This window comes from Numenius arquata, chromosome 6 (genome assembly GCF_964106895.1).
Source record: "Numenius arquata chromosome 6, bNumArq3.hap1.1, whole genome shotgun sequence".
Lineage (NCBI taxonomy): Eukaryota > Metazoa > Chordata > Aves > Charadriiformes > Scolopacidae > Numenius > Numenius arquata.
In genome coordinates, this window is record NC_133581.1 from 61,560,994 (window position 1) to 61,633,082 (window position 72,089).

Genomic DNA, 72,089 nt, shown 5'->3' on the forward strand with positions numbered 1-72,089 from the left:
AGAGGAACAATTAATCCCATAGTCTCACAAGCCATCAGCATGGCAGAACTGCTAGATGCTAGCCACATTGCTGTTTGATAAAGGTAGAACAACTCAACATTAAAGTTAATTTATTTTTCATTGATACTTGAACTGCACACACAAACTATAGAAGCTCAGCTGAATAAACAGACTTGCATGTCCAAAATGGTCATCAGTATTTGCAAACATCAGTTAAGATATACAATTCCATATGCGATAATATGAACAAATAATTTGGAATGTAGCAGTTAACAAGGAAATATTTCATTTCATGTGTTAGCACGAAAAAAATATTAACTCTTCTTTCAAGCCTCTCTGAGAGGCAGGACAAAGATTAGTTATGTGCGTATATATTTCAAGTAGCAGAATGAATACTGCTAAGACATCTATTTCTTGTACATGGTATTCTTCCAATCTATTGCTGATACACATTACTTTCTGTATCAGTAACAAACACTTGCAACAGTCACTTTATGTCATCATTCAAAAAACATGTCCCATTCCATATATAACCACCTTTGGAAATCGCTGTTATGTTTCATACTTGGTCTTGATTTATAATGTTTAATTTCCCTGTACGGCTCAGGACACTGTATTAATTTATACAGTTCTTTGTTAGTATGTTTCCATTAATTTATGGAATTGTACTTTCATAAGTGCCTTGAAATTGCTTGTTTCATGGAAAATGTAATTCCTGAAATAAGAGCTTGCATAAATTTCTTTGCTCTGTAAAGAGTAGGTGGCTCACCTTTTATTATTTTTTCCCAATTACATAAACATGTGAGTTACGTCTATGGCCCAAAGTCTTGGTAATAACTAATGCACTAAAAAAAATTAATGTAAAATATTATTATGCCTGCTGACTGCCCTCAAAGTTACATTTAGTCCATATAAAAAATAGGCAAAAGTTGAATTTGTTAGGATAGCCTTCTGTAAGGCTTTTCTTAATTTCAGATATTTCAAGCCCTTAAGCCTCCCTTATCTTTTTGGAATGCTACAGTAATTCTAGTTTAGGGACAACACAGGGGCATTCAAACATAGGAAAATGCCCACATGTTTTTGCTGATAGCTTGCACACTATATAGTGCCAAAGATTTGAATCCTTGAGTTGAAAGTTCCAGAGAGGAAGAGAAGAAAAAAAAAATCTACAAGTAATATAGTTCAAACATTGGGAGATTTTTTGCAAAAGAAAAGAAGATAAATAGTAAAGTGAATATGATGAAAGACATCACATAGAAAGGCATACAATACTGTGGTTCCTGGGATGTACTTACGTGTTTTACTTTGAAGTATTGTGTAGATTTGAATTTCCACTGTCCTGCACTGGGTATCAACATTTATTCTGTGCAAGGTGAGTGTTATATTTAACAAAAATGCTCTTAGTTTAATTTGGCCACTTTGCACTAACTCGGGAGAGGCAGTTAATGGCTGCTGATAGTGAAGGGCAATGAAACAATTTGAGACTTCTATTTAAATAATTCATTTGCATTCAGAAAAATGATCCATCATCGATTTTACAAACTGCATCTCAATCACTTGTTCCAACTCTGCTGCACTTTATTTTTTCATTTTCCTTTTTAGCTCAAGATGAAAGTCAAGAGACAATTGTGATTTTGGTGTGTGTGTTGAAAAATACTTTAGTGGTAGCTGACATGAGTATTGGGAGCTCAGTGTGGAGAGAGAGGGAGGAAGGAAAAGGGAGAGGGAAGATAGGTTTTGCAGGGAGACGAGGAGTAGAGGTAATACATTTATTTGGGAGAGAATTTTCTTTATGTTTAAGGACAGTAGAAGAATTAATCATTCATTCAAAACCAGTGGGCTCTGCTGTTTCATTACTTTAGAAACATCTAGCTACACTGAAATGAAATTATTAATAGATAGGCTTGAATGAGTTTTCAATGCTGTTGCAAATAGCCTTAACTAAAGAGATGTAAAGCATAAGGTTCAAAAATATTTCTTGTAGGACGTTTTTCCAAATCCTTGACACTTCCATCTGAAAAGCAACAATGTAAAATAACAAATGGGGATTCCCTTTGCCCATCTGCATAGGGAACATACTTTGGACACATGAAAAAAGTGAGGAGTAGGGACGAAACATGCCATGCAATATCAGTAGTGTTAATAATAAATTAAACAATATGTTATCCTGTTACTATCAGAAGCAAAAGTAAACCAGAATATTAATGGAGAAATAGCATTTTGCTGAATATTCCTGATGCAGAAATGATAGATGAACCTCCAACTAGGATCAATCAGAACTTGTCTTACTACTGAGGTGCAAAGGCAAAGCTATCTGATCCCTTGTGGCAACTAACATGGCTTCCCAGCTGTGTCTGCTTCATATCTGGCCACACTGGACTTTGGGTGCACTGTCCGCACTCACCAGTGTTGAAATGGGATGGATACCGCTTCTGGTGCCAGGTTGCTTATATTAAGTGTATCATATAGGCTTATAGGAAACTTGAAAAGTATGTAGAAGGTTAAGCAGGACGATCCAATGTTTACAGCAGGAGCTTAACATATATGGAACTTGAAACCATTTTAGGTCTTGATGTTTGACTTCCAACATAAAACTCTCTGTGGCTCAACTTCCTCTTCTGTAAAATGATGATAACAATTTCTGCCTTTCAAATATTAGAAAAGCTTTATTTTTTAAAGAAAATATTACCATTAATTATTCTAAAATATGTATTCTACCAAAAAGTTAGTGTCTTTTTTTTTTTTACCTTGTGATCCAGGGCAGTAGACAGATCATCAGTTACCATACTCCATAAACAAAGAATTGTGAGCAGTTTTGCTCAGAGGTTGTCTGTCTATCAGAGCAACTAATAAATTCAACATTTTCTTTATCACGTGGCAGGTGAGCCCTGAGAAGAGCTTGATGATTTTTAGAAAGTTCCTTCTCTCATTTGACAGAAAGTTCACAAATAAGTCTGTCTAGGAACTGACATGCAAACAAATTGCAGAACAATTACAAATAATTTAGATAATGAAGTTTTCTAAGGCCAAATGCCAAAGTGAAGATGGGACAAAAAATTGCATTTTAAGAGTAGATGTTGCTTCTATTTTACAGTTTAGACAAATTTTTTGAAGACTTTATTCTGCTTGAGAAACAATTTCAGAGTCAGTGGGTTTTAAACTTATTCTTTAGCTCTGGTGAATGGAATTTAATGGTTATATTTTAACTCTGGAAGGTAGCTGTTTCCTTCTAAAACAGATGTGTCAGGTTTGTCTGGTGAGTTTGCCTGCTCACCTATGATTTCGTAAAAATCTGATGATCTAACATAACAAAATAATAATTTACCTTCAGATTCCCTTTTTTATGACCGTCATTCTACAGTATGATCATTATTCAGAGTGCAAGGATTGAAGACTTCTGATTAGCACTGCTATGACTTTTGCAGGTTATATCAGAAAACTCCACCAAATCTGTGTGGAGCTTTTGCCTTGTTTCTGTCATACATTCTGCATAGGGCATGGGTATTTGGATCCAAATTAAACTCAGAATAAGATATTCTATTCTGACAGCTCATTTATTAGTGAAATATTCTATGCTAAAATAGTAGAACTTATTAAAGCTGAGTAAAGTTAGGTTGCTTGTTTTTCTGACTGAAAAGTTCTTTTTACTTGGGAATAGGAGCTAAGAACCATAGTATCAGCAGCTGAATTCTAGCAAATTAATTTCAATTTAATTAGTATCACCAAAAAAGGGTGAAGACTAGGACCTTCATCTTCTATTATCTCTGGCATTGCTAGCTTCTTATGGCACTGCATATGGCAGATCTGGCTTTCTACAGATGAAATATCTGAGATAAACTGTTGAGCTATCTACAGAACAGGCTAAAGGACTTAATTGTGTGATGAAATCTGCATTAAAATGTTCTAAGAGCTCTCAGCTCACACACAATATCTCCACAAATTAATATCCTATTAATATGATTTAGGAGATTTAGTGTACAGTTGTTTTGGTGTGTATTCAACAGTTGCATAGATCCAACTACGGTTAAAAAGAAATCCAGTACATTCTCTTGTTTAATTCACAAATTTTCAGTATATTTAACCATGAGTGGACCTTATCATTTGTGTCACTTTTCTTTGCCTACATTGATTACAATGATGTGCTTCTGATAGCATCCACTAATATTACCACTTCTGCTTTTGTTATTTTTTAAAAAAAATATTGTCATGAAGTCGTAGATTCAATATTTAGTACTGAAGACTTTTGTTGGAAAACCTTATGGCTTTTTAAGTCATCATTAAGTCTTTTCCTTTTTAATTTTATCTAAGGTCTAAGTTAAATAGTTTTGACTCAATTTTTGAGTCACCTGGGAAAACAAAAGATAATGACCATGACGCATAATTTGGATATTTTATTTCCAATGTTCTGTCACATTCAATCACATATTTCTCTTGTTAGTGTTTTCTGAATTAGACGTGAGCTTGAATGATGAGTGTGAACACTCTGAAATATTAGGGTGTTTGGGATTTGGCCAAATTTCTGCCCATCGCTTAATGCCAAGAGTGAGGCTATTTCTAATTTGCTGTGCTGAAATTTCTTCTCATAAAACTTTCCCCTTTTGTCTTTCTAGAATCTGCCCAACATCATTTGAACAGCAGAAGGAAGCCAAGCAAAAGAAATAGACACAAGCCATCCAGGTCCAAAGAAGTTTTCCATCACACTTTGAAATTAAGTGACTCAAATTGAGTTTTAATTTACATGTTAGATTTAATATCACACTCATCGCATATTAATTAAATAGCAATGGATCATTTACCAGCCCATTTAATGAGGTGTAACAATGGCTGCATATAAAATATACAGACACTATTATTACACTGTCCTTAAACCTCAGTAAATCTGCTTGAACGATTACCAGTCCTTCAGCAATACACAGTAACTAATGCACCTTTACATCAATTCATTGGTGTAATTGATACAAACAGGTACCAAGTAACTTCCAAGATCCTGTGTTTCTGTCCTTCTACGTAATCACTGAGAGCATCATACGGATGTTCCTTCTTATTATTTTTAAATCTCTTTAAATTGCACTAGCACCAAACAAGGAATAAAAGCGGCATGAAGAAAAATCTAAAGGTAGCTATATTTAACTTATTTGGAGTTCACCTCACAAGACTGAATAACTGCTGTAATTTTAATGTGTATTGATTGCCTCTCTGCTAATGATTCTGGGCAAATTATTAGCAATAGTAAGTGGTATACTGTCAACATTATAAATAATATCAGTCTGGAGGTGTCACGGATTCAGAATAACGTTACAAACATTGTATGAAACAGACTTGTATTATTTCTTGACTGGAGGTAGGCCAGTTTGGCCCAAACCATCACACAAGTAAAATGATTTCTCTCTTCATTTGATTTTCACTGACTGAGGTCTGGACAGACTACTGACGCAGAGAAAGGGACTTCCTGATTAGTAACTGTTTCTCACTTTGTAATGACAAGTGGCTATCTCACAGCCATACTGTAAATACCTCTTTTGTCAAGTGAAGACTGGATTTAAAAAGTCAGTGTTTTACCAGGTATTCATGGCTTGAATTTGGGGGCTCTCACCTACACACCACTGAACAATAACTATTGTGGAGGTTAACAGATTGATTTCTGTAAACCCCAATCTGACAGCACCATAGGTTTCCTGCTGATACAGGAGCACTTTAGCAGTACCACCTTAGCTGAGTCACTCTCAGCCAAGAAACAATCTGGTGTCTTAAGAATTAATTCTCGAACAAGTCTCAGAAACAGGGCAATCAGGCATGATCTAATTAAGCGAAACTGACCTATTTACCCTCAAAACTTTAAAAGAAGTGTAAACAGAAGAAAAGACTTTTCTTCATATGTAGGCTGAAGCTCTGCAGAGAAAAGTATAATGGAGTAGATTTAAGGTATTATCCAGCTGTTACAGACATTTTGGTATAATTTAATGTTTAGACAATCTAGCACTCTCAAAGTTTTATAAATATTTGGGTATTTCAAATAGTCAGCTTACTCTATTACTTAATCAAGGAGCTTGGAAATGTTCTCATTTCAATTGATGAAAATAAATCAAGCTTTCTTTCATGAGTTTAAGTACTGTTTTTTTTTCCTGCTCTTTTCAAATTAAACTTATTTACTTCTAGTGAATGGACATCTCTGGCTGCCTTACATAGTTAGATGTGCTCCAGCTTGTAATCCTTTTAGTTATTCACTGTTTCTAAAACCTGTGGCCTTAATTTTCCCAGATAATTTATTAGCAATAGAATAGAAGAAGCAATTTTTACCTCTGTCCTCACTTTGTGAGAGATCCCAAATTAAAAAAAAAAATACTCCATTTAGTTGGAATGAAGATATAACTTGCACCTGCATCAGAATCTTTGAAGTTCTTTAACATTATTAATATTTATGTTTAATTCTTCTTAGTAGAGAAGGATGCCTTATTTTTTCCATTGTACAGATGAGAAACTGGGAGAGGGGAGAGAAAAAGGGTTGAGGAGGTTCAAAGTGTTTCAAGAGATCAATCAGTCAGTTATGATCAAGCTTCTAAATATTTATTTATATGTTAATTTGTCTTCATGCTCATAGTTGTATATCAGGATAGCTTTGTTGTGCAGTGCTATTAATATCAACATACTTGACTAAAACTTTGAGGCAAAATAAAACAAGGGATTTCCTGCCAGCAGCAAATCAGGGGAGAAAATGGCCAGGAGGCCAAATTCTTGTCTAATTTATATCCTGCCCAACATCACAGAGTTCAGTGTTGCTGTTTGATTAATGATTTCTATAGTTAATGGAGCTGTACTACCATAACGAAGGGAAAAATATGGTCCATTGACTTTCATGGAGTGACACTGATCATATATTAGTGTACTTCTAGGGCTTTATCTTGTGCAAGCTGACCAAGATTTTCAAGATTTTCTGTTGATTTGTTATATTTCAGTATAAGCCAAGTCAAAATAAAAGGCTATATTAACCAATGTCTTACCTCCAACAGTAGCTAGTACCAGATATTCATAGAAGGAGGCAAATCTCAGAAAAACTAGCTAAATTTTCCAAACTATTATTACAAGTTAGAATAGCATTTTCCTTCAGTCTCAGTTTTTATACCTGAATCTATGTCTAGGTTCTTGTCGCATATATTTTTATCTACACTAACGTAACATTCATATCTTTCCTCACATAAATATTCCATGTCTTTTTTCATTTGCACAAAGATGAAACAAGCTTTGAGTATTTGATTGAATCACATAAATCCCAAATAATTTGGAGGCTACAAGATATTTTAATTAGCGGTGGCTGACCTCCTCTCAATCCTTGTGTCCCACCAGGAATGACCTTTCAATTTACAACTTTCTGTTGGCCTTTTCGGTTTGAAAAGCCATTATACATGATCTGCTCTCTCTCAGCTTCACAGGTAAACACTGCCTATATAAATTGTCTGAGAGAAGCCGGTATTTTGTCACTCTCTGACAGGCTTGGACTTCCTCACTGTGACTTATTTGGCATAGCAAATGGGCTGGTGGACACAAAATAATGGTCCCAAAGCCATGTCTCAGTATGATAACACTAAAAGTGTCCTTGCTCTTGTGTCCAAAAATCTGATTGTTGTTAAGGTATAGGTAAACTAAAACATCTGCTGATGAGGCGGTCAGCCTTGACTCATCTTTGAACTCTGTTGCTTCCCTGCATCTGTTGTTGCTTGTTTTGTACATTAACAGTAAAGACTTGGGAGCAGGGACTGTCTAGGCGCATTACCTAGCATGTTGGATCTTTAGCTAATGAGGCATATTCCCTGGTTCTATAACAATTGGAATATATAATTTAATTACACTGCTGTGGGTTTTTGTGGTTTGGGTTTTTTTAAATGAAAAAAAAAAAAAAAAGCCCAATCCCCAAAAATAGCAACCAAACAAACAAACCTGAAGGGTGCTGGATTACATGAAATTTTCTCCAACTTCTGGGACTTAATTTTGAATCTTAGCTTGGGTCAAATGATTGTAGAACACCTCCATTCAAAACATCCAAAGACCTAAATTCAGACAAACTGAACACAATCACAAACTGAATTTTACCCCCAGCAGTTGCCTTTGCTTGTGCTAAACTGCTCTTGGACAATAGAACCATTTCATATACACAGGATAGCTGAAAGCATTAGGTCAAGCTATATGAGGGAAACTTCCTGATTTTTCATTTACAATGATACTTTTTAATTTTATATTTTGATACTAAAGTTTGAGTATTTTGCAAACAGTTTCTATTGTGTAGCTTCCAAATTCCAAATTGTATCTTCCAAGCATACTTCATATGTCTTGTACAAATAAGGAATAATTTGTGGTAGTTCTGTGTTGATGGCTGGCATATATTGACATTTACCATTTAAATATGATCTAGTCATCTATATTCATACACCAATTCAATAGTATATGAATCAGAACTTTCTACAGCATTGTGATAAGAGTTTTAGTGCCCTATTTTCAGAGCTGCCACCCACTGAAGGAGGTGACTGGAGTTTGAGTCATTAAAACCAAAAAGAAAACAAGGTCTTGTATTTTTCTGTGTTGGCTAATTCACCTCTTCAAAATATACTTATATCAAATGTACCCTGAAAGTTACAAAATAACAATAACTCTAAGTGATTGAATATGATCTGAAGATAAACTCGGTAAGAACTTGAGTGCCTTGCTTTGTCTATCTTCAGCGTTTGGAGAAGAGTGAATACCCTGCATACTTTCTGCTGTGTTGGGATATGCCCATGATAGAAATGTTAAGTAAAATTAAGGCTGAAACTTTCTTGTGTACACAGAGAAGACAGATGGCTCCAGAATAGCTCAGAACGAACTCTTCTGTTAAAATTAGAACCTTAAGTGTATTTGCATAACTAAGACAATGCTAATAATATTTGTGTAACTATTGTTAGTCTCCTTCGCTTCTGAGATTCTCATGTTGGGTCATAGATGCACAGACTAGGTATAATGACCTGAAACTTACATGTAAATTGTCAGGATATAGTCTTGTGTCAGATGAGAGTTCTTTAAGCTGGTAATTTTGTGGAGTAAAATGACTTTCCTTGCTAAAAGAGAAGGAATTTCTTGCATGTCAGCAATTCAGCTGGTCTATTACTAGGTCTCTCAGTTGTCAAGCCTTCCAAGCAGGAAGGAGCAGGGATGACAGTGCAGAAAATAGGCTTTTATACCGTATCTGGTAACAAGTTTTGTTATATTGATGAAAAATAATGCTGTCTGGGGACATTCATTAATTAGGCAAATGAGCTATTCTGGTCACCCAAATTTTCTGTTGTATTCTTATGTACCCTGAAATGGATGCTTTTATCTTTAAAATATACTTGCCATTGACTACTGAATTTTTTCTGAATATCCACATCTAAATTCTTGTGTTTCCCTATAGCCCAATACATATTGATGCTCTTTTTTTAGTTGCATTTGTCTGGATGAAAGTATCTTTTTAAAACATAAAAATCTCATCTATAAAGGGACCATAATGACTTATGTACTGTGTTGCAAAAATAAAATTTAACATTCAAAATATAAGCAAGAATGTAGTGCAGTCTGTGTAAAGCTAAATGCTCTCCGTTTATCAAACCAAGGAATCTCATAGGATCAGATCTTGTCTTAAGAGGCAATGAATCAGTGATACTTAATGTCTGGGTTACATTTTCAAGCATTTTGAGGGAAAATGGTTCAAAATATGACTCATATTAACATTGTTTCAATTTTCTTCAAAAAATGAATCTGATGAGTGTTTGCATAGCTACACAAATCTCAGTGCAACCCAGCACTAAGAATAAGATTCTGAAATAAACAAGGCAGCTCAAATTTAGGTTTAAGCATGTATTGAGATATGTTCATAGAACAGGTTTTAAGCAATGTATATCCCAAAAAACGACATTCACCTTTCATTTCAACTGTATATCACACTAGCTGCAAAGAGAGAGAACAATTTTCAGGCAATATTTTCCAAGTTCAATCAAATATGCTTGGACCTAGGTAACATTGATATTATACCTGAATGAAAAATTCTACATACATTTAGTCCAATTTCTATTTTTTTAATGAATGTTAGTCATCTGGAAGAGTATTCTTTTATTATTTTAGTTGCAACATTATTTTTTTCTTATAAGTTCCTGGATTTTTTTTTTGAAGCAGCTCTGACGTCTGTGTTCAACATATACTTTAATGATACATATATGAGGCAAGTTAAAGTACACAGCAAGTTAATAGTGACAGCTTTGATTTTTCAATGTCCGTATGAACATGTGAATACTTACAAGTGTAAGAGTTGTGATCTGAGTAGAAAAATATCCCAAGACGTTGTTTTTTTTTTCCACAGATGTTGATTTGTCAGCATGTGTTTTCAAGTACAGGTAAATGAATAAATGCAGCTTTGTACACATGCTTGTGTAAGCCAGCGAGAAACCTGAAAAAACACTTACCTTCTTTACGCTTTGTAATAATAGTTTTGAAACTAGTGGTTGCTGTGCAGGTACTGAGTGAAATAAAATAAGTACAACAAGACAGAAAAAAGAGAAGTAGAGGGGGGAAAAATGCAATGGAGAAAAAATTTCATAGCAGAAATTCAGAAAATGGATGAAGTGTTAGTGAAGCAGGGAAATAGAGAAACGTAATTCCAGATGTCAGAAGCAGGAACGGAGACAGTTCTTTCAAATGATGGCAACCAGATCAGGTGAGAGAAAACGATGAATGCCAGAAATGCACAGGGAAAGAGCATACTACAGATCATTACTAAAGTTTTCACAGTCACCATCTCTCACTTTTTCCCTTCTTTCTATGCAGTATCTGCATTGCTGAGGAGAGAACTCCCCCCAGGTGCAGTATCTGAGACATCCAATTTGTGGAACAGTTGTCTCCTATGGGTCTCTATTTTCCCTATTAATTTAGTGGTGGGATGTTTCACACCTTAAAAGGTACAAGCCTGTGATCTAGCCTTCCTGTGTGATCTTGAGACATTCCTTAAGCCTAGGTCTAGGGAAAACCTTTCAAAAGCTTTGCAGCCTAATTGCAGAACTAGAATCTTTAAAACACCTGCTCAGAGATCATCTAACTGCATAGTTGTACAGCATTTGCAGACTCCTCGGCTGTTCCTCAGGTGAAAAATATACATGCCAATTCTTCCTGTGATTTATGACAGGCTTTTCTATTGTTTTTTGAATACTATGAAAGAATAAAAAGGCAAGTCAGACTTTGCAGACAAATAATCTATGGAGTGCTACAGGATAACTTATTGTTAAATTAATAACTGCTAGTCTAAAAGTTTCAGCTGGTAGAGTATTTTTACCATTTCCACCGGGATAAACTTCCACAGACTAATAGGAATGGCTAGAGATGCTCTGGAAGGTCAATAGGGAATACCTGCACTAACAGAGCAATCCTTCCAGTTAGGCTCTAAGGCACTAATTGGAGAGGCATGCCTGAATCACTGTGTTACCCACTGCATTCATTCTCTGTTTAAGCAGACTTCAAATTCCAGGACTTGAAATTGGCAGGCTTTGCCGAAGTAAATGAGCTGAATAAGATCAAGGACATATAGATATATATTTTAAATAATCTTTGCTCTCTCTCTTTCAGTGTCCAGGACCCTATAGTATGATTTATTGTGGGAGAGAAGACTGGATGAATGAGTACTCATGTCTGACAATGTTGTTCTGTTCATTGTAAATGGAACTTGTGGCATTAAAACTGGTGACACTAAACATGGCAAAAATTAATAGTGGTGCTAATTAGATTTCAATAAATTAACTTTATAGTCTTTCAAATAGCCTTTTACTAAGGCAGATGAGCAGCTGTCCCATTACATGTCGGACAAGACCACTATAAATCAACAAAGCAAAATCCCACATAAAGAGAAAGCTGGGGAGATTTCTGTACGGTTCTTTTCTCAAAGCATATCACGATGCTAGATGAGGCTACGTCAGGTAGTCTTCTGGATCAGTAACGAGCAGGAGAGCTAGGAATGAATTAGCCATAGATTCAGACTGTCCATGGATAATGAAAATTACCTGCTGTTTTTGAAACTCTGCTTAATGTGCTGCTGCTGGATCAAAGAAGATATGATTTAAATATATCAGTTTTTGATGTAAATTGTGCTTCAAAACTGACTTTGTAAAAAGACAAAGGTGCAAGGATAGCATGCATAAAACATTTGGGATATGACTGGTGCAAGCATGGGCCATGATTTTTTAGTTGGTTGTATGTATTTCACACCACCTTCAGTGAATCCTTGTTAACGGGATGTTTCTCAGGGCTGAATACCTCTGTCATCTATTTCACAAACTTTTGGGAAAGAAGAGGAGTGGAAGAAATCCAGACTGCAAATTCAAAGCCTGTGATTTGAGCACAACCTATTAGCTGGAGAGTGACTTCATACAATTGGAGTGTGGCTTTATTTAATTCATGAAACTCACTTATTCAGTCCAAAGTTACACAAAGGCTGAAGCTTGCAAATCATAGATACACTGGACTTTATGACATAAAAGACATCTAGAGGTAGAGATTCAATGAAGTCAGAAAAGCTGTAATTACTATCAGTGACTCATGCTTCAGCTCTGTAATCCTTATGTGTGGCTAGCAGCAGCAGAGGACAGTCAGTGTGTCTCCACAAGCATCTGGATAAAGCAAGCAAGGAGTTCACAAGTGAAACTCTGTTCAGTGGGTGCTTGTGTATGTTTACTCCATTGTGATTCCACATCCCTTGCTAATTAGCTGCAAACCACTAACTGCTTGATACAATGTTGTATTCTTATCCCTGCCCTGCTGTTTCAAAATATCTTTCAACATAGAATTATTTTTCCTCTCCCACTCATCAAAAGCACACAGATATTTAGCAAAATAGAGCAGACATTTTTAAGGCCATTGAAATATCAATAAGAATGAGGGGATGGATAATTTTTGTAGTCTGTCTAGAATATATCCTCTCTAATTCTAACACCACAGCGACGTACAGGTGTGGGCAGTTTGCTGTATCTTCTATTTGCAGTGTGCAGCCTATGAAAATGCTTTCTATACTGTTAAACGGATTTGCAGAAGCTGGAAGATTTGGTCAGAAAAGAGCATACTATGACTAAGTCTCTAATTGCATTTGATGGGAGGCTGCAGGAGGAGCAAAAAGCTCAATGTACTCACCAACCCGACTGCTTTCCGGCTACATATGCTCTCACAGTCACTGTTCTTTTTTGTAAAATTGTATAATGACTCCTTCTTTAGACTCTCAGTGTAGATTTGGTTTGATAAATGCAGTAGGCAGTAAGGAGTGAATTTAGAAGGGATGAAGTTACCCTGCTTGTCCTCCTGGAATATTCTCCACAGTCCACGCTCTGGTAGACTCAGGGATGTTGTAGACTTGATGATCTTGATGAGCTAAAATGCAGCTTGATTTTGCTTCTGTTAATAATCATCCATCAGCGATTTTAAGTAAAAAACATTTCATATTGTCTGGTGCAAGTGGCAGGAAAATGCTGTAATTTAAGGGGACATTCACTAAAATAACTTCAACATATAAACCGCATAAAAATAAGATTCAGTGAAAACTAAATTTCATTACAGTATTTCTGGAATTGTTTTTCTAAGTTTTCAAGGTCATTTCAGCTCACAAATTTCCCTTAGGTGTCCACAGCACAAATAGTGCATAATTTTACTAAAATATACTGGAAACCAGATACCGAAGAAGGCCATAAATACAAATCAAAAAATAAATATAAATAATCATTTATTTCCCAAAAAGTAAATAAAACAAGCAGTATAAGCAAAAAGAATTGGATTATGATCCTGAAAAAGAACATTCATGGATGTATAGTATTACTGTTAACTTTATCTTCACTTGATAAAATAACTTTATAACTAAAATAGAGGTAAGCTGGAGAGGTAGGATCCCAGACTCTCAGACATAAGTGGACAAGCAGAAGGGGAAAGTTCCTCACTTTACTGATCTGAATTGTTCATTCCTGGCTCTGTATTTCCTTTGCATTTAAATTAAAAACTTCCTTAGCATAGTTCATTTTCATGTCTCATTTTCGATGACCTATTGATCTAGGGTGGACGAAATCCCTTTTCATCTCTGAGCCTTTTTCACCCATTTGATCAGAGTAATTTTCAGCCTCACCAAGGTCAAGGGCCTGCTGCTAAATAAAATCAGCATTTATATAGGATTCTTGAGAGGTCAACCATCTTCAACTCTCAGCAAAGGGGAAATAAGTTGTGGGGTTTATTTATAGTCCTTTTTTCTTTTCTTTTGTTAAATATTAAATGAGCGAGATTCTTAAATGGATTTGGTAATAAAAAAATAGAACAGATGTCAAACACGTAGCACTGTAAGAGTTTGCAGATCTGTGGTGCTGTCTCAGATTATTATACAGATATGAACCACTCACAGAAAAAGATTAGACCAGCCATTTATGTTTAGTTCTGACGTTTTGGTGGTTTTGACAGTTTTTGGTATCTGAGATCCTCTATTGTTACATAAGGCATGACTAGCTAATCTGGACCTGGAAATAAGTCCTTGGTTTGGATTTAGTCTAGTATTAATATAGTAATTTTAAGGTTCTTAAGTGAAAAGTGCTGTATAACCATAAACTTGTTTCATTTTAAATCAGAAGCACTTCTGGCTTATCTAGCACTTCTATTCACCTTTACTGCATAGAGGCAATAATAATTTAATTAACTCTCCATCATTCTAGCTGTATGGGTATCTAGTCTTAGCCTTAAGTATCTTCAATAGCCTTATATTAACAGAGACAAAACTAAAACTGAAAAGTTGTGGAAAGATGGCAGCAAAGTGTTTTTGGGAAGGTTCCTCATACTCCAAGCAAATCGCTAGTTGGGCAGACATTTAATTTTCTTGACATCCTTACTGTGATCTGCAGCATTGAATTTCTCCTGTGTATTTAGGGAACAATTTATCATATTCCTTCCAAAGTAGGATACACATTACAGAAGGAGAAGATATTTTTCTGCCATAAAATTATTATTATTTCACTGTACAGAGACCCACCAGTGAAACTTGTATTAGTTTGTGTTACAGGTAGTTTTTCAATACTTTTCCAGAGAGAGAGCAGAATAAGCAGAGACAAGGCATACAGTTACATATTATGTTTCTTAGGTTCTGAACACAAAAACCAGACCTTGAGAGCAGAGACTGTATATTAAAGAGGGTAAAACAACTATCATTTTTTTATTTCCACTTAATATTTTGTTATTAACGTCGCATGTGTGTCCATGTGCATGTAGACAGGGGCAGTGTTTGATTTATCTTTTTATTATAGCCCTGCAACAAAAGCTCACACAGTGTCAAGTAGCTGGATGAACCCTCAGTCCTTTCTGATCTATCTTTGTTTCCCAAGATAGATCTCCCCCTTTTACAGGGAATGATAACCTACCTTCTTTTGCGTCTTAAAATTGCCTTTGACTATATTAACTATTGTTAAATTTTGACTGTTTAAACAATGTTTTCATAAACTCAAGGGTATCTAAGAGTCTGGAACACAATTATTTTTTTTTCACTTTAAAGTCATTTATGATGTTGATTAGAAAAAAACTACCTTAAAGCATGTATTTTCAAGTGCAGACATAGCATTGAGGTGCATACAATTTACCTCAATGCGACTACCTATTAGACTTTTTTAGGTCACATTTATGATACATCATATCATTCAAGATAGATCATATTTACAGTATGTTTTATTAGTCCTGTCAACATAAGATGCTAAAGCATTAACTGTCACTTGTTAAAAACTTATCAGCAAGGAACATTTATTACATTATGAAATGTTTCTGGATTAGGCTAATGCAGTCTTCTTAAGGTTTCAAATTAACTCATTACCCACATTAAAAAGCAAATTTGGTCATGATGGTTGGACTCGATGATCCCAAGGGTCTCTTCCAACCTAGACGATTCTATGATTCTATGATTCTATGAATTTTGCATATAATGTATGGTTGTACAGCTACAACTATGAAGAAGTTTAGCTTACACTAGCTGGCAAGGGAAACTTTTTAGTCATGACAGATTCTGGACCAGCAGAAGAAGTGACAGCTGTAATGCAAAATATCAAACTGAAAATGGCTTTGAAGTACCCATTGGTGACTTCTCAGATGTTATTATTTATTTATTTATTTCTCAGCATCTCTGCCCCGTAAATTTCATTTACTACCTCTCTCATTTTCACATCTTCCTAATGATATCTGCCTGCTATTGATAATTAATCGAGATAATGACACTCCTGGATATGATGCCACATCTCTGGACACTGAAGTGTGTCCAACATACCATTAAAATCCCATTAAAGCTTTATTCACCAGTCCCAAATTAAAAATAAACATTGATGGTACATTTGAGAGAATACTGATTGCACTGACCTTGCAATGCACCTTCCAAAAACTGTAGCAGAAAGGACTTTCATGTGGCAAACTGAGATGGTATTTTATTTATTTCTATTCCAGGGCAAATAGGAGTTCTCTTTTAGGTATTGGACCTTGAGTCTGTAACTTTTATTACACAAAAGCGTAGCATACTCTTGGACGGCACAGGGAAAGTGTCCTCCTGGGAAACTCGTTACATTCTCCTTTGTATGAGTGCAGAAAACTAGTCCCTCCTAACTGATCAGATTTTGGTTTTCATAACTGCAGTTTACTTACATATGTCTTGTTCTAAATTCCAATCCTTTATATATTCCCATAACCTGCTATCACAATCTTTTCTGCTTTCTCTTCTCCCACCATTTCAATTTTAGCTTTTCAAAATCTTTCTCTTCTTTCAGCCTCACTCTTCCAGATGGTTGCACCTGAGATGCACCTGGTTTCTTGTGTTCCATTCTTACAGTCAAGTTTGTCCTTTGATTAGGTCTGAGCTTTGTCCTTTTTCCCATCTTTCCCTGTCCCACGCCCTCCACTACTTTCCATTTTTTAATGCTTTCTGGACTTGTGTCACCACCTAACCATCTGACAACCTAATTTCTTATCTCTAGCATTTTTTATCTCTTAGAAAGTGCAAAGAGAGTAGCAGTGTTTTACTTCAGGAGTTTGCTAAGGAAACAACCCGAGTTAGAGAAACCCTTAACTCAGTGCAATTGCGCATTCCTAAATAGAAGGAATGTATGTAGATAGTTGTTTTTAAATTTGCTCAGAAAGTTTGAGTGAAGAAACCTGGATTACAACTCAAAGGCCATTTGTTGGTGCTGTGAAACTTGGCAGAGAATTTGTTTAAGTGGGAGAAACAGTAATGAATATCAAATAATTATTCACAAGGACAATTATGTGCAAACACATAATACAGTGGTAATCTTCCAGGGATATAAAGGAATTCCCAAAGAGAAATATTTGAATAGTCATGATTATAGAACAAACTTCCTTGCTTTTTAGGTTCCTTTGTTAAATCCATTTATGAATTAAAGTAGATTATTAGCTAATAATGCATTCCTAAGCAATAAAAGTGCAGTAGCTTACATGGACACTGATATGATTCGCCTCACATATCGTGAGTCATGGTTTGCCTTTTAGTTCAGATTAGCTCAATGTGCAAAGTGTATCTTTAATTGATGTAGCAAATTTAGTAGGGTAACAGGTACCTCAGTTATAGTTCTGAAAATGAAATAGAAGGAGGGAGGGGATATTGGTCAGATTTTATTGGAATGATTTTTTAGTTTAGAATAACAGCAGGCTGCTAAACAACACCACCCATACCACGACTTGATGTGGCACTGTGATCAAGATATATCTCTGTCATGAAATTCCCCTCTTGCTTCTTTCTTCCTATAAAATTTATAACTGTACCATCTCTTTCAGTTCAGCAAATAAGAACATTTAGCCAAAGCTCTTCCCCTTCTTTCACTTACTGCACTTTCTAATGTGCCTGCCTGTGGACAGAGATTTAGAAGGCACTGGGGCTGTGAAATTAGAAGATTGTAGGGAAACTGGAGAAAGAAAACACTAATTTTTTTAGCCATTTTGCATGAACATATAATATGAATGAAAATGTAGCCTGTTAATATTATATATTATGTGTTTTACGAGGTTTGGCTTTTTAAAACAAGATAGAGGAAAAATTAATATTACTGACAGGTAGAAAACAATTCTGATTTTGAGTAGGGAATTAGCTTTGTCCTAGGAAAGGAGAGGAACTGTATGACTGTAGTAGTACTACAGAGAAATGGATTCCTAGCTGTCTGCCTGTGTCATAATCACAATATTTGTGGAGATGTTAGATGAGTACACAGAGTAATTTTTAAACAACTTCTGAGGGGGCAGGTTCCTACTGTACAAGTATACTTGTTGGTTTAAGAAATTGCACACATATAAGTCAGTTCTGAAAACTGGACTCATGGCTTTTATTTAGTTAGCTACTGTAAAATATAAAAGTTTATTATAGTGACTGATGCTTCATGTATGACATAAAAAGTGTTTGGTATCCCTTAAATAACACACGATTCTGTGCAAAAGGATCTTACTGATCAGTGCTGAAAGTAAATGGTAATTAAAACAATCAGATCAAATACAAATCCATAGTAGATTGATAGAATAATCAAAATGTATTTTATAAAGATAAGATATTATAATTATTGTATAGTGTCATTAATGCAAAGATTCTGAAGGACTCATAAATATTAATAAATTAGTCTAATTAATACTCCTTGTACATGGCATATGGAATATTATACCCTTTTTTTTAAAGAAAAACATGAGCAAGTCAGAAATACATTCTAGATTTCCTGAGTTTTAATCTCATGAGTTCATTTGTCTTCACTTCTTCACAAAAATATAGGGGTGAAGTCCTAAAACCTCGTTTTTCTTCTTCTTCTTCATCTTGTTCTTGTTCTTGTTCTTGTTCTTGTTCTTGTTTTTCTTCTTCTTCTTCTTCTTCTTCTTCTTCTTCAATACCTTAAGGAAAAGACTCAAGAAAAGATAAAATTTCTCAATAAATTCTTCTTATATACCCCCTGTATAATTCATACTTATTCTCAGAATCTGTTAGGCCAGTTTAGAATGCCAAAAAGAAGATTTAGAGAACAAATAAGAAAAAAAAAATATGGGTAATTTTTCTAATCTAGACACTATACTTCTGCTAAGAAGAAAGCAAACAACGGAGTATATAGTGACAGAATGCTTCTTCAGGTATGAAATGACAGTATTGAAAGAAGATGTAGAAAAAACTAATTTATCTTGTCACTGGGAACAGTTTCAAGGGAAGATGTCACCTTTGTATCCAACTATGAGTCACAGAAAAATGAGAACCTGGAAATAATTTGCTAAACTGATGTTTCCTCAAAACTCCATGTTTTAACTGAAGGGGAAGAAATCCTATTTCAAGCCTATGAAGCAACCAATACGGCTACACTGCTAAACTATGGGCAGCATATAAATATGCATATACACATAACCCTACTTCTTACAAAGCTGACTCAGAAGAAATTAAATTTGTGCCACAGACTTTTTAATATCAAAAATTGATTGGCTCAGAGAGAGGGATTAGTGATTATGGACTAGGGAGCTAGATCAATGCTATGAAACTTCGGAAAGTGTTTGCAATGGTATAGTAAAAATTACTGTTGTTTGCTTTAATATTTTTATCATGAGGTTTCCTTCTTCAAGGATGAAACACCTGTGTTGTGTCTAATCATGTTGCATTAATTATAAATAAATAAATAATTTTGAACATGAGTATCAAGCTACGGGGAGTAAGTCTTTTAAAGGTTGCGCTCTTCCTTATCTGACTGGAGTTTTCCATGATGCATCCTAGAGTCCTGGAACCATAATTATTCAGATGAGGTACATAACAAAACTAGCTTTTGCTTCTCTAAGGTGTATACTCTAGTTTCCTTACTGGGAAGGCAAGTCCAAGACATTTTGGTTTCAGGCCTTAACCTGGTAGGTGCAGGCCAGAGAAGGAAAATCATCCTTGATTCCATAAAGCTGGCTTGGCTGAAGTCAGCTGCTTGCTCTACGTAGTGCAGATTTCTCTGTTCCACAGGCTGCCCATGCCATAACTCTGGACAAAGGGATGGAAGGAAAACATCATCTAATTCTACATATAACTTTGAATTTAAAGGCAAATTGAATGAATTGAATCCTTATAGCTAGTCTTACTTCATTTCCATTTTACAGTGTAGAGGCATTTGTATAACGAACTCTCTTCTAACCAAAAAATAATAATAATAAATCTGCTGATCTTTCCACAAACACAAATCAAAGTGAGAAATTGACTGCCACACTGCATTACTGCAGAAGGGCAGGAACAGATCAGATAAGATCAGCAAAAAACTCTCATAAAGGGAGTTGATAAGAATTAAATTAGCTGAAGTTCTTATATTTTTATAAAATATTTCTCCTCCTCTGCAGGTCTAATCAGGAATGGAATCTGACGTCTCCCTACAGAATGTTGGACTGTAATTGGAACAAGCACAAAAAAAAAATCTCTTAACCTTCCATAAATGAGTCTGTACAAATAAAAAAAATATAACAATTTTTTTTCTGATTTTCCTCCTGTACTATTTGTGCCAGTTGATGCATATAAAAAACCTGCATGAAACTTGTAGATAAAGCATTTAATATTCTCTTCTAAATGCTAAAGACATACTGCAATTTAAAGTGGATCCTAATAACCATAGTTCCATAATTCACATTTGAAACTCCCATATTCTTCTGATGAACTACTGAACCTGTATGAATTTTTGTACAAAATGTAGTAAGACAGCAAAAAAAAATCTCATATTTAATTACTAATTCTAAGTGCAGCAAGGGGACGGGTAAAATTAATATTTGGAAATAAAATATTCACTCATCTTTCATATTTCGTAGACTCACTTGTCACAGGCTTGGGATTACTGCAAAATATTTCCATAAATATCTGCTTAGATGCTTAAAAGAAATAATGGGTTTTTTTTAATTTTGTTTCTATTACCTTGCTAGGCAGTTAACTGGTAAGGAATATTTACAGAAACAATATAAGCAGAAGTAAATATTGAAGAAAAGGAATACTGAACTTCTAGAAATTTTAACTGCACCTACATACTAATCAAAACTATTCAGTAGTGAAAGATTTGGTGTCCAAGAACTACATAGAGATTAATTTTAAATAAAAAACTTGTGAAAAAAATTAGAAACCGCTATTATACATTTAAGAAAATCAAATTCTTAGGGACACATTTCAAACAGTAAGAAGCAATCTGTAGTATAAATAGGTTGCTGTGAAATATGCAAATGAATCTTGAGAACATTTTTGTGCTGGGGATGGTACAATTCCGAGCACTTTCCTTTTTGCTAGGGTGAGAGTTTTCATAGCAATTCAGTGAAGATTCAAAGATACAGACAAGCCTAATTCAGAAGAAGGGTAAAAAAACGTGCAAACCATGCAGCTGGTGCCTTGAAGACCAACAGGGTCTTTAACTTTTTATTTCACCCTTGCTTGTGGTACAACCGCAGCTAAAACCTTTGCTTGTCCCTTCTGCTGTACTCAGTTATTCATGTTCCCAGCCAAAGCACTTAGTCATCTGCCAGTTTTTGTAGTTTCAGCTTTTAACAAATATGTACCCCAGGCAAACAATTTTAAAAGTAAAAGCAAAATGACCCTTGTTTAAAGTGATATCTACAATATTATATGTAAGACTTTTTATATACAAGAACAGAGACTTAAAATAGGGTAAGATGATTCTAGGCAAAACATGAAGCAGTAGGATATCTGTCATGTTTACACACAGTTACCTATTTCAGGTGAGAAGAAAATAAACCCAAGTATTAGTCATTTGAAGCATAAGCTTCTCCATCTGGAAAGGAAAAACAGTTATAAAAAAGAGCAACAAGAACAATGAGACAATGACACTTAGAGGTGCATTTGGTGGGATAAAGGACTGACAGCAGAAGAGGGCCAGTGAGTGAAAGAAAAGAAAAGAAAAAGAAGATAATGGTACTTCAGATAGACTCTTGGAAAACATTGGAGAAAAACACTGAGAAATATGATTCTGAAAAGTCTTCTGAACATCACCTAGCTATTGGATGGAGAGACAACAGTACAGCATGTTAAGGAGGTTAGTCTACACCTAGTTTAGCTACAAAGATAGAAAAAGGTCTACACTGTCAGAGTGACCTACCAGGATCACTACAAGTATACAGTCTGCCTCCCAGTGAGCAGCTGGAGTTCTTGCTGCTGGACAAATAAGACAACTACTGGACAAATACATCCAACTACTGACCTGAGTAAGCGCCTACATAGCTATGAAAATGGTGTTCTTATAGTAGGCCATATCCTGTGCCCACAAACTTCCCAGACAGTCTGGGGAAGAGATACTGTTTTGTGTCCATCCCTACATCTTTAACTTTAACAAGAAGAAGGTGGGAGCAGCCATCCTGTTATGTCATTCTGGATTGAGTGTGTTTGGCTTCTCTCTCACAGATTCTTCTAAACCCTGAGAGGGCTGACCATGAAGAGGGGTGCATGATGTGGACCATCTGAGGGAGACATCAGGCAGGAATGGGAGGAAGGAAAAGCGAAACCTATCATTGGGTTCAGGGTTAGGCTCCAGTTGTTGGGACTGAGGCTGTGGGGTCAGAAAGAGTACACAAATTACTTGCTGACAAGGCTGGGGAAGCACTGGAACTGGAAATTTGCCAAGGGAACAACAACTACTATGAATGGAATCTGAATCTGTGAGCTATGCTCTACCAGGAGAGGATGGCTGGGTTAGGATTTTTTTAAACTGCCAAGAAGAGCAGTGACATTTTTCAAAATGGTGCCATGTCTGGGAAATTACAGTAGTGGAGAGTCCCATTTCCTAAGGCTAGTGTAATCAGTCTCAAATTTCCTCATTTCCTTTTGATACAGTGGGTGTGCCTTGCAGTGACAAATTGCTGGGCCACTTCTTGAGGATAACCACTCTCAACACTTAGTCCCTGTCCTTGATGCCATCTCCCTGTTGATGGGACTCAACAACACATGCTCAGTCCTTGCCACACGGGCAGCCGTCCTTCAGGCAAGGGAATACTGGTCTCCACTGCTCCTGGAATGGGCTTGTCTTTGACCTTTCTCACTTGCTGTCTTCTGATTCTTCTCTTTTTTTCTAGGCTTTATATCTTTTAATGTCAATATTTCTTTCTTAAGTTCTTAACTCTATTTCTATAATCTTTGAGAAATCACGGAGATCAGGGGATATCCCTGATGACTAGAAGAGACCGAACTTTGTGAGGTTTTTCTTCAAATTTGAGGGATATTTACATAGTTTGTTGTATTCAAATGGACACCAACAACTTCACTATCACTTAACCTGGGTTTCAAACGTACTGTTGTTTTAGAATTGACGGTGTATTGCATGACAGTACAGCAAGGTGATTCTACACTTTTATCCAGTGTCAAGCCTATTTACTCCTATTCTTGATAACTGGTTTCTATAGTTTGCTTTTACTGAGAACTTTTTCTTTAGATTACAGTAACTGTACTAATATCTTAGTATCATCCTTACTTCATCTTTCATTTTGGAGTCCATTGAATGACTTCTCAAAAAAAAATAAAAAAAATAAAATCATCATCTCAAAAATCTCACCCAGTCAAACCCCAGACAGGGAAGAATGTTTTAAACCACCTTTTCCACTGACAAGAAAGAAGAAAACTACACCTTCTGACTGTGGCCTACTATAACCTATTCAGTCTTTTTGTATTTAAAGATGAGTTTCTCTGTCCTGTACAGGCAAGTAGGAATTAATTAATGTTAATGACTCAGATAAGTACATTTCAACATAATAAAAAGCCAGTTTGACTAGATTTATTTCTGAGGATGAGATTTTGAACAATAGAAATTTCTCTGGATGAGAAAAAAAGACATTAATTCAAGAAAAAAAAAAAAAGGAAGAAGAAAAAAGCAGTCACATTCTTTACCAGTGATCTTTAAAAAAAACCATCTTGCTGTTTGTTCCTATCAGTGTAAACAATCTTTTGTCTTCTGCAGTTTGTCAAGATTATTTGAAATGAAAAGCCTGTTTTTCAGATTCCTTACCTTCCACTTGACTTGCGCACTGCTTGTAAATGTAATCAGAGGACTATTCTATTCAATCACTGAAGTCATTAAGACAAAATTAAGTTGCACGAAGCTCAGAATAGACACGTCCAGGTCTCTATTTGATACCTGTTCTAGTCTGATGTTGCTTAACAACAACGCCTACCAAGCAAGTGGTTTTCCAGCACGTGTGGGATCTACCCAATACCTTCATTTAGACAGTTTTCTCAGCCTACTTTTGGAAATGTTACATGAAGCAATGACAGAGGGTTATTGAAACCCAAGTGTATACCAACTATTGTTTCCTCTGTATTTACAGTGGGATGTGTAAGGAATTTTGATTGGTTTGCTACGATGTATTCCTGGCAAACTCACACCGTTATTAATCTCCTATCTTTTTTTAGTTTACTAGAAATAACCTCAATAATTTGTTCCAGTATTCTGAGAATCCAATCAATCTATAATACTTAAGATCCTAATTTCCATTCTTTTTTAAAAATGTAGCTACTATGGTTAGAAATCATATTAAATAGCTTTAAGCAACTAATCTCATATGGCATAAGTTAGAATAATGCTGCCTCTATTTTAACCCAAATTTCTAACTATTTGTCACTACCTTTCAGTTAGGTTAACAATTTCATTACTGTTGATACTCTTAGTGAAGGCTGAAGCTAAAAAGGCATTAAGTACTTGAGGTTTGTATTGTCATTTACAAAACAACCTTCTGCAGAGATTTCTTCCCAGTGGAGAAAAGCCCTTTCCTCTCGGTTGAGTGGCGGAAACATTTAAGCTTAATTTTAGTACTAATGTGCTTGTAATTGTAAAATACATTCATGTTTATTTTTATGTTACTTGGAAGTTGTTTTAGAAATTATCTAGAGGAAAAGCTAGGGTAAAGAAATGCCTATATGTGCTTATTATTTTGTCAGGATCTGTTTATTCCTTGTGCTGTCTCAGGTAGGAAGTCTTCATGTTTCTCAACAACATCTTAGTCTGCCAGCTTCATCGTGCCCCTGTAGAGGTGGAGGCTAACCCCGAGGTATTTTTTAACTTTCTGGGGAACCCAAGGAACTTGGCTTTTTAAGGCCACTGGACCAGAGTTTTATCCCTATGATATAATCTTTGAATAATTCTCTGCTTTGCTTATGTATGAAAAAAGCTCAGGGAGAGAAAAGTAAAAAAAAAAATAAAAAGAAAAGCAAAAGAAATTGCTGATCTCTTTTAGGGTCAAGGAAATAGTACAATATTGCACTCTAAAATTTTGACCTGGCAGGGGCATGCTGTCAGGACTGTACGATACCTCTATATACTAATAAGTGTGCAATTGCCAGATTCTTAGAATGACAGAAATAGAATGAAAGAAGATCTCAAACTCAATTAAATCCTTTTCTGTATGACCCATGCTCTCTTTTGTTTTGCCATCATCCTTGCAAGGTTGGAATAATTTGATGTCACCGACAGTGTGTAGGATTTTGACAGATGAAAGAGCCTACTTGAGAAGGTGAGTTTGTCCAAGACTAAGAGAAAAACTGGGACACAGTTTCTCCTTACACAGAAGAAAGAGAGAACATAGTAACCAAAGGCTATGTGGCAATTTCCTGTCCTCCTTGATCCAGTGCAAATTATGAGCAACTTCACAGACATGGACTGACTGGTATTTGTTTGGTTTGTTTTGGATTTTTTTTTTTTTTTAATGGCTTCCTTATATCCACAGAGTCTGATGTGTAACCACCTAGGATTAGATTAGGATCAGATTTTCAGCTAGTACAATGGCATATGGCTCATCCTGATGTTTGTCCCTTGTTTGCGACTGTTAATTTTTGACTAGGCTTTCTCCTTACTGTCTTAGAATCAGATACCAGTACATAGATATAAGTAAAATCTAATGTCTGCGCCACATATCATTTTTTTATTGTATGACCTGCTGTGCACTGTATCTACATTTCTCACCTTTTTTATCTTTTCATTGGTTTTTGTCAAGCATGATCTCATCAGGAACTTATTTTGCAACATGAGTGCAACTGAGCAGTTCAGGAATCTTTGATGCATTCCAAGTAGGGTATTTATTCAACAGCATAAAAATGAAATCCTAGCCTAAGGTCAATCTCATACCAAGCCCTTTTGATTTTAGTTAGCAAAGCTAGAATCAATCACTGCAGTAAAGCTTTCAGTTTACATTTTCCTTCTCTCTGCTGTTCCACTTACTACTGACTTGACTTCACATTTGGTAGAGAACAGCATTAGTGAAAAAGAGGAAGAGCACTGAGGCATGGACAAAGTATATCACACTTGTTCTGTTTTTTTTTCTTTTTCTTTTCTTCTAGTTGCTCACATTGCATTAGTGATGTAAACCTTGCCATTCTCTCTTACATATATATTAGCACCTAGGGACAGCTACCATCTAAATAATTTCTGAGTAGAGACAATTAGGCAGATTTTAGGGTGAAATTTACCAAGTCGGGATAATTGGCACTGCTCTGGATTTACTGGGACTAACAAAGTTCCCCAGCAGCATTACACTAATAGCATGTTAACTAATGCCTTATTACACATTAGCTTGTGGACCAGAACATAAAAACTTCTACAGACATTATGCTTTTAAGGACTATATGGAGAACAAGTGACATTATAAGATCATCAAGCCTCTCAAATGCAAAAACATTGTCTGTACTGTAGTACATAAAAAGTAACAATAGCATATTTTGCAGGTACAGAGGTACACATGCATTTCTAAAGTATTCCTCATTGTAACCCAGTGGTTGCTTTGTTTGTTTGTTTTCCCTTAAATATTTTGTAAAATGTTTTATTTTGCTAGAGCTCTTATTACAAATAGAAGTGGTTTTTCTGTGTTAATTTATGTGATACCAGAGGAAATTGGTACTTAATTTAGTTGTACTAAATGTAGTGAGTATGTAGTTATGATTATTTCTAAAGTCACAAATGGTTTACCAGAAATTTAAGGATTCTTACAGTTAAGCATTTAAGTAACCAGGGCTTTGTTTGAGTCTGTAGCCTCTCAAATGTTTGTCTCTACAATCTTTTACACTAGCTTTCATCTTGGTATGTAAATTTTATGCCCAGTGTAGCTATTCTGCGTCTCCCTGTGTTCTTCTGTATGCTGATCTTTCTGTATGTGGGGGAGGCAGCTGACTTAAGTGTATGCAGATTAATGACATACTCCTGAAGACTTTTCTTTGCCCTCATACAGTAAAGAATTTAGGCACCCTCTAATTTATACATGATGTACTGCAGGTGGTTTTGAAGGACTGGTGTTTTCGGATCTGGATTGTTCTGAATTATATTTATTTTGTTTTGAAAAGATGTGGCCTACATTTCTGCCAACAACACAAAGCAAATGGGTGTTTCAGATTTGCCAGAAGGGAAGGGGGAAGGCAAGAATTTAGTCATGTATTTCAAACAAACTGTCTATAATGTTTCTGTCAAAATTAAATGCAGCAAACCATCAAATGACATAAAGGTTTCATTTTAGTAATTTATAGAGGGAAGAGTTTAAAAAAAAAAGTGTCATGTTGTCATGTGTGCACTAGAGGGCAATGCAAGAATTACAGTTTTGACAGGATATTCCAATATTTCTCTGCCCTCCTCTGAAACATTTTTGTAAACTTTTATAAGATACAGGAAACACATATTAATTTAAAATGTACCTTAGCAGGATTGTTTTAAAAGCACTTGAAAAGTACCTGTTTGTTAATAGACATGAATTTCTGGCAGCTCTGATCCTGCTTCACTGAGTGGCTTGTGTAATTAATTTTGCAGATAAAAAAAGAACATGTACTAAATTCTTTCATTTGCTTTGATACCTTCAGGGGAAAACAGAAATAATTCAGAATCATTGTGAATAAGCTGGTAGGTATATTAGTTTACATTTAAATTAAAATACCTAGTGTGTGAAAAATAAAGATGCTTTCAAACTGTTGTAGGCATCTAGCCTGAAATGTCAAGCAGGGGTTAGTATTTATGTTAATTAAGGTAAACGGGTTGCCTGGCCAATTTGTTGATGCTGTTCACTTGTACAGTGCTCTCAGCACTTAGATGCCTGCAGTCCTCAGAGCAATAACTAATACCTAAGCTAGTTATTGTTGGCACATGAGCTCTTGAGGATGTATATGTCTGAAGGGCAGCTAGATCCCTTCTGACCTTGGGCAACCTACTAGGGAGATCAAGAGACATCGAGAAGCATCAGAACTTGACTTTTCTCTACCCTGCCCCTCAGCACCCCACTCCCAGAATCGGCTTGCAAAGCTTAAAAGAATAAATTTATAAACATAAGGCACCAGAAATAAAAACATCCTTTCGTTCTGTTTCCTGCAGTGACAAGAGATATATATTCTAGATTGTAGACAGAGCTGCCTTGGAGATAAATCGTCTGATTTCAGCATCTCAGCAGTAGATAATAGATTCCCCTCAGAACCACATAATTAAAAAATGACATTTCTGCTACAGTGTGCCAGCTCGGCACTGCCATTGCCCTAGGATTCTGGGGACACAGAAACCCTGCAGGGCACAACAAAACAAATGTTACATTATTCAGGGGGACAATGGAAGGTCGTGTTAACAAAGATAAAGATCCTTTGGGGGGGACAAAGGATATTTCTTTCTTCTTTCCTTCTTTCTTTCAAAAGCGACAAGACTGAGGAAATCCATTTATTAAAAAGTACACCAGATGAGAGAAAGCATATGCAGAGTGGCAGTAGAAATTAAGATCTTAATTCCGTGATTCCGTGATTCGGTAATACTCATGTTGAGCAAATTTACCCATAAATTTGATTCATTGTGTGTATATTGGTATTGCCTGAATATAATTGGTCTAGCAGCCTCTCACAGTAACAGCAAGGGGGGAAGTAATGGGCTTTTGTGCTGTCTGGTATCTGGCTTCCTTGGATTCACCCTCCTCGCATGGGTTTCTGGAGTTAAAAATCTAGGATCTGTTATTCTAACTTGGACAAGATGCTTAATCAAGAAGTGTCTATGAATGATAAAAGGCTTGTTGTAGAGCAAGGTACACTCAGTGAGGGCTCTCAGAGAGTGAATGTCCTATGTATGCAGTGTGCTGAGGATCTAAGCAGTCTTGGGACCCTGAAATGTCAAACTGCAGAGTCATAAGGCAAAACTGTCTTTGCAGTATTTTGCTTGAGTGAGTTTAGCGCCACCCAACAAAAATCCTAGGAGGACCACAGCTCCTCATAGCTGCTATGTACACTTTAAACTTCTTCTCCTCTAACAAAGCCCTTTCTGCATCTCTTGAATGGCATTAAAAATTAAAGCAGTGAATACTGAAATCTCCTTTGTAATTTTGTCATTGTTAACTCAAATGCTGATAATAATTGTCATTCACTACTTGAGCATATCACTAGCATAAGCAGCAAAATTATCGAGTGTTATTATTTTTACTATTGACATCTGTCTAGAACTTCTCATCTTGAGAAATTACACTAGTAACATCTACTCTATTACCCAACAAAAGGTCTGACTCTGCTCTCCCTTCTGCATCTGAGGAGCACTTCTTTTGCGAGCAGCCTCACTGGGATTCTTTCTGGAATAAAAGCAGCAGAGGGGAGACAATTACAACGTAACTGGTTTATAGTGTGCGTACTATGAGCAACAGTTCATTTCCCTATGAATTATAGTCTCTGCTGGGTCTGAAATCAGCCTTTACTGAGGCAAATACAGCCGCAATAAAATGTTCCAGATTTTGGGTACTTTTCTAAGTGAGTGGCTATTTTATACAGGTTGATTGTTAAGCCCACTGTTCAGAACACGGGATGGGGATTCACCTTATCTCTGGGAATTCAAATGATTAATTTTAAGTAGACAAAAAATAATGACTCTGATTTGAGTAGAAGCCAGGTCCTCTATCATTATGATATTTAGAAATTGGAATTTTAAGTGGCAGAACACAGAAATGTCCTCCTAAGAATGAAGTGAATACTACAGGGCTAACATTTTGATGATACTTTGGGTGACTGGAATATCACCAAACCATTGCTTTGAAACAGGCCAGACTCACAAACACCGTAACTGAAGAAAGCAAAGGGAGCTAGTGAAAAGAGGACTGTGAGGAGGTGATGATAAGTACTAGAAGAGTGTTTATTAATTCTAGTATACATAATAGAACTCCATTGGGGTCCTAAGGAGCAGATCGGTGAAAAAAAGGAGATGGAAAGACAGACATGGAAAGAAAGATTATAAAAGGCCAGGAGCTTTAGGTAGTAACAGAAAAGCTTGAGAGTTCATCGAGGAAACTCTTTACTCCCACACCTGCCACTTGTGATTTCTAACAGAGATAAGAGAAAAAAAGTCTTTGCATGAGATAAAGAAAGATGTGCTGGAGCCGATCAGGAATGTGTCAGAAGAAGAAAGCTAATCAATTACAATTAATGGCAGGGAGATGTAAAAGCTTTAAAGCCACCTGGGAGCTCTCTAGGGGCTGAAAGCATCAGAAAGAAGAACTTCCATCCAGAGAGCAATGAAAGAAAACTTGCTGCAGACCTGTGGGCTGGATCAAGCTAAATCATAAATACTGACAACTGGGAAGAATGTAGAAAAGTCTGCTGTAGATCAGCTGTCCTGTGGATAAACATACCTTAAAAATATAAAATTGCCAAACAACCACCTGTGTTCCTGCTGCCACTGCTAGACTCAAGGTGGGATGGCAAGACACAATTCAAAAGCAAAGTGAATTGCACCTTCCGTGCAATTCTGTGAGCCCTCCATTGCCTTTTTCCTTCTGGCACAATTCCTCTGTCACACAGAGAAGCCTCTCTAATAGCTCAGACTAGTCTGGTATTTTGGAGGACGTAATCCAGGATGAATCCAATGGTGGTTGTGACAGATTCAGCAGCTGTTCATGGAGAATTTCCCCGACTTAAATGAAACCTGGTATGGCAGAGGATGGGGAAGATGGTTCAGCAACATTTTAAGTGATAGCTAATGAAAAGAAATACAACACTTTTTCTAAAAAGTTGCCCCAGAGTTACCACTGTCTTACGATTCTTTTCAGTTCTTAAAATAGATTTTCAGAGAGATAAAAATACATGATGTAGTTCGGCTTCATTGTCAAAGAACTGCAAAAGCTTCATCATTGTGCATAGTTACTTAAGTTAGTCAAAGCAGTGTTTCATGTATTTTAGGCATATGATATATATAATATATACAATTAAGTAGGAACTATTCTTGTATGCACTTGAACTCTTAATGGCAGCATTGATCCCCTTGAATTCACCTGCATTGCTGATCAACAGCACCTCAAATCTCCTAACATTTTTTTAATGCATTTTTTTACTTTATTTCTTTCAATTCTACCAAGGCTGACTTGCTAAAATTCTGTTAATGGGAGAACACTGTCTCTGAAACTGCTTTGGTGGTGAGGACTTTTGGATTGGTTTTTGCATAGCCGCTGTGTGTTTCTGTCTTTATTGTGTATAAAACAATATGGTATCTACAGCTCTCAGCTAAGAGGCATTTGCCAATTCCTGCATCCCACTGCCCGCTCTGTAGTAAAGGAAAACAGTAAGATCATAGTCTGATTTATAAATATAAGTGGCCGTTGCTACCGACCTCCAGTGTGAGTAGAAAGAAGCATTTTTATATTGCCTTAACAACAATATTATTTGAGATTGAGCAGTATTGCTTGAAGTAAGCCACTGGCAACTGAGAAGAATACCCCCTAATTTCAGTCACTTTTTTATTCACCTTTCTTGCACAACAAAATACTAACCATGATGTCAAATCAAACTCCTCACTGTCTCATTTATATGGAGAGCTTCACCTCCTCTGGTGACAAAAAAATTAAAAGACTCCAGCATATTATGCCTGGTCTACTCTTGGCTCAGCCTTGCTAAGAAACCCTTACCTGTCCTTTCAGAAAACTGTACAGGGCCATGTTTTCTGTTTTCATTATAGTCTCTGTCACAGGGAAAATACCCATTCACAGTCCATAGCCTTAGCTCAGTTCAATTATATCACTGTTGGTAACACCCTGCATTTTTAGATGAGGAACTATCTAGTAATTGCAGATGTTCTGCCAAGAGCACATGCTGTACTCGATGACATATAAACAGATGATCAGGAACAAGCAATAGCAACAGTACGTGTGAGGCTGATAAAAGCTGTATCACAAAGCATATGAATTGAGCCGGAAAAAGAAACAGAGAACAAAGTACTACAAGATGCAGCCAAAAGAGAGATAAAAGAATTCTTCCCACCTGCATAGTCCTAGGGGAGAAAAAAGAAAGAAAAAAAGTTGGGCAAGGGAAGGGGAGAAATCTGATAGAAGTCTGGTGAGCTGGATAATAAAAATTACAATACAAAATCTGGTGAAAAGGAAGAGAATGGAAAAAAAAAAGTAACAAATTAGAATGCTGAGAAAGAATCCAGTAAAGTAATCCAAATTTTACACACAGCATGCTATACTGAATAGACAAGAAACTGGTCTGTGATTCTTTCTGCATCCTACTGTTTGAGACCAAACTGCTTAACTGTATGACATGATACAGCTAAAAAGGGTTTTCTTTCACATACTCCTAGGGGTTGTTATGACGGCCGTCACTATGCTGCATAGCCATAACACAGGAATCCTGTTTTTTATTAAGACTACAGATAATTTATCTCTCAAAATGCACCTTGTACATCCTTGTCCTATGCTCCCCTGCATTTCCCAAAGCTATGTGGGTAGAAGAAGATAACAGGGGGGGTTGTGGAGATGGCACTGAATGTATCTGATGTTTGGTCATGCTGGATAATTTCCTAGCAAGCCCCATCATTGAGTCAACAGAAAATGTTACATATATTGAGATGCTATAAACCAGGGGATAGAATATGAAGACAAGTTAGCATTGTCAGGCACTCTGGACAAGGCCTGTATTTTCCTTTAAAAAAAAAAAAAGGCACATTAATTTGTGGTGAGAAAAGAAAAATACCTGAAGCCCTAAGGCTAATTGCTAGTTGTAAAGTGCAGTCTGCTTCTCTCACCATACTGAGAGGTGCTTCAAATTTATTACTTGCTGTGTTGCTTTAGGGGCAGATTTGTGAAAGGGGCAAGAGCTTGAAATAATTCACTTAATGGACCCTCAGTCATTTAACCAGCTAGTTCAGATGGAAGCAGTGCTCTGATTAAAGGGGAGCTGCTGATACAATGAATGACTTCCATGAAAGCCAAATGGAAATGGCTTGGGGAGGGAGGCGGGGTGGAAGAGGAAAGATGAAGGTTGGAGGCAAGATCACTGCAATGCGGATTAGAAAACGTGACAGATCAATCTATCACAGCCTGCAAAGGTAGAAGGACTTTCTGGAGAAGAACTATAACATGACTAACAAGACTGTAACCATTCATGTATTTCTTGATTGAATTATATCCACAAATAATATTATGGATAGCTCCCCCAAGAGATTACCAGTCTTCTGCATCAATAACAACACATACTGTATTTCTTTTGATAGACTGCAAAGGTTGCCTTCTCACTCATTGGAAATATTCATACCTATGTGGAAAACAAACCTGCACATGGAAAATCACTAGCTTTTTCTGTTTTCCAGTCTCATCTTTTCCTCCCTTTTCTGTTTTGTATGATCTGCAATGCTCAACAAGAAGTCAGGGCAAGAGTGAAACTCCAGTGGGTGGTTCAGAGTCTCTGCTTGCTTCTGCCCTGCATGCCACAGCTCTTCAGAACCACTTCCAGCAAAGAATATAAGACCAACATCTTTCTGCTACAGGAGCCTGCCTGACCAGTGGGAGCATCAGTACTGGGCTGTCAGTACTGGGCTCGTGACTCACAGCCAAACAGTTAAGGTTTCGTATATCAAGGGATAATGACACAGAATTGCAAGCTTCCTTCCCTTTCTCTTGCTCTTTTTTTCTTTATGAATACACCGACATACATATATACTTGTGCATGTTGAAGTGTTTCTTTCCATACACAGAGATCTACACATATGAGCCATGTGTGTATTTGTTTAATTGAACAATTTAAACTAACTCTTCTATATGACTATTTTTAAAGCAATTGAGACAGAGTATAGAGATTCTTTCTCTCTTTGCTTTTATGCTTTTGGTTCTCTATTATCTATTTCACTGAGTTTGCACAATTAGTCACCTGCATTTCTGTTAATACTGATTCAGTGACATAAGAATTCTACGTTGTGCCTTGTAGTCTACCAGAGAGGTAAACTTACTACTGCTGGCTTCACTTAGTTTTAAGAAAATACTTGTTCTTCCTTCTGACTCTTAATATGCTTTAGGAGACAAAAGGAATGCAGCAGAATATAGACCTATGGAAGCTATTGCTTCCTAAAATAATAGCCTTTTTATGTACGAAACAGGGTAACCTTTATAAAGAAAAAATCATTTAGGTAAATAACATCTTTTGAAAAAAAAAGTATCTATATTTTGCTTTGTTTACATCTTTAGTGAGTACAAAATAGCACAGCTTTGATATTTTTTGTGAAATTAATCCATCTGCAGAGTCTGACCTAGAACTCAAGCAGTCCTTTATTCGCTGCTGCGAACAGCAACTTGGGGGAGATGACAACTCATTTGTGAACAACCTGCCTGTACATTTTTTATGTTACAAAACACGCATGTACTTTTTACAGCACTCTGTATATAATCTTGCAAATTCAACATTAACAAAAGTGAGACTGTGTATTGACCTCTGTCAGATCAAGGATCTCCTGCATTCAGGTTATTTATGAATATAGCACAGACAGAACATGTATGTCTCAGTATTTACATCTTGAAGGAAGGTGAGGGAAAGAAAAGTGTTAAGCTGTCTGCTGTTGTCCAAGTTAGAGTAAAATTCCACCACTAAATAAAATAACCTTTAGCATTCAGCATCATCCTAGTTATTGTTTCTATATGCAATTATGTGCAGCATAGAAATCAATCTATTTGAAAAAAAAGAAAAGGTAGTGCAGAATCCAGAGAGAAGGGATTTTTTCAGATTGTGTCACGCTGGCAGCAAGTTAAATCCACCTGTGGTTTTTTATAACCCTCTGTTAATCGCATACCCAATGGGAAGTGACACTGTTGCTTCCATTCCCTTACACACTTCTGTCCTTCATGCACACCCCAGCTTCATTTAGACTCAGCTAAATTTAGTAAACAACTGTATTTGTTTTTCTTCTTCACCTATTTTTACTGCAGTAAGTGATTTGGCAGTTTCAGGCTTTCCTTTCTCCAGGCACCTGGATGCTACTTCAAATGCAGAGTCTATACTTGAATGGATCAGATAGGGCTTTTAAGAACTTGATAAGGTTGTCATTCTTCATGTAAATGAGTATTTCTCTATTACTGACACGTTAGTTTTCACCTATATTTTACAGAGAAGATGCTAGAGTGTTGAGGACATGACACTTTACAAATGAGGAGTCCACCCCTCCCCCTTGCCCCGCAAAAAAAAAAAAAAAAAAAAAAAAAGATAAAAATAAAAGACACAAAAAAGAGACAAAATAGCTTGGCAGTATAGCAACTTTATCTTTCCTACCTACAAGAATATCTCTGCTAGCTAGAGGTGATATATTATTTTAGTTATCTTTTGACACATCGCCCCAAAGACAAGATAGGGATCTCAGTTACATGAATGGAAATGGGAAGAAAAATCATTGAACTCGGTAGTGGCACACACCGGTGTAAAACTTGTCAAAATGAGAACAGAAAGAGGGACTAGGGAACCGTTCTGATTCTGCTATAGCCATACAGACTTCACTGGTGACTCCTGGCTTACCATGACATTAGTGAGAGGAGGAGCAGGCTCTGGATTTATTCAACAGGCCTGGAGGAACACATTTTCTGAGGAAAAACGGACATTCACAACGCTCTGGACTGACCCTATTGCAGCCTTTCAGTACTTAAAAAGCACTTATAAGAAAGATGAGGACAGACATTTAAGCAGGGTCTGTTGCGACAGGACAAGGGGTAATGGTTTTAAACTAAAAGAGGGTAGATTTAGACTAGATATAAGGGAGAAATTTTTTACAGTGAGGGTGGTGAAACTGTGGAGCAGGTCGCCCAGAGAGGTAGTAGGTGCCCCACCCCTGGAAACATTTGTGGTCAGGTTGGACAGGGCTCTGAGCAACCTGATCTAGTTGAAGATGTCCCTGCTGATTGCAGCGGGGCTGGAGCAGATGACCTTTAAAGGTCCCTTCCAACCTAAATCTATTTATTCTATTCTAATCCATGTGATGCTGTGCTATTCTAAACAAAGCTTATTTTTACAGAAACTAAATGCAATTGAGAAGAATTGCACCAAAAACCCCATAGCTGTCATGTACTGAAAATTGAACTCTGATGAATTTAAGGGCATATATGTCCTTGTACCCTGATGCCATCTGAATGTTCCTTCACGTAGCAGTCCTCATTGATAGATTCTCAGAGGATCAAGTTTCAGATTGAGTGTTCGCTAACACAGCTACAAAAGGAAACAAATGAAAAAAAAGATCAGAAACTGTTGGCATGTGTCAGCAGTGTGAACCCCATGGAAGTGGTCCAAAATAGAAGTTGGACCAGCTCCTAGCTCCCTTCATTGCAACAGAGCTGAGAGGCTGTTCCAGGCCACTCTCCATCCCTCTTGAGTCAAAGCTAGTGCTGCTGCTCACCCATTACTGCTAGTGGTACCTGAATGAACTCATTTTTTGTAGTCACCAGCTACCAAATGTATTGACGTCAATGAGAATGAAAAAATAACAAAAAAAACCAAACCCCCAAACATTTAATACACTTTCTGTCTCAAAATAATGTTTTCTGAAAATATAATGAGGTAGCTATAGAACATACAACATACTGGCACCTTTTAGATTTTCTGGGCCATTTTACAGAACAGAAAGTTGCAATATATTGCCCAAGGAGAATGATGTGCCCAGGAGAGGTGTTTTTTTTTAAGGTGCTGAGAACCCTCTGTTATTGATGAGGGATAAGATAAAGATTATCAAAGATTATCAAAGATAAAGGCCAGCATACAACATATGAATAGGTTATGTTTCTGAGGAAGTTTTAAGGTGTTGAAGTGAATTTAGATAATTTTATACTGTTGCAGTTCTTAATATTTCAAAATAATAATTGTTTGCACTAGAGGAGCAAGAGAAGTCCACTGAGCTCCCAGTGTGCCCAGTGTTGTACAAACTCGTAGCACTATTCCTCTCCTTGGGTTTTGCAGCTTAAATGGTTAACACACACATGCACACACTCACACACACAGAAGAATACAAAACTGCAGAACCAGTCAAATAAAACTTAGGATGTTTTAGGAACAGAAAAAGAGATTATCTTTCACAAACTCTTCTTGAAAGACTGTAGGATAATTTTCAGCTGAACTTCTGTGTGTGCTGCTTGGTGGGAGATAATACTTCCTGACCCCTGCTGATCGTCATTGAACTCGTGGAGCACAAAGATAGACATTGTCATTTCTGTCTTCCCTAGTATAAATGGAGAGACTCTTCTTTTTGCTGCAGATGTCTCTTCCAGTTTGAAATGCAGCTAGCCCTCTGCCCTGGTAAAGAACCAATCGATTGACTAAAAATGCAGCATTCTGACGTGAAAATGTTCCCTGCTGAGCAGATTTCATAGTAGATCATCGAGATAATAGAGGAGAGGAAAGGACAAACTGTTCTTTAAGACAACAAAATCATTTCAGTTCATGCTTTAATTTCAAGTAATTTCATATCCATATGAAGTGATGTTATTTCTCAAATTCCTTTCATCTAGATCACTGATTACATTTTGTCTTGTATGAAGAGTATCTCACATGAAATTCCTTACTCTTCAATTGATAAAACACATCTCGTCTCTCTCTTTTTTTTCTCCCCTCTCTGCTGAGATTGGTTCACACAATCATAACAAAAAAGTAATCAACACACACTTGAGACAGCGAAAGTATGTCGAGGAAGGTAAATTGAAGCACTAAATCAGGAGACAACAGTGGATGAAAAGGAAACTTAAGACCTTCTATTAAATGCTGGAAGATGTGAGGAAGGAAACATTTATGGAATTAACCTGCCATGTTATAGGTGATCTTGAGTGCTACAGCTTTTCATATTTTAGTGTCTATCCCATAATTAGGGTGGGAAGGAAAAAGATTGCTCTTTATGGACAATTAAAATAAAAATAAATACTAAACTTTGCATATTTTTCTTCTCATTATGCATTATATAAGCAAACACCAGTTTATCTCCTGCTTACTTTTCCCTCCCTCTCTTCTCTTGTTAAAAGGCATTAAAAATCTTTTATACTACATGGAGATATGGGAAGCTTAATTACAGTGCTTCTAAAGTGCTTTGAGATCCTGAAGTGAAAGATGTTATTGTACCATGGCAAAAAAATAAGAGATTTCTTCCCCCCCCCCCCCCCCCCCCCTTATGCTCACTGCTTTACAAAGTCTCTTTTGTATTCATGACTTCATTTCACCACCTGCCTGAAAGGGGGATGGGCTTCCTATCATACTAGCCTATAAAGTACAATATTATCTGCTGCAAAAGATTAGCACTAGAGTTAGCTTTGTAACATATAGTCAGAATAAGAGCTCTATTCTTTGATCTTGACTAATTCACACTGTATGTAAGCTTTTAAGTATGAACTTCTGGAGCTTCTGGAACCTAAATCTGAAACTTTTTGGGTGAGCTGCTGAAGTTTCTCACAGATGTGAGATATTGACTCTGATCAAAATGTTGGCTCTATGTGATTGGAGCTGATAGCCTCCGACATTAGGCCTAAACTGGAAAACTATGAGAGATAAAACCAAGTCTTTGGATCTTAACATGATCCTTCACTTCTGAATGGAATATTCAAAAATTTGGGTGTGAACAAGAGCAAGGGAGGTCAGTGTCATCAGCTAAGCAGAAAATTTATTTTCACAAAACCACAAATACTTTATTGCTTTATTGGCTTTTAAAAGAATTTTTGCCGTTGACAAAGCTGATGGTTCAGAGCTCAGATACAAAATTACTGAATTACCAAATTATTTTTTCACTTAAAAGAGGTGTAATTGAACCCCAAGCTTATACCCTTACTTCTGCCTTCTGCAAAACTGGGTAGGTCATTTTTCGAAAATACATCAGATCTGTGTATCCGAACATCCCCAAATCATATACATATATAGTCCTTTGAATGTTTACAGAAGAGTCCTTCCTTTCCTCTTCAAAATAAAGGATGTTTCGTGAACTAGTCAGGACACAAAAGATGCAGAGCTCTTGTGGTAATTTTCCCTTCATAGGAGGGTGGCATTGTCCATGTTGGACAACAGTTACCAAGGATAGTTACAGAAAAATGCATGAGCCTTTCCAGCTGAAAGAAAACTGTTCTGTCCTCCCACCCCATGCCCCAGCGTAAGGGGCCTGTAACACATGTATAACAGGGCATTGAAATACCATCTCTCAGAAGGGACAGGGAGAGAGTAAAATAACTACCATATGGTCTTACATCAGTCCATCATCAGTGGAAAATGTACATTTATCATTTGCAATTTGTAATCATTTGCAGCAAGCCCAGCTGCCTCCAAGCTTGAGCTGTATGCAGTCAGCTCCTGCAATGTTTCTCTTTCTTTACATGGCTCCCTTCTGTCTTGCTAAATCATCATTGACTTCTTGACAGTCCCTTAGCACATGAGAAGGTGGCAGCTGCAGCTACTCAGTCCAGCTGTGATTAGAGCTGTTGCTTTGGTACTTCAACCTTAGTCATTCCTATAGGTTTCAACAGCCTGTAAATCAATGACGCTGGTGAACCCTGCAGCTGGCCAGAATATGAGTACCAGGCTGGGATGCCTCTAAACACAGAAATGATCACAGCAAAACATACCCATCTGTATGAAGAAGCTGAAGGAACCCAGCAAAGCAGGACAGCTTGGTTCATACATATGTATTTGCAAACAGACAGACATAGCCAGCAGCACAGTCCTTTGTACTGAATATCTAACCAAGGATGAGTGTTCAGTCAGAGAATACAGTCAGATTAAGAATGAGTTTTCTTGTTCTTCTTCTAAATTTTGTTTTATTTTCTTCTCCATTCCACAAAGAAAAGGTGCACTTTATCATAATCCTAGACCGACTTAAGGCTTGTTGAGAAAAAAAGAACCACTGTGCTATGCAGACCCTACTCCAGACTCCTTGCAATGTAAGATCAGGCCAGGACACAGTCAGCGATGCATCCTTAAGACAGGGAATAATATTGATCTGCACAGCATGTAAGTAGCACACTGTAATTACAGTGGGCACATGCAACATGTGACTTGACTATAGCTTGCCAAACCTATAGGATGATTTGTGGACAATGGTAGAGCTCTCCAGAAAATATCCTACCTGTAAAACCTATGAGAGAAGGTTTAAATCAACATATAGATAAGAAATGAAATTCTTTCATGGGATGGTTTAAAAGGTCTTCAGACTCATTCTGTAACATTCTATTACAGTCTTCGAGCACTTTTCACACATCATATCTTAATGGCGAATGTCTGTCCTTTTATTTTTTAAGAAATATAGAATAAATAGAATAGAATATAGAATATGCTCTTATGTGAGCAGATTCATATCCTAATAAAACCAATCTAAACTAGGTTTGTTCATTACAAGAAGTTAATTTGGCTCTGCTCTTTCCGAGCATCCTTTTTTGTTTTCCGCTTTCAGATGGGAGTTGTGTTTCTGACCACCGAAAGCAGAACCAGAACAGACTCTATGTCTGTTCTTCAGCAAACTGTTCCAGTGAGCAGCCCTGAACCTGGGCTGCTTCTGGGTCCTGGGTCTTGTGCCTCGTAGCCCTGATGGACAGATCAGTCTTGAAACAAGTTGCCTATACAACTTATGTGTACAATTGGCATGTAATGTAATGGCTCTTTTGAGATATTACCAGAAGATAAGTTGCCTGGAAGAGGATGAGTCCAGCACAGCAGACTTCCTGCAACAATACTGCAGAAAGCAGAATTTGATTTCAGAGCAAATGTTTTTCCCCTGGGCATCCTTTGTGAATCATATTATACTAATCCCAGCTGCACTCCTGCGGAGTAACAATGCAGGGTCATTCTCAAGAATTGTATTTAAAAGACAAAGAAGATGTAATCCAGTGGTGCCCAAATGTATGTAAAACACATATTTTATTTCTATATTTCTATTTTCAAAATGATGTGTATGTTTTAGGTCTAGCTGCCTGTGAGTCATCCCACCAGCACTTTTTCTGTACTTGGAAAGAAAAGAGAGTAAATATTAACTCATTAAATAATGCAAAGCTGATTAGGATATACAACTGGAGGAACATTGAGCCACAGTCTAAGAAATGATCCTTATAAATCCAGAGATACTGCAAAGTGATTTGAAGAGTGGGATTTATTTATTTTGCAAGCAGAGAAGTCTTTGATGTCTCGTTTACAAAATAGGCATCCTATTAGCTGGGAACCTGTTCTAATTTACTGTTGTCAAAATCCTAGACAACAGTTTGATCTGCTTTAAATGAGGTACAGATGGTGGCAGAATTGAGTTTGAATTTAGTAAACGTTAGCTGCTGTTTCACCATTTCATTCACTGATACACTTGTTTTACTTCAGTTACTACCCAACAGTCCTTGATCTGTCTGCAGTGAATTTTGTCAGTGTGAAAAAACTCACAGCAAAACACTAACTGACATGTAAAATTGGAGGTTATTTTATTGTATTTTACCCTAGAAGCTGATTTAGAAATAACTGATTCTAAAATTAACTGCTTATTGTGTTTTTTTGACTGAGTATTTTTAGACATCATCTGGCGAGGAAGACATTCTTTCAGGTTTAATAATAACACATTGTGTTTATGTCTATTTGCTTGTGAAACATTTCAAAGCAGTTGAAAAATATGTTTTCTCAACAGCAGAGGTCTTCAGCAAGTAAGAACTGGAGTGGTAGAAAAGGTGCCTTGTCACAACAATGGAAAATTAAGAGATGCATAATTTCTCAAGATGTAATTCGATTAGGACATAAAGACAACCCACAGACCCTCACACAGGCAGACAGAAAAACGGAGTATCTTTAATTTCGGTGGCAACTCATGATATAAGCCTTCAGCATCACTGGAAAAAGGATGTTGAAATATGTTGATGCTCTGAAAAATAGACCAAATGTTTTTCAAATCTGAAAGAAATTTTCCTTTGAAACAGATACATATCTTGGTGTGTTTGTACCTTATGAACAGTCACTTGTATCCAAATTCATTTAAATAATATATATTGCATACATTAGAACAGAATTGCTATACCAGTGAGTTTGCTTCCACACAGTCCAGAGACAGATGTGCAAAGTTGACCAAATACAAAATGTAAGTGTGCTTATTTTTTTAGTTTTTGAATGTGTGCAAGGCAATTATAAATTAAATCTGCATGACAACAATCCACAAAAATTATAGGAGACCTTCTTTCAAATAAATAAATTTAGGCAAATAATAATCTATCTATATTTATTTCAGGAAAAAATTAATGACACAGATATGAGAACATAATATAACAGAACTTCTTTGCCCAGTTTCTTCTAGAACATATTTGTATGCTTTACTTACATAGAATTACCAAATATCACTTCCTTTTGACAGTACAATATTAGACCCATCTTGTTCCTTCTCTACTGACTGTTGATTTTTCTTACAATTATCACTTACTGTATCCCAAAACATCAAACATGGATTTGTACAACTGGATGACTTTTATTTCAGATTAAAGAAAATAACAACTATTTTATAAAAATAGCAAACAGTAAGTCTTCTTTTCAAAAGAAAATAGCCAGCCAATCTCTCAGTAACATTTGACAGGTGACATGAATCCCAACATGACAGGTGAAGTTTTGATAATACTAATAGCCAGCCTTTCTGGATAGGATAAATGATTTTTGGATAGGAGAGGGTAAATGATTTTTTTTTTTTTTCAGGTATAGGTGTACTTACAGGGACCATCCTAACACCACAGAGAAACCACAAGTTGCTGCCAGGCTCTGAAGTTTAATGAGGATAGTCCAGAATGACATTCTTATCGAGGCATAGCAAGTACTACCAGAAGCCCAAAGTAGCCTCCCTGTACCATGGAAAGTGGCATTTCCCTTCCATGAAGTAAATAAGACCAAAAGTTTCAATCAAAAATACATCTGACAATGTTTTATTCTGAAGAACAGGAGATGTGATCTGGTTTAATATCTTATATGGCACTTACATCTCACTGATTTTGTCCAGGAATGTCTAAATGTTTCTAGCAGCCTCAAGGAGATATTATTTTAGTTTTGATGGGCAAGGAACCTGGACAGTGTTAAAGCACATAGTACCAGCACGTTCATCATGCCAAACTCCTCACTGGGTCTGCAGTCTCCACATCAGGGGCTAGATTTTTTTCACTGCAACATTAATTTTGTTTCTGATTGAAACCTGTGTCTCCAGAGAACTTTCTTCAGCTTTAAGCTTTAAATAACTGCAGCGTTTAAACCTCTCTTCCCTCTCCCACTCTGGGGTTGGGAAGGAAATCCAGCAGATGTGAAAGCGTCTGGTGCTTTCACAGTAACAACACTATGTTAAAAAGTATATGGAATGGGCAGAAACGAGAACAGCATGTTTGCATCTTCTTTGTAACTGTAAGCAGGTGATTAAATGAGGACTTAAAAGAGCCAGAGGTTCCCCAGACATTTGTTAAATTGCTGGTATGGTTTGATGCTTCTGTCTTATCCTAGCCTGACATCACCTGAAATGCAGTCTGAGATTGTGCTTAGAAGCTTAAATGTTAGCAGTACAGTTACCCACAATGTAGGATCTAGCAGTCCCAGGTAATAGATCAAAATGGGAAGAGATCTATAAGTAAGAACAGATGGTTCATAGTTTTGTGTCCAGTCCTGACTGGGCTTACTTGGTACCAGCAATGGGAGTAATTGTTTCTGATCTAAGGTGCAGTATACACATGCATAATTAGGCTCTATTGTCTTAGTTTATTGGAATTTGGTTAGCTTGGGAATGTTTTATATCCAAGTACGGGAAATAATTACTTTATTTGGCCTTGTTTTAGGAAAGCTGAAGTTAAATTTGAACACAGGGCCATTAGTGCTCTCAGTTAGAGAGAGATTCTTGTGCACAGTCCCTCATACAGCTCTGAAGGAGTTTTGTTTAGGAATGTGTGGGCTCTTGGCTTTGTGCTGATGGTCGTGTACGGCAAAAACCAAGGGGACTACTGAAAGCTTTGCAAGAGAACTTCGTAAACAAGAGTCCTGTACAGGGGCTTCCATCTCAGCAGTTTGCAGTCTGAAATTTACCAAATTTACATATTTGCAGGTGCAATTATTGAGTTGATTCTCCAAGAAAATCTCTCCTAGGGCAAACAAATTACATGCAAACTGATCTATAAATGGTCTTAATTTTCTTGTTGTTCTTACAATGATATTTCTACATGAAAACGTATTTAAATATAATGATTTCTGAGACAACTTGAGTTAGTTTTGCCTTTAACTGATCCTTATTCTGCAGTAATATAAATGCACTCTCACCATTGTGTGAACTGAATGGTCAAATGCGAAGACAATTAATGTGAGCCCAAAATTTAGAGGCAAGTCTGAAGCCCTTTTCAAAATTTTTACATGGATCAATCTCTCTTTAGGAAGGAAACAAAACCTACCCATTAATGGATGAAGTAATTCCAGTGGCATTTCACTGCACCCAACTGTAAGAAAAGCTTGCTTGTTACTTAGCAAATGCTTTCTTTTATTTTCAGCTCTCAACATTGTATCCCTTTGGGCTTTCATTAGGGTGTCTAAGAGGGACTGAAATGCTGAAACTGTGTGCCTGAAAATTACAAACTATCAGAGAACTTCTCCAGTTCAATTTTCTGCTGTGTTCAATGCAGCTGGAATGCAGCAGTGACTGTATTCTGATGTATTCTTCTCCCTCTAAAGTGGATTGGAAAAGAAATTACACCAATTGCAGCAACTGGAGTTCAGCTCTGGTTTCTATCCATTTGAACTTTGTCATAAAAATCCCCGTACAAGCAGCCCTATAACCTAAGCAGTAAAAGTTACAAAAGAGAAAAGGAAGAGTCTATGAAAATATATTTTTAAATTGGCCTGGAAAAACCCAACTTTGTGGCTGTATCTAACCTTTGGATGAAAGTCCTAAAAATAGTAGAGAACTCTAATTTAAGCATTTAAATGATAAAACATGCAGTCAATGCAGCTATAAGTAGCTGTATTATGTGAATGGAAAAGGTTGTAAAATAAATGGAGCTAAAGTCTACATGAACCCACTCTTTAAATAAATATATGTGGCAACTTTGCTTTATTAAGACAATGGTTACACTAGAATATACAATCCTACACTCAGCGTGGACAGTATTTTGGCTATGTTCAGGCATTAAATCAGGTAGTAGCACTGCCTGTACAAGGCTGATATTTCATTCCTTTTAACAATTTTTAATTTTGCCTATGATTTCCTTCTCCAAGTCCTTGTGGAGACCCAATGGTGGTTACTGTATGTGCTTACAGAGGATCAGACCTTTAGTTTGTTTGCTTGTTTGTATTCACATTGGACACAGAAGCATTGAACAAACTAACAAATCAAAAGAAAAAGTGCATCTGTAAGGATAATTTAATCAGTAATTCAGTGACTATCTTGAGGGCAATCCCATCCCTGTTTAGGTTCCATTGACTATACCGAGTAGGTATCCATTGAAAATAATGTGACCCAAGATACTACAGCATGCGGAAAAGCTTGCATCCAGACATGTAAATTTATGTGTTTTAGTCTCAAACTGCATCCTACCACAGAAGACTAAACCACAGCAGTTAAAAACTGAGACTATTCAGTATTGAAGCAGACTAACCTTTCTATTGACATGGCAGGAGGAAGATGACTTTATCTGACAAACCCCTCCTAACAGGTCAATCTCAGTTGTTTTATTAGATCCCTACAGTATATTAAGGTCAATGAATGAGAGGTCTTCAGCCAGCTCCCATGGGGTGACAGGTTAATTGATTTTTCAGATAGATTCCAAGACCAGGACAAAAAGGTACCTTGAGTAGATATTTTACACAGAGAAGCCTAATATAGAGTTTATGAATTAAAGATATACCTAAGGGATCTGACCTATCATTTCTCTTGACTGCCTCTTTAAGTGTAATGCCATTCTTTTTAATCACTGATTCTAATCATTGTTGGATTTTATAAGAGAAGTAATATCCCTTCTGTTAACTTTTGAATAGGACTGCATATAGCATGAATTTAATTTATTACAGCTACTGCTGTGCAAAAGCAGAATGCCGGTCTTGGTTAAAATGTGAGCCAATGCACATCTCAGATATTCATCCATCAAAGGAAATACAGTTATACCTGACATGACCTTTTCCATTGTTGTTTAACAGGGGAAAGTCCGGGATGGATTTCAGGAGTGGAATGAATCTGTAACTAGTAAATTGCGGACCAAATCACAATTTGACACTGTTATCTAAGATATGAGCAAATGCCACTTGAAAGAAACTGTATTGAAGACATCCAGTACAAATTTGGCCCTGCGAATCTAATTGGCTTGGTTAGGAAGCTGATCTAACTGGAATTTTGGAATTTACAAATCCTGGTGATGTTAAATGTTATTATCAATAATACTGTTGCTTTAATCAACAACACTGCTAACACATAGAGAATAACAGTCTCAGATTCATCAGGAGACAGACTAAACAGGAAATATGTGGATGACTTTAAAAGCTCTTTGGGAGAAAATATATATAAATCTTATATATCCTTTGTCTTGACTGATCTCTATCTTCTGAAACACTCTAACGTAAAGGTGTAGAATCCTTTCATGCCTAATGAGCAAACAAATCCATCTTGGTAGGGAATGAACCCCTCAATTAGGAATGGAGCATGTAGCTTATTATTATTCAAAGTGCAAAGCTCCTCACCTCTCTTAGTCACACAGAGAATGACATTTCAGCTGGTTCTTTTTAGCTGAGCTTTTGTTTACTCTTGACAGAGGATACAGAAAGAAAATATAGATGTTCTCTCAGCTTTCAGAGAACTTTGACTTCTCCTGAGGCTCAAGCCTGTGAGCAAACCTTACCATACACTGTGTTCAATGGATGTGTTTAAAGTGCTTCCCCCTCTATTTTATAAAATGTGTTAATCTGATGCTTCTGAAGTAAGTAATTGAGGACATTAGCGAGCAACTGGCTCTGCTCAAATTCACTTCACTTTCCAGTTACAGTACAGTCTGCTTTTCCTGTGTTTGAGACCCCACACGTATCTGGCAGTGCTGGATATAATACCTCTGGCGGTTCCACTTATCCCTCCAGAGCTCTGCCAGCGCAGCAAGTCTGCAGCAACAGCTCCAGCAAATCCCTCTTCCTCCAGACCCTCCATCTGAATTCTCAGCTGTGACTCCTGCAAAGAACTGGTTATCTTCTGTCCTGTCAGTAGCTGGTGAGATGTAGGTAACTGTCTGTTGGAAGGTAGAATGAAAAGTCGTATTTACCTATCAGGTAAGGAGAGAGAAACTCAGTATAGTGGGTCCATAACCATTAAGTATTGAAGCCCCATAATTTTTCTTTAAAAAGAAGAGAATTAGGACTTCCTATATGCTACAGTTAAATTGAAGTTTAACTTCTGTATGCTACAATCTTTAACTGTCCTGTGTTTTGTACAAACAATCAGTAACTGTTTATTTTTAAAATTGATGCAATTTATGGACTTGAAGTTAGAAACACACATCCATGCTCATGCATATGTCATCCCATTTTCCTGGAAATTTTGCTTCTTGTTCTATAATTCTGTTTTCCTAAAATTAAAGTATTCCAAGAGAAAAAAAAAATAATATAAGATTACTAAATTTTCTCCTAGAAGGAGAGGCAAAAGTTCTGTACTGTAAATATTAAGTGTTATGTCATTGGGTTTCCACACAGGACTTGATAAAACACACAACTTTCCTGCCAGGTGCCAGTATAGCCACAGTGAAACTCTCTTAAGATCTGTTTTTCAAAAAACTAAACAAAATCTATAGTTTAAGACCTCACCTTGGGCTGTACTCATGCTTCTTACTTTGGTGTTTAAAACACAACCTCTTTAGTTCCTTCTGCAGGTTTTTTTCATCCCACATAGCCAATAAGAAACATATAGACCCCTGTTATTCAGGAGAACAAGATGAAGAAATGGGGCAAGGGGGGGATACAATCAAAAAAAGTGGGATAACTGTGTATATTAGCATAACATACATAAAACAAAATGGAATCAGAGCTTGAGGGTGTTGATTATCTTTGAAGACCAATCACAAAGTATCTGGCTTGCTGAGGTATTAAGTGTTAGTCACAAAAAATTATGTGCCAGTAGTCAGGGAAATTGTACCATATCTGCTCCAGTCTAGATAATGTAAAACACCAGACACTGTTTCAATGTGAAGTTGTCTTTTCTACAGCTGAGAGAGACATCAGTTTGGCCACCACCAGGCTACCTGGATTTATCTGTGAAATTAGGTTTGTGCTTGTCTGGACTAGTGTCCAGTCAGACCTGTTATACTGGGAATGATTTTGCAACTAAACCTGGAAACATCTCTCTGTGGATGCAAGCAATTCAGTTGGCTTCAGTTGTGCCGTTCCATTTAGGCACACAACTTTTCATTGAATTTAGGTTTTCCAGTCCAACAGGAATTCACATCTAGTCAAAAAGATACCTTCACTCCACAGCATGTGTTTCAGGGCTTTCCTGCTTATATCATCAGTAACCATCTATCATTCACACACACGTGCACAAATTCCTACTGAAGAGGATTGCGGGGTATAGAATTACAAGTGTGGTAAGTCACACAAAAAAGAACAGATACGCCTGACCTGTCTCCCCTGAAGGTAGAGGAGAACTTCATTATTTTTAAGCCTTCTAACCAGTAGAGCATTCATAGATACAGTTAAATTTCTTATTTTTTGTTACTAATTCCTTTTGAAGTATGCTTCTTACTGGGACAACTGCCATTGGAATATCAAGGTCCTTTTCTAGGGCCATTTGAGGATTCATAGGAATTAATTCAAGGAAAAATGAAATTTTATAAGAGTTATTAAAATTCTAGTGTTTAGCCCAAGATTTAAGAAAAAAAATAATTATTTGAATCAAAATGTCTCAGGAAATTAAGCAAATTTTTTTTTTTTTTTTTTTTTTTAATTTCTGCCTTATAGTGACAGCAGTAGTCATTGCACAAAAGCTAGGAGGGAAATAAATGGATCGTTTTTTTCTTGGCATCTTCACATGATGTCAGCACTAGAATTTCCTTTTGCAAACACAGTATTTGAGTTCAAAAAATCTATTAACCAAACATTAGTTACTTTAAATGCATTACAAGAAATAAGGTTTAACAATGAATGAATAATTTGCCTTGTTGGGTGAGTGAGTATATAACTAGTCAGGGTTGGAAAGTATTTGCAAGAGCTCAAAAGAACTATTGCTATTCTATATGTCCTTGAGTTGATTTTCTTGCCTTAAAACTCTTGATGATTTTAATCTCAGTTTGGTGGATGCTACAATTAGGATGGTCAATGAAATGGTAGCTCAAAGGACTGCTCAGCTTACTTTAAGAGCAGAGACCTTGATATATTTTTAGATAGTCTGAAATATTAATTGTTAGCTGGATTAATCTGGGGAGTGGCTCAGTAGTATTTAAGCATAGTTAGTTACCTGCTACTGTGTTTGAAGCTTTAGGTTGTAAAGGTAGTTACCTCTTGAGCTTTTTATGTGACAGTGTTGTTCTCTTGAGTGATAGACAGCAAACAGTAATATCCACTGGGATAATGCACCCTGGAAAAAATTATATGAGGTAGGAGGAGAACAACTGATGTTAGGCTTCTTTTACATGTCCATGGATTTTTGGAGCATAATCTGTGTCTAAGTGCCATTTTCTGTCTCTTCTCAGTTGGTAAAATCACATGCATTTCCCTTACGGGCTATAATTTTTTTTTTTTTTTTTTCCCGAGAGTTAAATGCCCCTATTTGATCTGCCATGCATCTCTCTGTTTTTTCTTATTCAAAATAAAAAATTCCACACAACCATGTTTTGCATGGACAATAGCAGAGTTTTCTGAAAAGAATGAACATTAATGATTCTACATCATGTTAATGGCAATGAAAATGCTGGAGTCAGCATAGGCTAGAAATAAATACAGAAAAGTGTGTGTTCAAACCCAAAAACATGTTTGGGGACCATTTGACATTTCAGCAACAGGATGTGAGGCTCCTTAAGAGCCAGCTATATCCTAAGTGTCTAGTAAGTAGAAGAACAAAAGAGAAGCAGTTTATTCTGAATATACTTTGAGATGGTGGAAAAAAAACTTTATATGGAATCCTGGATTTGTCTGTACTGTTACCTCCAAAGTCATTTAGCAATGTTCCTTACACCCTATAATTAATGATGAATGTGTATGGTGCAAAATTAAAACATATTTAAAGTAAAAAGATATTTATGTGCTTTGACTTTTTCCCTTCAATTTTTTCAGTTGTGAGTGTGCACTTGAGCCACATATTGAGTCTTTCTTCTTCTTGTGTCAGGTAAAAAACTAAAATATCTTTCATTTGAAACTTTGCAACATTGTCTAGCACATTTGTCTGGTATAGCATATCCACTGGAAGTTAGTGGTTGGTACTTTAGGTGTTTATGTCTCATAGACAAAATCACTGGGATTTGTGAGCTATTCTGAAAATTGGTTTGCGAGAGATGTAAATCCTAAAGCAGAGTCCTTAATCAGTTTTCTTCTTCCTTGGGATTAATATTGCAGACATCACTGTACAGTTTTAGCAATCCTAAATCTTAGACACTCCCAGATTCTGTTTACCCCCAATTTGCATCATCATGTATAAACTGATGACACAGTACCTGTCACATTAAAGACTGCATGCAGTTAACGAGTCTGTAATGATAAAGACATCATAAATGATATTCATGCTTCATGCAATGAAGTAATATAATGAAAACTTTCAAATTTCTGCTTTCTAAAGTGGAAGCCAGGATAATTAATGAAGCTGAGTTTGGGGGTCAGATCTTCCAAATCAATAATATTAGGAGGATTCAATTTTTCATCTTACTCACTTGCCCAGACTTTGTGCAAATTGAATTGATAGAGAAAAATTGTGGTGATTAAACAAAATTCTCTCTGCATGAAAAATATGTAAAGAATGGGCACCCTGGTGACAGTTGTAACCATTGCTTTAAGTCTCCATTAAATACAATTTGAGAGATGGATTAAATAATGAGCATTGTTAATGGCTGATGTAGAAATCATGCTGCACATAACTAATTTTAGATAGCTCAAACTGGAGATCAGAAGAATGAAAATAAGAATGAACTACATTGGAAATATTTGAGTTTCTGAGAGCATATGAGGAATGTATGATCCCTCCCTGTGCAAAAAGGATATAGATTGCTGTCTGATGATTTTTAAGATAACTACATGAAGAACTCCCTGATCAATGTGTTTTTAATGCATTTGTTCCTATGCCATATGAGTCTATGCTGAAAAAAAGTAACTACTTCAGGAATCTACAGTGGATCTACCTTTTGATGAATATAATTTTGTTCCTTAAGAAAAAGAAAGATCTTTTTATTTAGTTTTCTTCTTCCTCCTCTTCTCTTTCCTTTTTGAAGAATGTTTTTCCTGATGCATTGCAACCATTAACATGAAAAGAGAGATGTTCTAAGATATTCCTATTTCTTGCTTTTCATTGGGCTGACATCTCCATAATATCCAACTAGAATATTATGCAAGGTGGAACTGCAGGCAGGTATGCTAGTGACAGAAGAGGTATGAGGAGTACACGACACAGTGTACTCCATCATGTTTCATTTTGAGCCTTTGTGATCCTCCTCTCTTCCTCATAAGACCATCCCAAGTGATATATGTTCTCCAGACACATACAAACATATGGGCAGCATGCGAAAGACTTTTCTAGTTATAGTAGTTCCTTCTTTGTATATTTTAGCATTTTAAAAGTTTGTTCTGATCTCTTGAAAAAAAAAAATCCAGAGTGCAGTGACCCTTGGTTGAAAACCTTTATCTTCACTCTGGATTTTACCACATCTTCAGTAGCCACAAATATGGGGAGAGCCAAAGCAAGAAGAAAAGGGAAACTGGATCAGGTGAAGTAGAAGGTTCATTTGAACTTATTCCTCTGATGGTGAGGGACAGAGACAGAATTTAGAAGACAGAGGAAGCCTAAGAGAAAATGGCATAAATGGGCCATTGGCGGGAAAACCAGGAGCGTCTGTGAAGGTAGAAAAGGAAGAGTTTGAGCAGGGAGACTGAGGAGATTTATCAAGAAGGAGGAACACATGTCAGAAAGTGAGTTAAAAATGAAAAAAAAAAAAATTGTAATTTTATTAGAGGTAATGTATACTCTACCTAATGCCTGTTAGGATACTGCATCATTTGCGTCATCATGTCCCCAAAGTCACCAACACAGAGGGCGTGCCTGATTTTTCTAAAGTACTAAAATGTTCCCGGGTCCAGTGGAGCTTAAGACTTTATTACAAACATTTTGAAACAGCTCTGATTACAGATAATTGAGGCTGGTTTTTTGATTACAGATAATCAAAGTAATCGTGTTAGAATGACAATTCTCAGAACTGGCGTTGCCTGACCTGGTTTTCTGTGCTGCTTTTTTGTAAGCAGGAGAATAGTATTTATTCTTCCATAATAAAATCTTCCATTTTAAAAATGTTACTGGCCTGACCACTTATGAATAAAAATAATCTCAGTAGAAATGATTGCAAGACCGTATATGCAGTACTGAAAAGGACAATTAAAGACTTTTTCACTCATATGGCATAAAATTTCCTCTGATATATGTTTTTGATTGTTCTCAGTATAATGCAGCCTGATTTTAATTGCGTCCTGGGCAATATCAAAATATGAATAAAGAAAGAAAATAATAATATGACTTCTATCCTAACTTTCTTCCTGAATACTCACAGAAAGAAAGTCTCATACCTCTCTGACCTCTTAGGTCAGATCTCTGCAACAGGCATTGTATTATCATGGTCAAAGGACTTATTTCTGATGTTCACTTTCCTAAGTGTAAAATTTGGGACACAGCATTTCTGTACTTCCTAATGACATTACAAATAAATGGATAGGCATTCGTAAGATACATGGACAATCTGGGTCTATGTTGTTTCAGAACAGCTCTGACTGAGGTTGCTGTCAAGACCAGATTTAGAGGCTTCAGCAAACGTCGAGCTGGGCTCTGCTTGGATCAAATTCATATGTTTGCAGATGTCTGTGCACAAGCTTGTGCAGAACATATAACATTCTTAGTTTCTTCTCTAAGCACTTTTAAAATCCCATGTATGTAAAAAAGAATGTGAAAATGGTAATGATACAGTTCCCAAGAAAAGCAATTTCAGCAGTTCAGATTTTATGGAAATGTGCAGTAATCATGATAAAATTCTGAGAGCTAGTTGCTCTGAAATCTAAGGCAAGCAGCTTGCTGAGAAGAAGTTAATATACTTTATAATGCAACAAATCTTGATGTGGTAAAAAAGATGTTGAAAATACTTTAATTAGCTCTTCAAATAATTGTGACCTCTCTCTGTTTCGTTCTAGTAAAAACATTCTGAAACTGACCTCCATTAATTTGATTTAGAGGAATTGCAGACTTCTTATGAAGAACATTACTATGTTGAAAAATTCCTTACTAGAACTTTTCAGTATGGATTCCACTTAGGGCACACTATTTCTCAGGAGACTACCATGTACTGTAGGGCTATATTGGTGCACACACAGTCAACTGCATGTAAATAATGATTTTAAGTTTGTAAGTCTCAGTATATATGCATTCAATGTTAAACCCAGAATATTGTTGTAAGCAAAAAATATAATATACCTTATATGTTGAGCCAATTAATACTGTGAATTAATCACTAAGAAACTATGAACTATTCTCTGATGCGAGGAACCTATCAAAAAGAAAAATCTAAGGTAAAGTGTTTGGTATTTTAATGAGATCACACTTGTTATGAAAGACCTAATTTGGTGAAAAATTAAAGCAAATTTAATGTTCCAGAGATATTCGCAGAGTAGATTCTTCTCTTATCCTTGATTCATTATGTTCTTTTGACTATGCTCAAGAGAAAGAGCTGGCACTATCCTACTGCAGCCAATCATAAAATTTTACTAAATACTTACAGTATCTAATCACGTTATGGATCATTTTTTGTTCATGAGTACATGCTTTCGAACTATTTGTTCGGGAAGATGGGTTTTTCGTGATGACGAAAACGCTGTTTAAAATTTTAACTAGTGGCATTCATTAAAAAAAACATGGAAACACCTGTATTGATTTCATAAGAAGGAAAAATCAAGAAGTTCTGCTTCTTGTAGAAGAAACAACTGCTGTTCTAGGCAATACTGAGTAACAGCAATGGTGGTATGATTCATGCCGAGTAAGTGTGAGCCAGTGTGAAGTCCCTTTATTGAAGAATGAGCTGATTGGTAAAGCAGAATGATGGGATATGCTCCTGAGCCTATTATCTCCTCCTGTTTCTGTCACTGGACAAACTGCTCAACCTTTTTGTCTTAGCTCTTTTCTTTTTTTTTTTTGGGGGGGGGGGGGGGGAAGTAGATGTTGTTGTATCTCCTTTCCTGAGACAGTGAGAAGAAATTTCTAGACACGTTTAAGACTGGAGTGTACATTTTTTTTTGTTTTTTTGTTTTTATCTTCCTTCACCCAAAGAATTGAGTGTGTTTTCATCAGGGTTTCAGTTAAGGTCTGAAGCATTTAGCATAGTGAAGTATATGGCTGGGATTTGAAATGTTTAGTTGATATCTGTAAAGGATTTTGGGATTTCTGGAAGAAAGACCAATGGCGCTATTTTCTGCTAGCAGCTCACCTTGTTCTACAGGGGACATACATCAGTGTAGAATGCTATACTGACAACCCAACCAACCTAACTATAAGTGCGTCTGAAATGGTATAACAATGCCAAAGCCTTACAACGGGCTTTGTGCTAACACAGATTGAGCCTTAGCACAGACCAGTGCATATGCTTCCTCATTGCTCTCCTTTGACCTCCATAAACATTTAAATCTCCAGATTTCAGTTTTGAGACTTTTGCTTATATGTAAGATTTGTGGGGGGTAATATTAGCTTGTTAAAAGGGAACTGCTCTAGTTATGACACTTTTGATACAAGACTAGGACAAAGTGACATTTTCACTGTATTGAAAGTATTGCCAAATATACATATTCTTATAAGGTCTACCTTGCATTACAGAAATACATATAGAAGCTATGTGGGAGATAACGTGTTGCTAGCCTAGCACTTGTGATACAAAACACAGTATGTATCATTTAGAAAGAGAGGAACCATCTGACAAAATCTTTTTAACTTACACTGAATAGGACAGCATTGGTTTGTTAAATTGGGCAAAACAGCAAATGGGTATATTGATCACTGATGTCAAATATCAAATATGTTATCGATTATTTTCTTTTACTATATGTGTATAGAACATAGGTTTACTAGCAGAGGTTTCTAGTGTCCTTGCCTTTAATCTCCACAATCATCTTCATTCCCTAAAACAATAACTTGGGCTGCAACAATATGAGTCTGTAATCAGGTCTCCTGATCTTGTTTGTCCCTAGGAAGCATGAGCTGTATTTCAGATTTTCTATTACCGACAATGTAGCTGCAAAATGCCAGAATCAAGGACCTGTAGTTCACTTTAAAACCTGCTTTTTGTCTCACACCTAGCCTTAGGGACTTGAAACAACCTACTCTTTTCCCTCTTCTTACCTTTTCAATGCTGAGTACTTTCACGCAGCATTGGGAATAGCCGTGAGAGAATAAAATTTACATGCATGAAAAAAAATATTAATTACTAGTTTAAATGCTTTTGCATAGATAGGAAATTTTAAAGGGAATAAAAGTAACATTCTTAATTTCATTTCAATAAAACCGCCAGGAAATGGGTTCATAAACTGTTTCTGAAGCAAATGTGTGTAACCAATACTTCTTACATTTTTTTCCCTTTTCCTTCTCTTTTCTGATACCATGATTCTAACTTCTGCCAAATTAGATCGTGATTTTCTTGGGACAAGGTCTACCTCATATAATGGTTAGAATTACTGAAGTACACAACAGATTTCTTAACAAAAAGTGTCCCTGACTGGTGCTTTGGTAACACAGATAATTTTTAAGAGTAAACAGTAGGCTCCATAATAACATCTATCTCTTAAAAAGCATGTAGTGGCTTTTGACTTTCTCAAATTGCTACTTCATCATAATGAGAATGCAAACCAGAATATAATTCAAAACGGATGGGGATGTTGAGGGGGTTAAAAAGGATGTGCTCCCTTTCAGCTGTCATCAGGTGTTAGAGGAGAAAGAGAGAACAATCTTTGCAAACACAGCTAGTAATGTAGATAAATAATGGATGCAGCTAGTGGCCTGAATGCATTTAGAGAATCCCAGCTGCTCCACTCAGTGTTTAATAGGCTGGAGGTGCAATTTCTTGCTACATAAATATTCAATATATTCCTACAGACTTGCCACATAGGTGTAAACAACAATCAGCATAAAGAGGGACATAAATGTTTATTATAGGCTTCATTTTAGCTAACAGATGCTCAGTGAAAAGGCTGAAAGTTAAGGTAAAAAAGATGACTTGGGAAAACTTATCAATCACAAAAAATGCTATGAAAGCAGCTTCATATATACAAGGATTTTATTTGCGGGAGATTTGTTCCAGTTATTGCAAGAAAGAGCCAGTTAGTAGTATGCTTATATCAATGCAAATGTCTTGGGGTGGATAGACAAAGCTGAAATTTGGGATGATATGACTTTGATTGTCTATACTTAGAGTCAGGCTTTTTTCTGCAACTTTCCAAAACTCTCCCTCAGTGTGCAGATTCACAGGAAACTCTGCTTATACTCAGCTATTTAGGAAGTAATAAGGGTATTTTCACAAATCATGAATTTAACACGTAATGCCAAATTTGCCTTTAGACACACATGTTCAAGGAACAGTGAAGTGAGCATTCGCTTATGTTCCGGTTCAGCAGTTCCCAGTCCAGTTCAAGTAGGGGGAGATTGGACTCCAGTTTAGGTGCATATTCTCTTTGTTGATATCTGCATACTAAGGATCACCTCTCTTAATTTTTTTAGAAGTAGAGTTAGGCAAGTGTAGCCTATGCTAACTAAAGTGTTTTATATATCTGTCTTTGTCTTAATCTATAAACAAAGTCTTTTAAACTGTCCAGAGGCACAGGTGAGTTACCTGCCTTCTCCTGTAAGGAAATACTTTATAACTTTGCTGCTCAAACTCGTGTTACCTAGTGTGACCGTTGGTGTGTGAGATCACTACCTTATCTTGATGATTCAGCAGATCCAGAGTTGGTCTCAGGGGAATATTCTCCCTCTTAGGAGGAACTTATTATTTAGAAAAATATGTTAAACCTTGATATTTTTAAAATAAATAACTACTGTCTACACTAGAAAACAAATTATCAAAGTGTCATTTTCTGTTAACCACCTCTTGGCTCAATTTGAACTTGATTTCTGGAGATTAATGGTCTTTTCCTGTTTAAATTTTATCAACCCGTTGTCTGACTACAGCTCAGCTGTTTTTTGGTTTTTTGTTTGTTTGTTTGTTTGTTTTTTCAAATAAACTGCCCAATCAATCAGTAATTCCTCACTTCTACATGGAGAACTCCAACAGGGAGCAGAGGTGATGAATGAGAGTGAAAAAATCGATTGATTTTATAGCTGAGCTGTGTAAAAATATTATTCATTTGATTATTTTTGTTGCCACAAACATTAGTATTATTTCATCAGTAGAAACATTGACATAATTTCAGTTAGAATTTTTCTGGACTTGTGGTATTTTTGCATGCAGTGTGTGAGCTTTTGCTTGTATATTTTTTTCTCCATAGGTCTTATTTAATAAAGTGTGTATGTGTAAATAAAGCAAAAAACCTGAAAACCTACCAAACACATGGAATTTGTTTAGCAAGGGTATTGTTGATAAACTGTATAGAATATAATAATGTTGTGAAAGCTGTTGATTTCTCTTGACAGTAAGCTCTGCATTTGTTGGAACGTGCTTTTAAGACCAGGTCCTAAAATAAAAGTAATGACACCCATTTAAAAGACTAGGTCTGTTATACACACAGGGTTTTGGGTGTTTTTTTTTTCCTTATTTTAATAAAGTAAACTAAGGAAAAGGGAAGGGAAGGGAAGGGAAGGGAAGGGAAGGGAAGGGAAGGGAAGGGAAGGGAAGGGAAGGGAAGGGAAGGGAAGGGAAGGGAAGGGAAGGGAAGGGAAGGGAAGGGAAGGGAAGGGAAGGGAAGGGAAGGGAAGGGAAGGGAAGGGAAGGGAAGGGAAGGGAAGGAAAGGGAAGGAAAGGGAAGGAAAGGAAAGGAAAGGAAAGGAAAGGAAAGGAAAGGAAAGGAAAGGAAAGGAAAGGAAAGGAAAGGAAAGGAAAGGAAAGGAAAGGAAAGGAAAGGAAAGGAAAGGAAAGGAAAGGAAAGGAAAGGAAAGGAAAGGAAAGGAAAGGAAAGGAAAGGAAAGGAAAGGAAAGGAAAGGAAAGGAAAGGAAAGGAAAGGAAAGGAGGAAAGGAAACCTCTTCACCTTTTTCTCTCATTTATTGCTTATTCTTCCATAGCACTTTTAGTCCAATTTCATTTTTTCCCACATTAGTTATTGACATCTTGCTACTCCAATGTGTAGTATTAGCATGTGTAGCATTAACCATGCTCACTAGGCAAAATTCCTTTTTCCTAATCCTAGAGAGAATAGAGATATGTGAACGCTTCTGAATTTAACAAATTCAATTCTGAGTACAAAGTTAATTCTATGTCTGCACACTTTCTAGAGGTTTGCTACACAGCAGTGGCAGCAGCAAGGCACTGTCAGGAGCAGTAGGGACAGACTGTTCTCCCACTAGCAGCAAGAGCAGTGACAATGTCTGGGTTTTATGTATGGACATTGTCCCTATCCAATCTAGGACCCAGACTTTATGCTGATGATCTGCATTGCTTTCCTACTTCCACAATGTTATACACAAATTCTCTCCTGTATTACACTCCTATGATGGAAACCTAAACCAGGGCACCCATTCCTCCAGCATCTTTTGAATCAACCAGACCATCCCACAAGCAGGACTTTAATCCTATTACCGAAATCTATCACTTTCTTGCTCCATACACCTTTTCTTCAGACACATTGCATTCCTTCACAGAGGATGGTATAAAAAAGTCTACACTTACATTGCTGAAAGAAATGGAATTTTGGATCAAGGGCTTTAAATTAATTTCAGCCGATTTATACTGATGGAGATTCTGAATTCTTAACAATTTTTTGTCAAGAATAAAGGCTACAATATCACATCCATTAGGTGTGTCACAGCAACAGTAGATCATGAGCTTATGTCTTTCAACACAGAAGATGTAATAGTTTTTGTTACATAATCTCATGGAGATAATATATCAAATTAAGTTTTTCTTAGAATATATAGTTCTGATAATTATTCTTGGGATAGCCCTTAAAATTAAAGATCAGTCCAAGATAATGGAGCTATGATTCAAATATAAACTTTCCAAAAGGTTTCAAAATTTGGAAGAGTTCAGACTGTGCCCTTGGTTGAACTTATTACAGAGTTTCTGGTAAGCCAAGGAGCCTGGTCTGGGATTGAGTGTCCATGAGATCAGTCTGTACAGCTCTGGGACTTTTATTTTTTATTCAAAATCCGAATAACTTAAAAGCATACTTTTAATCTATACATAAAGATTTGGGTGGGTTTTTTTGTTGTTTTGTTGTTGTTGTTGTAGTATCTTTAGAATTCTGTAGAATATAGAAGGCTTCTGAGAAGGAGTAGTTGCTTATTTTTTTGCAGTCAAAACACATTTGTACTTACTTTACTAGAAGATTTGAGAAAATTCTCTGTTCATCTCCCAAAGCAAAGAGACTAATATTGTAGGGGTGATTCACAAGCTTCTTCTCTGCTATGATGTAATTTCTAATAAAATATGCATATCTTGTTTAAATTGTATGGAATAGATTAGTCTGTTTGGTTGAGATTTTGCAAGATGAATAAATTCCCATATATCAAGCATGAGATCAGCTTCAATGCAGAGTGCTAATACAGCCAATAATAATTGTTTAGTTGGTGTAGCATTATGCAGTGTATATAGCTATAATAAATCATACACATTATCATTATCCTCTCATGTCATCTTCAGCTAAAGTTAATACCTAATCAATTATACCAGACATCAGTCTCTTCCTTCAATTCTCTTTCAAAACAGAAAAAGTAATTCTGAGGAACTCAGGGCACTCTGATACAAATGTTCATTATTTGAGCCCAGGAAATGTATTTATGTTCCTACATTTTTATGTGGTTTTACACTTAGCATTTGTAGCAGACATTTCCTGATCAATACATATAAATTCTCAGGTTTTCACAGCTAACTTTTTTGTTTTGTTTTGTTTTGTTTTCCAGTTGACTTAATGGTAACTGTTCATTCTGTACAACAACATTGTCAATCTGAGATAAGATGCATGAAAGCTAATGGATTTTAAAAGCATTAAGAGTGAACACGGTCGAATAACAGCCAAGCAATTTAGTGTTGAGTGGATACTTAATTTCACTGCAAAGTGAGGGTGCTGTGCTCAATGCCACTGAGAGATCTCACTGTCAGAATTAGATGAATGGACAAGCTGAATATGAATGAATTGGTAATTTTTCATGGACAGAAAATCTCTGTCTGTATTACAAGTATTTCAGATCATTATATACTTTCTCCATTGTTATTTAAAGTTCAAATACAGTTAATCAATAAGAATTTATTATATATATAACATGTTTTTACATGAGGACTTTCAGAGTAATTTGAAAAATTCATGTGATTTTGTGATTCTAAATATGTAACGAATAAGAACAGAAGAATATAAATTCTTCATCCAGCCACAAACAATCTGACCAGCAACAGTTATAATTTAGCTTCTAGTATGGCATATATAAGACAGTACTGGCAGTGTTTCTATTCTCAGGAGAAGCCATGACTGATTTTAGATGAGGTTACCTCTCACCTTGCAGTCCATGAACTTGCTTTTTTCCTCTTCTTAAAATAAAACAATGTAAAAAATAAATTTTAAAAAAATAATTAAATGTGGTAGAAAATCAAGTCAAAAGCTGTTAATGCTGACTGTTTCTTCAGTTCTTATTTTGCTTGTCTCTGGATGATCAAACGCTGGATAAAGACAGAGTAATTTGTTCTATGTATGAAAACACTTTCATAATAAATCCAAGTCATAGTTTTTCTTTCGTATCAGTGGAACATCGCCTCTGTACAATGTTGAAAATTTAATCCAAGAGCAGTTGGCCTAAAAACTGTTACATGACTGAGTTCTTGCAGTTCTATTGCTCTTTCTGGATTTGGTTGTCAGCCTCGTCTGGGTTCGATTTCCTGAGGAACAGCCTGGGAATCAGTGATGCTCAGAAATGCACAAGATGTGTGAAAACTCTTTTGTATTTTGACATAAAAAAGGAATAGAATGTCCAGGACTGAGGGAAGATGAAGATGATATGCTCCTAAATTGTTTTATGTTGAAATCTCAAAATTATTGCTCTAGAAATGTCAGGCCCAACTTAAACCCTAACTCTATCTCTGCTTGTACGTCTTTCCCAATTCACAGTCATGTTTACGACCCCATGTAAATATGGTAAAAATCACTGGTATCTTTCTCTAGACCATGAGGTGGATCCAGATCCCCTATACAATGTACCTCCAACAAAATTTCAACAAGAAGTATAAGAATATTTTTGCTATGATTCACTCTTTCTGCAATATCAGAAAACTGTTAAAGGTTGGGTTTTAATGGGTTTATTTTTTTCTTCTAATGGCACATCGGTAAAACAGAATGCATAAGTATATGCATCATGGCACAGTTCATATTTCAAGTCAAGCAGAATTTGCTACATTATAAATTCCCTATCTTCCTCCTATTGCTCCAAAAGACTAAATACCCTCTTAAATATTCCTCAGTCATCCCTGGCCTCAGAAGTGAGCATGGCAATGTATTACTGACAAAGCACCTGCCCTATTTTCCTTTACCCAGTTTTTGCTATGCCTGTGGTAGATGCACTCTGTGATATAAGTTGACAGCAACGTCCAAAGTAACCTCACTACCCATTAGAGTAACTTCTAAAACATGCCATAATCAGGAATAGAAAGTATATTCTGTGGCACTCAATAGATCCACTAAGGCTTAAGTGCTTCTGCTGCTAAGTGTAGCCTTTCTAAAGTGGAAAAAAAATTATCTCCCTTTTGCAACTGAAAAGCCACTGTAAACATTCTGGTGGTTAGAGGTGATGTGTAGTTTTCTTTCCACACTTTCAGCTGCAATTAAATGTTTCTTTGAACCTCTTCAAATCCATATAAAGGAGAAGTATCATATATTTTATAGTCAGTGATTTAAATATAATGACAAAGACACAGATTAAATAGAATTCCTAATTAAATATTACCTGTTTACACAAAGAAAAGTTAGTAGGATAACAGTCTGGTTTGAGCTTTGCCCCTAATGTGTTATCAAAAGAGTGGTTCTGACAACTTGATATGGTGGTGACAGGAATGGAACTATTTTTGGTCAAAATGTTTGCTGGCCATTGCTGGTTTTATCAATGTCTTTGCTATGCAAAAATACGCATTGAAAACTTTAGGAGAACATTTAATTCTCTAGTATCAACAATAGATGAATGATTTGTCTTGAGTGTGTGCTGATTAGCCTTTCAAGTTGCATTTTATTTCCCGCATCTTTTTTTCCTTGTTTTGACCAGATTCCTCCTTCCTTTCTAGCCAGAAGTCAGAATCTACTGCCAAAGCTACCCAGCTACTGTCAAAAGCAACATCTGTGCTCTTATACTTTCTACTCTTCTGCCTTTTTGTTGCTCATACCTCTCCTGTGTTGGATCTAGTTGCGTTGTTCAGGCTCAATGAATCAATCAATCTTTCCAGTCTAATGGCAAAATAATCTTTTTGGTTGTTGGGAATTATATTTTCTATTAGATCAGGAAGTTGAGATGATTAACCTTGCAGCCAGGTAGCTGTGAGGGGAGGTAGGGGGCAAGAGAACAGCCAGCATCTTTGGCCATAAGCCTCATTTAGAACAAATCAAGTATAATTACACATATTGTGGCTACTGACTTAATTATGGGGATTATTTACATATATAAAAGGTTGATATACCTCCACTGTCACAAACTAAACTCAGGAACTTTGGGCTGTTTATCTTTGGAAGCTAGATAATAAATATTGAGTAAGAAATACGCATAGATAGCTTGTTGTTGTTATGGTTTATTCTTGGGTTTGTGTGTGTTCTCTTGCAGGGACAATAACTATACTCAACAAATTTTAACTTCTGATGTTTGCCGTATTTTAAAATTTAATTCCCTGTCTCTTGGTTGGGGTGGGGTAGTGTTTGTTTGTTTGTTTGTTTTTTAAATTAAATATAAATGTTGATTTAAATTATTGGTGAGAGACAGTATTTTCATGTGTGCTAAGTTCTGTTGACTTTATTGGTAACATACTCTAACTCCCAGAGAAGTGTCTGGGTTAACATCTTCCTAAGACGCAGACGGATTCTGAAAAACAAATAGATGGGCAACATAGAAAATGTAAAGAATTTTGAGCCAAGAAGAAAATAACCTTGTAGAATACTCATTCACAAATATTTAATTGTTGATCTCAACAAATATACCTAAAATGATCCTACACTGATTTGATTTTTTTTTTTTGCTTATCCAATTTGTTGTCATGTAAAATGTATTTGATTTCTAGTCATTAGGTCATTTACTTAGGGCCAAAATATTTCATAATTCACAACTACTACCATTATATTTGCTCATTTATAAGGTAGCACTCTGTGGCTTAAACGACTAAATCTCTAGATAATCAGTTTTCAACATTATCAGACTTTTTATTTTTAAAGTGCATTTGACTCCATCCTTTAATGTTCCTGAAATCATAACTGACTGAAAACAGAGATATCACATATATTTTACTCAGTGACAAGGTGCCTTTTAAAAAACAAATAATAAAAGACATAGATTCAACATTTGTACAACAGATATAAATATTTTAAATATTTGTGAAATAAATCCGTAATCAAAACTTTCAGTCATTGACAGTTAAATAAAAATCATCATTACAGATCTTTCTTGATCAAATGAAAACTATGCATAAAATAATACAATATGGTTATAAACCTTGACAAAAAATTCTATAAGGTTTAGCTGTAACACTATGAGAAATGGGGATTTATTTCTTTTTAAAGACTTTTAAGAAGTGAAATAACTGATGTCATTCTTTTTTGTCAATGACACTTGTACCATTCAGATTTTTTCTTGGACAAGATACTATGTTGATGTTTGCACATTAAACAGTATCTATCATACTACTTAACTTATAATGTTGCTTCACAATATATGAAAGATCATTCTAAAACCTAATTTTTCTTCTATGAAAACTAATTTTAGTATTTTTATTAAAAAATGTTTCTTTAGTCTCATTATAACAATGTTATTATCTATAAATCTGTTTAATTTTTTAATAAAAATTTAGAGAACAAAGTCATATGGAAATGTAGACTCCAGACAGGAAATATTTAACACTTCAATCTCATTGATTTCAGCTGATGTTTGAAACCTTTCTATCTTCATGGATCTAAATGGCAGAATTTTCTTCTAGCTATAATAAACCCAAGTTTCCATTTAAGATTCAGCAACTTACACCCTCAACAGAGCAAAATAAGGGCCTGACAGAGTCATTATGACAGAGTCATAATACCATTAGTATTTCTCAGCAAATGTCAGCTACGTTGTTCCTAGTTTATTGATTTGATTAAAAGGTGTTTGTTCAGCTTGATAACATCAATTGGCAGATCAAGACAAGGTATTATATTATTTAGATTTTTTTTCTTTCTCTTAGGGCTCACTGGGATCATTGCACAAAAGCCATTTGCAGAGGGAATTTCAGAAGACAGAGTGTCAGCTGTGTAATAATTATTTCATTGTAGAAAGGAGGTAAGTAACACTGAGTAACATCTTACACTGCATCATTCAATATGCAATGTTCCTAAAACCTCCTGAACATGTAAGTCATATTATTACTTGTTGAAGATTTGGTTGTGGATTTCCCCCTGCTTTTTATACAAACACCATAATTAATGGGGAACTTGGAGCTTTTTTATTCTTCTAACATAGAGGATATTAATGTTCCGAAAACACAGTGCTTCAGATATTGTGGCGATTCCAAACGAAAGATATAATCACATTATTGTAACTAATAAGGCAGAAACCATTTGCAACCAAGGTTTATGGAGAAGTCTATTTGCATATCCTTCAATATGAAAGCCGACTAGACGTTTTTCAACAAAATGAATTGCCTCTTAACTTAGATCTACACAAGAAACGGCTCATAGGAACAAATGGCCTGTTATGAAGCAAGGTATTACTGCTCCCAATCAGGTAGTTGCCATTTGGCAATCTAGTAGGTGGCACTTTAATGGAATTTTTCTGAAAAGCTTTCTCCTACTAGGAGATTTCACCTAGTTTTCAAAATGTCACACTACATGATGGAAGAAGATGAGTATGTAGTGCCCTGGCTGATTCTCACCTGTACTAAGACACAGAGCTATAAGAGCAATTTACAGGTATCTGCTAGTGTGAGAACAACCAAACACTGAAACTGCCCACCTGCACAATGAAGTTTCCTTTTCAACATGCTGCCTGAAAGCAATTCATTTGTTAAGCAATATTTTCTGCAGCATCATTCTTTTTCTTTTCTTTTTTTTTATTAAAGCTTTTGTAACAAAAATGAGCTTCTAATTGAAACACAGTAAATGGTCACAAAACCTAAAAATTATCTGTTAGGAGATAAAAAAATTACTTTTGTCCATATAAAATGCATTTAACCTGAAGTACAGTGACTCTTGGAGAAAATGTGACTGCATTTTTCGTTTTATTTTCAACTTGTTGCTTTCATTCTTAAAATCTGCAGTGGAAGCTGTACTGTTAGTACTGTGGGTACCACTTCATAGTATTAAAAAGAGTTATTGGAGGGATCAGTGCAGAAAGTTAATACATGATTTTCACATGTCTGGGACTTTGATTCTCCATTGTTTTTTTCCCTAAAATATGTGCAATCTATTTAATTGCATCTGATGGGAGGGATTTGAAAGAGAAAAGAACATATTTGGTTAAGGCATGTGTTCCAGGTTTAAGAGGAAGAATGGCAGAAAGCTTAGATATAAGAATAAGAGAAAGAGGTGATAATGACTTTAGCAAACAAGCTTTCCACTAGCCAGACATGATTCCTGTTTTATGTCAAATACACTCCACTCACGAACACGTTCAGTCCTCTGCTTACACTTTCCTTGGCCTGAAATACAATTGCATCAATGAAAATGGAAATTTGCAGCTCCTTTATTCTAGGCCTGCTTTAATCCTTTTAAACTCACTGCAGTTTTTAAGTCCTCTTTAGCCAGACTCAGTAGTGGGGTATAATATGTTCAACCCAGCATGGCATTTCTAATACAAACCCCTCAAACTGCAAAACTTCAGGATTGGGTACCATGCCTCTGCTGAATGCAAATTTACTGAGTTGATCTTTCTTAATTAAATACCTAAGTTGCTACTTACTATAGTTTTTAACCCTACTAACTTCTGGGATTCATGGATGGAGAAAGATCAGCTCAGATGCCTATGTAACTCCTCTCACTACTGTGAGAAACCTTTGTACAAATTCTGCTGTTAAATCCAAACTGAAATCCGAATCCTGTCTTTGCCTCAGATATTGAGTTTTGACCTATCTTGATTAAGTTTGTCAGCCTGAAAGAGAAAACTGTATTCATGAACCTGTATTGAAAGCTGTAGAAGCTGCATTGGACAACTTCTCCAACTTTGCATCTGATCCTACCATTTTTTGGAACAGTTGCTCTATGTAATTACCTCAACAATTCCTGACTTTAGTTTCCTGGTTTTAGTCAACTACACTTCATTGGAATAGCTGCTAAGGCAGTTTTGATCTTGCCAAATTCAGTTTGAGTGACTCCCTTATTAATGGTTTAGGAAGCTCTGCAGATAACACAGAACAGATCTAAAGGTTTCTGTATGACCTGTTCTTCAGTACAGACTGTGAGCGTGCAAAGTCTTTTACATCTGTGATCCCCATCTCTTGTAACAATCATTTAGGGCAATGACAAAGACTTGATTGTACCCACTTAGCAGAAACTGGGTCCTTGACTCAGAACACCAGCTGTTTCATTATTTCCAGGTTGAAGCACTTAGGGCAAAACCTAGAGAAAAAAATGGGGTTTATATGTATTGAAAAAGACCTTATTGATTTCTGTAAGCATTGGTACAACGTACATTCAAGTTGGAACACAGGACAGGGGAGGAGTTTGAATATTTTGAAATGACAAATAAATCTTTTGATTCTATAAAAAATACTGTGAAGTTTTTAAGTATAGGTCAGTTTCCACTATACAATGGGAGAACTTAAAAAACTAGCTCCCCCAGACTTGTGTATTCAAAGAGTTTGTAGTCCTTTTACAACTAAGCCAAGTGTATTGACTTTTTCTTTCTCCAAATATTTATTTTCCAGTAATTTGTATACAACCCTACTAAGAGTTTAATGTATAGTCTGTAAATTGATACAAATCCAGTCTGTAAAATTAGATCAAAACTGTGAATCGTCAAAAAAATTGAAAAATATATTTATTTACATGCAGAAGCAAATATTAATTTGTGATTTTTTCTTTTTCTATAAATATTAAAGTACTTGATCACTTTTATATCTAAAAATCCTTAAGCATAAAGATTTAACTCCAATATTTCTTTACATTAGATTTCACATTGTACATTTGATTGAAAGCTACCCTTTTCATAGAATCATGGAATGGTTCGGGTTGGAAGGGACCTTAAAGATCATGTTATTGTATGTTAGAATTACATGGGCATCTGGAGATGATCTTTCTCCATTCTTGAATCCCTAGAGTTTGTGGGGGTGGGTGGGTGGCAAACAACCACCACTGAATTACTCTTTTAGAGCATTTAATCAATGGTAAACTGGCTAGCAGACACATGCAATTTAGCAGACTGACAATTCCACAGTAAAATCATACATGATTCCAATCCTCAAGGTTGTAGGTGTACCCAGAAATCATTTTCTTGTCAAAGCCATAGTAAGCTTTGCATCGACCCTTTGGTTTCCTGTAGAAATGCTATATGGTATTTCATTTTCCCTTAACCTGTAGCCAGAAAGGTTTCCTCTAAATTTGACTGCAAGTCTTTTCCCTGCTATTATTTTGTGTGCATGCATGTGCATAGTGCCTTTCAGCAGGGAAAGTCATGTTATTTTCTGTTTGAATTGTGGTGTTTTATTATTTTGTGAGATTGGAAGTCCAGCATGGATCAGGAAATATTTTTCCCAATGCTCCTGTGGCCTTTTTTGTCCTGGTTGAGAGGATCTGGGACTAGTCTGTAGTGATATTCACACAGACTAGTCTGTGTGACCTGATACTCGGGTCAACTTGCTTATAATGGTCTGGATTCCCCAGTGTACCTATAAGGACAGACAAGTGCCAGCCTTTTGTGAGCTTCAGTCTGGACTTAGAAAAAAATGATTGGCTCATCAGTGATTAATTTGGGAAAATAGATTTGTGTGTCTCCAGAAGTCCCTGTATCTTCTTGCTCCTAGACATCAGAAGAATAAACTGTTTGGTTTCGTATTCACAAATTGAACATTTCCTTCCTCCTCTACCTTCCCAACCTGAGACTGACCTTAGATTTGTCATCAGTTTATGTCTGTCCAGCTCCTCTTTGTGTACATCCAGAATACCTTTAATTTTTTTCATTTTACATAAAGTATTTCTTCTGTCTGTCATGCAATAAGCCTCTGCAAGTCTCTTTTCTTAGTGTCTCCTTATAACTGATAAATACTGGAGAAAAATTACCCCTGAATGCTTCAGAATCAGCTGTTCTCAAAATTAAGTCTAAGTCCATGTTGTCTTCTTTTTTATGGGCACTCCAGAGAAAATTCAGAAAAGCCAAGAGAATGTGCTAAATCCTCTAGGGCTCATGATTCTGCATTTTTTTATTAAACAATCAAACAAGACAATATTTAACCAAAGCAGTTCAGCCTGCTCTTGTATTAAAGCATAAAAATAAAGGTTACCATAACCTTTATAAATTTTTTATTTTATATTTTATTTTCTTTTTACTATTGAAGGTTATTTTACCAACCTTAATTGCAAGGTTGTTGTTAGGCTGTGTAAGATCATGGTATTGTATAATAGCATATTTTATATTCTACATATATCTGTTGAGCTATAAGCTTGATAAATTTAGATTGTGTTTACATTGTACATATCTGTGTTTTTACATAAATACCCCTAGCTAATACATATATCATGTAGTTGGTATGCAAACCTAACCAGGCCAGTTCTATATGAGCCTTGGGAAATAGGATTGACCTAGAGTAATAAGTTTCTCAGCAGAAAGCTGTTCTGCCTGACTTTTTCTGAAATAAATCTTCCTCTCTTCTCTCTTAAATTTACCCTGGTGCTACCTGTCTTAAATTCCAGTCAACAGAAACACGCCAGTTGATATTGTTGTGGTTTGGAAACTGTCTAGTTTCTAGATTTATCGTCTGAAAAATGAGGTAATTAGAGTTAGTAGCTTGAAAAGGGAAGTTGCCGTTGTAAATTTTAACATTCATAAAGTTGTTATGTAGTGGGAGACACTCCCTCAAAGAGAAGTGAATTTATTTTTTTTTCATTTTGATTCCAATCTAAAAGGAGCCATGTTGGTGAATTACTCAATAATTCTTCTGTTTAAAAAATCATATTCCTTTTCCAGCTCATGTGGTAGAGCTTCAGAAGATAATAGGGCCATTCCAGGCAACAGATGGAATCAGAATTTGAATTTTATATTTTGCATTTAAGATTCAAGATGCTCTGCAATGCCTGATAAGAATGTTCTTATTCGACATCCATTTGTAGCTCCTGAGTTAAAATATAGCCTTTCTTTTTAGTTTTGTAGGAAAGTAAAACTTGACATGAAATTAAATCATCTAGATTAAAGAGAGATACTGTGGTTATGAAACAGTACAGTAGAGTGGTCAACACACTTGGCAAATTCCAGAATGAAGTCAGACCGTGTAGCACCAATCTGCTCCACACTCTCCCAGCTCCCTTCTCCTGGGGAGGGCCACAAGGCATCACTATTTGTTTATGTTTCGGTCTCTTTAATCAAGTTCCTGTGGCAGCAGGAAATTACTTTCTTAAAGTAGTCAGCCTGGTCAGACTGGAAGGATTTACATAAGACTTAGTAAGAATCTTCAATGGTTTCCAGTCTGTATTGGGGCAGCTTGTTAATTCTCTTTCTCCATCCAGTCAATTGTATAACTTTGCAGCTGTTGCATTTTGATTTTGCTCTGCCATTTCTCCAGCTCTGTGAATATTTTCCATGTGTCTAAACTTTCACCTCAAGCTTATCTTGCACAGGAATATTTTTCTCGTCAAATCTGTTTGTATAAAGAAAGTAACAGGTAAAGCTAATGATAATGTTCATCTCTCCTTCTTTTAATCCTTTTGCTGGAAAAATATAAAAAGCTACACTCATTTAGAATTGTGACAAGAATATGTGTAGATATTGGACCAAAATTTGATGATTGCCTGGGTGCAATTGAGAGTTTTATTTGGTGAATCATAATCATATATCTTCGATCCTAGTGAAAAGAGATTAATCCATTACAAGGAGAAGCACTTAGTCACCTGGGACTGATGAATCCTGACAATAATACAGAAATTTCAGGGAGATGACAGAATGTCTTGTATTGGAAATTAAGTTGCTGCCAAGAGAGGTATGAGATGGATTTTTTTTCATTTATCACTAGGGAATTTCAGAATATAAATTAGTGGTTTTATGGGCAACCCATGATTGTCCTCAGTCTCCTACGGGAGTAAAATTTCACTAGTATTTACATTTACTTTTGTAATGGAGTTCATATTTCATTTAATGTAATTGTCTTTTTTAAAGTCAAATGACTTTATTCTTAGGCAGAGAAGAAATAGTCCTTTTTGAGCCACTAAAAATTAAAATAAATTATAAAAATAGCTTCTCACATTGACAGAATTGGCAAAAAAGCTACATTTGTGCTTGATTACTGTTCATAGAAATTATTTTTTTCTTCAGTAGCACTTTTTATTCCTCACCTTTTTGGAGCAATTGTGAAAAGCACAGAATTTTTTGCAAAGTCCCGTGAGATCTGGAGATGACTGACTTCACCCTAGGTCTTACTCTGCTTATATGGATTAGTAAAATGAGCTTGTAGTCACCTGTTTCATCCCATGTGCTCTCTTCTCTCTTGAAAAGTTGACCTTTTTGTGCTCCTTTCAGCAGCAGTCCACATTAAAGCATTTCTTCATCCCTCATGCCACCCTACGTTCAAGACATTCTTTGAGGCAAATGATTATGATACTTTAGCTCTTTATGTTCAAATCTATATTTGGCTAAAAACGTTCCCTCTACTGACATAGTTGAATTCATATTTTGTGTTTCAACTCAAACTGAAAGGTATCAATTAGAGTAGTCATATTTTTGTGGTTGCTGAGGAAAAACCCTTTCAAATAAAGCTGAGGAAATGTTGTACCCTTTTTAAAATAAAAATATGATAAATGAGCTTATGCACAAGTATGTTACACTTTTGTCACTTTCATATTTTGAGTTAATAAATTTCGCTAGGAAGTCAAGATAAAAAACTTTAAAACTTTAAAAGTTAGAATGAGTGAAGTAAAGTAGTTTTTTATGGAACAACACGTTTTCCCAGGTGCCTTTTTCTAGTATGTTTTATCAACATGGATAACATTTCTATCAGATCAAAATGTGAGCATTTTTATAGGTGAGGGACTCGTTTTTACTTCTAGTGTTTAGGTGTTTCACATTTTGCTTTCAATATGCATCTTTTCCAAATGAAGGCTTCTGAACTTTTATCTCTTCCCGTTCCTCCTCCCTTTTTTTTACCTAGTTATATAGGAATCCTTTTTACCCAAAATTCAAATATATTAGA